The 60,948-nt window shown below is 39.4% G+C and overlaps 1 protein-coding gene across 4 annotated transcripts; it reads left to right on the top strand.

Moving 5' to 3' along the window:
- The first annotated feature begins 1,228 nt into the window (after nt 1-1,228).
- SDHAF3 (succinate dehydrogenase complex assembly factor 3) lies at nt 1,229-37,690 on the top strand. Of its 4 annotated transcripts, none has more exons than XR_010435454.1 (3): nt 1,229-1,543; nt 33,154-33,775; nt 36,733-37,690. XR_010435454.1 is itself a non-coding variant. In XM_064676853.1 (2 exons), the coding sequence occupies exons 1-2, from the start codon at nt 1,286-1,288 to the stop codon at nt 33,355-33,357; spliced, it is 462 nt and encodes a 153-aa protein (XP_064532923.1). In that variant the 5' UTR covers nt 1,229-1,285; the 3' UTR covers nt 33,358-37,690. The 4 variants fall into 4 exon arrangements, 2 of the variants coding, with proteins under 2 accessions (XP_064532923.1, XP_064532941.1); XR_010435453.1 differs by having other exon boundaries at nt 34,177-37,690; XM_064676853.1 differs by having other exon boundaries at nt 33,154-37,690.
- The last annotated feature ends 23,258 nt before the right edge of the window (nt 37,691-60,948 follow it).

Below are 60,948 nucleotides of genomic sequence, written 5' to 3'. Positions count from 1 at the left end.
AGGAGAAAGCTCTCAACGTGCACCATGAGGATGGTGGTCAATATACAATAAAATATTTAAATAAATTCTGTAAATGAATGCACTCTGAGATGACTCAGTGGAATTGCATCATTGCAAATAAAACTGATAAAGCAAATCAGTTTTTTAACCTCAATCTTTTTAAACTGTGAACATATTGAAGGACACAGGGTAGACAAAATGCATTAAGTCCAGAAACTCTTCCTCAAAGAAATGTCTGTAGAAAATACAGTTTGAAAATATAGCAAGATCAATCAATTTGAAGATCAGGCCTCCTCTGCCAGGGCCCAACTGCTCACTTTGAGAGCATCACAGGCATGAAGAAGACTGGAAATTGACAGTGATAGAAAGTGAAACGATAACAATTTTGTTTTACTTCAGTAACTTAGTGTTACTAGGAACTTTAGTTTTCCATCACTGAAGTGCTTAAAAGAATAAATAAACATCAAGAAATTGTAGTCAGCAAAATAGTCTGTACTTTGCTCTTTCCTCTCTTCCTCTCACTTAATGACTTGGGCTTTTGACGAGACAATATATTTTTATGACATTTCCTAGTATCCAGGGAAAGCTTAATGCTACCTGGGCCTACAGAAATATTTCCTTTCTGTTTTGAAGCACCAGCGATTTGACTGGATGGAAGGAGCTTAACACGCACCCATGATGAGGCAGGAATTTTGCACTGTGGCCACTGCCTGACTCTGCTTTTTCCAAAATATCTACGACTGTTGATTTTCATGAAGATTTTTTTCATGTGGGCGAGCTGGATGTGATGTTAAGCTGCTGAAAAAACCTTATGGAGAGCTGGGGAGTTGGAGCTTGGGCTCTAAGAGGGAGGTAAGAGAAAGCAGGAGCTTGGTAGTGACAACACGGTGGTACAAAGTTCTGAGCAGGCCCACAGAGTCAGGAAGGTTTCTTTCTGTGTCTTCTCTCGTCTCTCACCTACGCTTGGAAATGCAGATAAAACAAATTTAAGCATATGAAGCTTGTGCTCAGTGGACTAACTCACTTGTGCCCCGTTCTATCCTGGTATAAAGGGCATTGTTTGTTCATATGGTGGTGAAGACAGTACTATTTGCAACTGCATTTCTCGGTAATGTTTTAAACATTATCTGCAAAACGCAGGCTCTGAGTGTATCGGCAGCATTTTCCGACAGCGTTGTGTTCAGCCGGGCGCTCACAGAGGCGGCCCGGCGCCGCCCGGCCCCTCGCCCCGCCCCGGCGCGGCTGCTCCGGGTCCCGGCCGGGCCGCGCTGCCGCCGCCATCGCCATGGCCGCGCCGGGCGCCGCGCGGCGCCTCTTCCGCCGCATCCTGCAGCTGCACCGGGCGCTGCCGCCCGCCCTGCGGGACCTGGGCGACCGCTACGTCAAGGAGGAGTTCCGGAGGCACAGGGCGGCCGGGCCCGCCGAGGCCCAGCGCTTCCTGCGGGAATGGGAGGCAAGTGCCCGCCGCCCCGCGGGGGAAGGACGGGGCACTCCCGGGCCGGGAGCGGCGGGGCCCGGCGGGGCGCAGAGGAGGCCCCCCAAGGTCAGGGGCACCGGGCTGTTCAGGGGTTGGACTCGATGATCGCAGAGGTCTTTTCCAACCTGATTGATTCTGTCTCCTCGGGCACGCTCCCCTGAAGGGCAGACTCCTTACAGAGCTACAGAATTCCTTGAATTCCACGTTTCTGGGCAGGTTATCTCTTACAGTTTGTATTTCCTTGCCTCAAATGTGTGTGATGATAGCTATGCACACACAGGTATCTGTAACAGAATGACAACAATTATATAATGAACCGTATATACAAATATATACACAGAATTACCTTTATTATTTATAACAATATATTATATAGATCCATATATATTTATAACTACATACATAGCTAATTGTATAGTTATAATTAGCTAAATACACAGGTGTAAATAGCTTCCCCATGATCTCGTATTTTATTTCTGAGTGACATTTTTTCAGTGTTTCCTAACAGAACAAGTTTTATGTGAACATTGCTTCTCTGCTGAACACCCCTTCCCCGAACTTAGTGCCTGGTTTCACCAAGGATGGAAAAGCAGATCACTCTGAAGTGATGAGGTTGTAACAATTTTCACAAGCAGCAGAGGAGGGAGACCCATAAGGTGCTTTCCCCACATGCCTGAACTCCAGCAGATGCTAGGGTGTTAATAGACACCTAAAAACCCACACGACAGACAAATGTGTAGACACTTCACAGAGGAGAAACTTCGATTAAAACAAGAGCTCAACTGCAAGAGATGTATCTGTAGACAAGCTTCCCATTAATTTTCATGCTCATTGAACTACTGGTTTGGGAGTATTTTTGAATCTCAAAACTGTTTTCCTTTCGGTGAAAAAAAATTATATTCTGCTTTGCCATAGAAGCTGGTTAGCGTAGGTAGCATCCATTGCCTCCCAGTTTACCAACTGAAGGGTAGTGAGGGGAGAACTGACCCATCCCTTCTGTGTGCTGTAGCTGAAATCTTGTGGAGTAAAGGAACTTGGGCCAGGGCATCAGGAACCAGCAGGGAGAATGCTGCCTGGTATTCTCTTCAGAGGAGAGGAATAAGTGTATTTTAATTGCCTCTTGCCAACTGATAGATCCTCAAATCAGGGAAATTTGTATCTACCTCTCAAATGCCTGATGCTATTGTAGTTCTCAATTGCCGTTTACTTGATATTGCTGAAATGTTTCCGCATCGTTGCTTCCAGTTTTAACATGAGCTAAGAAGACAAGTTACAGGTTACTATTTTCTGTGCTAAAATCTTCCTTAAAATAGTTTTAGAAAAGGAAGTAAGTGTTTACATTGAAATACCTTTAACCGTTTCTTGTGAAGTAAACAGTGAAAATATTTCTCAGTTTTAAAATGTTTCAAAAGTAGATTATAGGGAAAATTGTGACAAAAATTAGACTACGAGGAACAGAAGTTGAATTTTGAAACCTGACATTTAGTGCTATTAGGTATGATATGTTCAAGGAAAGGAAACTAATTTAATAACTGGTTTGAGTGTGTGAGTATAAAGAACTTTGCAAATATGTCTGTCTTCTAACAAGATGCTGGGAGATATTAGCACATAGTTAACATGTCTCTTCTCATCTTTAATTTTTGTTTTGTTCTGCGTTTTTTTTCTCCCCCAAATGATAATCTGTTTCAAGGGTGGAATTTACATCAGACTTTTGATATTTTTGGTCTGTGAGACTTTCTTTGCATCTTATGCTATGCTGTGGTTCCTAGCCCCTTGAAGACTTGAACTAGATAATTGAGGAAGGTGGACTGTAGACAACTTGGATTAGGTAACTGTAGACTCTGATTAGGCTCTAATTCATATTGGAGTCCTCTGTCTTGGTTTTGGCTGGGATAGAGTTAATCTTCTCAATAGGTTGTATATGCTGTGTTTTGGATTTAATATGAGAATAATGTTGATAACGCACTGTTTTAGTTGTTCCTCAGTAGTGCTTGCTCTAAATCAAGGACTTTTCAGATTCCTATGCTCTGCCAGTGAGGAGTTCCACGGGAAGCTGGGAGGGAGAATAGCCAGGACAGCTCACCTGAACTGTCCAGAGGAATATTCCATACCATAGAACATCAGGTTCAATATATAAACTGGGGGGAGTTGGCCGGGTGGGGCCATTTGCTGCTTGGGGATGGTTTGGGCATCAGTCAGCGGGTGGTGAACAGTTGTATTGTGCATCACTTGCTTCTGTTGGGTTTTATTCTTTGCCCCCTTCCTGGACAGCAGGACACACTTTTGACCAGAAATAGGCTAGAAGCTCTAGGACAGTTCTTGCAGAGCCAGGGTACCTGCAAAGCATCCAGTTCTTGGAGGGCGTAAGAGTTGCAGTTAGTGGTGAATGAATCAGTGATATGCTAGTTCTTCACATTTATGAACCATAACTGTACTCCTTGCCTCCTTATCTATGTTTATTAAACAAAACAAAAAACAAACCAAACAAAAATATCCACCTAAACAAATCACTACAATATTAATACAAAATGATTTTTTGAATTTCCTGTTAAGTTTATTTAAGAAAAAAACGAAGCGAAGCTACAGCTCTGTTAACAGTATTTTTACATGTTGCATGTCAAGCACTTTTCTTCCCAATTTGCTTGTTCATTAGGCTGAGTATATACCTTGCTGTATGCACTTTAGTGTTATCAGTATTCACCTTGCATCTGGAAATGTTCTTTCCTCATGTCTTCTATTGCATGCAGGGCATCTGGTACAGAGTAGCTTGATGTCTCATGTTACAGAAAATTAGTACTCATAATTTTATATTAAAATAGTATATCTTAATGTATATTCATCAGAGGATAAAGATTATGGATATGATGATTGCATCGATGTTTGTTGACTTTGAATGAGGACTTCAATATGAAATGTAATCTTAATAAGCCATCCCAAATGCTTTTTGAATGACAGTTTTCAAGGATGGCTTATTTTAACATGAAACTACTTGACTATTGTTAAAACCTTTCAGGATTTTTTTGGGTAGTCAGACCTTCTGGGTGTGCTTGAATATACTAGTTCATAGCCTGTGGTGTGCTTTCTTGTCCTACAATTTGATTCATATTTGTTAGTTGTTTAGAAAGCAGGCCTGGTATTCTAATCACATTATGGTTGCCTCAAATGATTTTTTTGCTCCCTTGGTATTTAAATCATGCTGATTCAAGAGAACTGAGCATGTTGATTTGAGGTTGTAGCAAGGTGGGGGTTGGTGTCTTCCCCCGGGCGAGAGAATGTAGCCTTAAGCTGTCCTAGGGCATGTTCAGATTGGGCATCAGGAAGAATTTTGTCACAGAAAGGATTGTTAAATATTAGAACGGACTTCCCATGAAGGTGGTGGATTCACTGTCCCTGGAAGTGTCCAAGAAATTACTGGGCCTAGCACTTATCTAGTTGATAAGGTGTTGTTTGGTCAAAGGTTGGATTTGATGATTTTGGAGGTCTTTTCCAATTCAAATGATTCTGAGATTGTTTCTCATAAGCTGAGCAAGTTTCCTTTATTTCCTGTGAAACATGGTGAAGAATCTGGAGGGAGATTTCTAGATTAGCTTTAAAAAGAAAGGGGGAAAAAAAGAGGTAAAAAGCTCCCAAATGATACTGCCTTAGTATGTGAATGATTCATGTAATTTTCCTGTAAAAGAGATGAGAAGGGATTCGCTTGTTTAGAATACACAGGAATTGAGGGCTTTGGTGTTGGAACCCAACCACATAGACGGTTAATGTAGTTTTATAGGAAACCCAAACTGACCTGTTTGCATTTACAAAATAGGGAAACTATCACTTGAATATCCTTGGAAGAGTTCTTAAGTGAATATGACTAATAATGGTCTGCAAGCCCATATACACTTATATAAAAGTAGAACAATATAAATAGGGCTTTTTTCATTGGTATTAGATTGATGTCTTGAAACCTGATGGAAAATATTAAAGTGGGATACAAAGAAAGTAGGCTTTGTTGTTCAGGAATTATGCTTGTTCAGGTAGATTAAAATTAAGTATATAAATTATTAATATATGTTCCTATCTATTTTCTAAATATTTAATATTTTAATTAAAATAATTGGTACTCACAGGAGACTGCTGATATAATTAGATTGATCGTGATTATTACTTTGGAATGCTATTGAATTAATGTTGCCAGGTATGATAAGTCAATTAGTCCAACAGTCTTCTAAATCATGTGGTAGCTGATGAGAATGCTTACTTAAGATAGGTAATATTAAGATAGTATTGATCACTTCATTCCAGGTTACAATAAGTAGAACATTCAGCTAAGTAATTTCAATAACCATTTGTTTCACATTTAAGCTAATTCCTCTTTTAATTTTGAAAATGACCATTTCATACTTGGCTTTTTTATAAAGCCTGACCTGTAGATGAGAAGGCCTGGACTATTTGAAGATGAACAGAATCATTCTTCAGAGTTACGTGGCATCTTCTCACATCTAACAGATTGAATAAATTGCCTTTGAAATGCTTTGGCCACTCTTGACTCTGAAAGCCTTTTTATAAGCTTTCAAATGAACTGAGACCGATTTGGGAGCTGGCATCTGCTGTTGTATACTCCGAAGAAAGATGACATTTCATTCCTCATAACAAATCTAGGCATTATATTGGTAAAATTAGGATAGAACAGTATCTCTCTGTCTGGGGAACCTGGTCACGTAGCCTCTCAAGAATGACTAATTTTTTGGAATCAGTATAATATTTGATGTGATACAAATAATAGTCTTTCATCAAATTTATTTTCAGTTAGCCAGGTCCCTTGCAGTACTTAGTTTGCTGGGATGATTGTGGGGTGCTGCCGTGATATTTCTCAGGACATAGTGTTCTGATGTATCTTTTTGTGCTTGTGAGTGGATACGCTTACAGAACTTTTTGCCTCTCAATTCTTTGGGCTAGTATGATCTTCCCTCCACTTTATTTTTAAGCTTCTGACACTGAAAAAATATGTCAAAATGTTGACAGGAGAGTTTGAATAGCAAATAGTCAAAGAGCATGGAAGAAGAAGCTGTGGCCAGTACTGAAGTCACACTGAGATGGGAACGGGATGTGTGGGTTGCTTTTTGTGCTGTCTTTTGCCAAATAATATAGGTTGCAAAAGTCTAAAACTGCTGCTGACTTTGTGTATTATGCTCTCAATTTCAGTGAAGTAGATTATATAAGTGATGTTTTCTTTACCTGTCAAAGGAATACATTTTTTTGAAGTATAATATGTCTTTAAGTTTTTTGCCATTTTATGACTATAATAAAAGTTGTGAAATGGGATTTAAGAGTAGTATTTCATTTTAACATTCCTGGATACCAGAATTTGCTTTTAGTGATTTTTATGGCTATCTGAACCAAAACCTTCTTATTAAGAGTGAATTCCTACTGAGCCTTATGTATTAAGTCCCCACTTAGGGTCTTCACTGGTTATTGATTTGTAAGAAATAAATTAGAGACAGTTCCCTCTATTTTCTCTGATATTTATCAAAAGGCAGGAAAGAATTTCACGCTTTTCTGAGAGCCATGGAGTTGTGGCTGATAAATTGAAGAGCATGTAGAAAGAAAAAGCAGCCTGCTGCTCTGACCTAGCGTTCCTGGTGGCCTGCTTTGCTGTAAGATTTGAAGTCTGCCTTTGCGTAAGATGCAATTTTGTCACAGTGACGCGTGATTTGGAGAGTTTCCTGAACCAGTGTTCATGTGCAATTGTCCTTTTGACCAAAGAAATAAAAGCAAAGGTTGAGCACGTGGATCCCTATTGCAACGTTTCACAGTAATAAGATCTTTTTCATATTATGGCATTACTTCCATCCTTTCAGTGCTCTTTCGAATTTGGATTTAGAAGCAGGAGCTGGTGTTCGCTTCTCTTCCGTGGGGAATCCAGGCAGTCTGGGAGCTTTCTCATGTGGAGAGACTTGAGGTAGCCTGGTGGATACCCTCTGGCTTGTGCATGGTGCACTCCTGTCACAGGAAGGGGCATTTGGTACTTCTCACCTAGAAAACAGTGTCATTCTCCTTCAGGTTCAACTCCCTACTGCTAGGGTCAGTGATTCCTTGGTGGGTTGGTTTTTTTTTTCTGTGTACATACTGGGTTTAGACCTTTACTGTATTTTCCAAATTCAAAATCTTATATGAGTGGCATCAGTACTCTCAGTGCTTCTGTTATGTTACTATGCCAATTATCTCTGTGTTATTGTATCTATGATTGCATGTAGCTAGTCAGATGGCTGTCTTATTAACTGTTCTTGTCTGCCAGTTGAAGTCTTTATTTACAATTGTTTGGGCACAGCAGGAAATAACATCTGAGTCATAGGAGTCACATCAGGCAGTAATGCCAGTCACTTGTATGTGCCAGTCACCTCAGTTACATTGCACAGTAAACTCCATCGAAGTGATGAAATTTCGTATAAATACGTGATGTGCAAATAGGTTTATAAATTTCAGATGCTTCGGTAACGTGCCTTTGATGTTGTTAATATGATGTGTTATTAAGTGAATCCCTACTGAAATTTCTTGTCAGACTACAGCAATTCTTATTAGTTGTAACTTAGATTGAGAAGTTTAAATTGCTGTAGAAGTGGGGTAAATAATGTGTGCAACAGGTTATTCCTTACACTGAGTGCACTGGCCTGGGAACTGAGCAGGGCATATTTCTGTTAATGCTCTCAGAGTTGAAGATACTGTAGAAGTTTTGTGTATTTCTGCTCCATGGATACCTTCCTAATGAGTACAGGTTAGTGACAGCCAGCACGTGATTAGATCTCTAAATGAGAAAATAGCCAGACACAGTAGAAGGAGAGCCAGTAATGGAGCATTTACAGAATTGTCAGTTTAAAAGGTAATTCAGGTTTCCATCTAGTGGTGGTATAAAATTCTGTCCAAGCCATATGAGACAACATGTGCATATCCACACTGGGTAACATTCTGTTGTACTTGTATATGTGTTTGAAACTTAGGGAATCAAAAGCCTTTATTATGTATAAATTATATACATAATAGCACGTAATTCTCAGGGCCTCTGGATTTTTTCAAGCTAGACCTGCAGTGATCAGAAATCTGTTTTTTTGTGCATTCAAATCCCTGAGTACTCTTTGAATTTAACGGTTTATCATATTTGCTGCAAATTAGCATGCTTCCTCTTTTTCAGTATTGCTTGACAGCCATTTCAAATACTTTAACTTGATACAGGTTACAGAAAGAAAATGAGTGTCTTAAAAAGTTGTCTATAAGTTGTATGTGTGCAAGTATGGGTCTTGTTAGATTTGTTGCTTCCTCTTACATGTAAATAAAAAAAAAAAAAAGAGGAGAAGATGGGTATTCTGATTGTTTTGCCCACAGTGTTACAGCACAGTCTATTTTTAGTATTTAAAGTACTATACAGTAGAATTGAGAGAACCTTATCAGGCTAGGTTTTCAGATGAAGATATCAAGGTTTGAATTTTTTTGCATTTTAAGACAATGTAGTGGGTCAAACAGACAAACTGAATACAAATTGAAATTGCAAATTTATAAGGATTTCTGCTTGTTTGTATTTTATCGACACCTTCCTTCTAGCATTTGTTTGCTACTTGTGTGAATATTGTCAGCATGTAGTGTTTTGTAAGCATGGTAGGTTTTACTATGTTGTCAGTGCATTTCCAGTATCAACACTATAAACACTGCCAACTTTGTACAAGTGCTGTCAAGTACCACATTTTGTAATTACTGCAATAATATTATGAGTGCTGTAATTGCACGTACTGTATAGATGTGCCTTTCTGTCCTGTGTAGACACAAAATTGATATTTTCTGCAAGTTAAAATGGCAGCTGGAGCACATCTGAATAATTGTTTGGAAACTGTTTTTTTTTTTTTTTCTTTTTTTCAGCATAATGTGAGGTGTCTGAACAAGTAGAGTTATGCATATTGGAGGATTTTTAAAGCCCCAGATTTGTATATATACAGCTATACTTAGGGTATACTGATGAGTACACATTGAGGGGTGAAAGGGTTTTTATTTAGTTCAATATTCAGTCATTTAATCTGAGATAGTTTTTTTGCAAGAAGTTGAGTCTCACATTTTGGCTTCATAATCTTGTATTTAGCAGCATCTTTATCAATCTTCATGTTGTTTTATCTGTCTTGTGTAATGCTGAGAGCTTTGGCTGTTTTAAGGCTCAAGCTGACTGTATTTACCACATAGATCTTCTAAGTGATATCCTGCTGTTTATGCAGCTCACTCCTGGCAATCCATCGAGCAGAAAATTTCTCCTGAAGTATTTTTTGTTTCTGTGTCTCAATTTCAAACGACATTTTTGAAGGATATAATTCGGAAAACATATTTAATCATAGTATCTGCTAAAATGTTTGAATTTATAGCTTTTAAAGGTCAGTTCCAGAAGTAATGTTAAGTAATGAGGTATTCTCTAATGAACAAGTTAGAAGCGATACTAGAGGCAGAGTTACTGAGTGTAGAATTTTAGGCTTACTGATATGTGGGGAGTTTGAGTCCTGTTAATATGCTGCTTTTTGTTGTTTCAGGGATATTAGTGAGAGAGAGTCTGAGGTGAAAGAGAGCATGATGCACTTTTTTCCTCACTGCAGTAACTAGCTACATTGGTAGAATACATTCTAAATTGATCTTGCACACGTATTTCAAGACTGGCTAACAACAGACCCTTAAAATGTAGATGCATCTTCCCTTTCTCTGTGGGAATTACTGAATGATGTAAAATTGAAAAACTAGTTTTATGTGATTTCATAGTATTTTTTTTCTTCTTGCTGAACTATTCTATTTCCTAATTTATAGGAAATGAACATTAGGTCACTGCAACGTTCTATTTTTTATTTCTTTTCTTTTTTTTTTCCTTCCTGAACCATAGGAAACCTGATGGAAGGGTTTAAGTCCCCATCACTACTGCTGTTTTGGAGATGTCATGGCTGAAGGTATTGAATTGTTTTGGTAGTTTTGATATCTGCATGGAATGAACCAGCGCAGTTGGTTTATTTTTTGTGGGCCACCAAATACCATTTACTTATAATGAGTTTCTTGCTTCTTTTGATTACATAGTGGAAGTATGTGGTCTTCGTAATTGAATTGATGTTATAATTACATTAGTGATCCTTGATACTTCATCACCTTCTGACTGAAGCCTGTAATGCCCTTATGTGTACTCATAGCTGATTTTTGACTCGATAAGAGTATTGTTCGTGCGTTTGCAGTTTTTGAAGTGTACACATGATGGCAGCAAATACTTAAATAGAGAAGTCTCATTCCTGTACTAGAAACAAGTAGGATATTGAATTTCCTAATATAAACTATAATTCTCACAGATTAAATTATTGTTAAATTATTGATTGAAATACGTATTGAGAATTGTTAACTTACTGCTGCAGATTTTGAGAATGGTTTTCAATTAAAAAACTTTGCTGTGGTTTCCACCTGGTTTAGTCATAATGTTCTCATAATGTGCATTGTAGTTTGGATTTGCATTGGGGTAGTTTGCTGCCCAAGTAGTGAAATGCAGCAGCAGGTACCCCAATAGTTAGCAATGTTTGGCATGGCTACCCTTTAATTACTCTATCACAGGAAAAGGACACCTACAACACTATGTTATTCCTCAGAGGGTTGCCCTGGCACTTCTGGTTCCCCAGTGATGCTGAAATTTGATTTTCTGAAGCCTATTTTGTTTTTTCTCTGTTGAAGAAATATATCTCATCTCTCTTCAAAGAGGTGTTTTATAGTCTCTTATATTTCCTTTTTTAGAATGCTGATCTCTCATTTTGTAATGATTTTTACTCAAATTGCTTTTCACAATTAGATTTGTAGATGAGTCAGACCTGCGATGGAGAACCAGCCCAAGATACATACCATGCAGTAGCCTTCACATATTTAAATAATTAAAAAATATCATTATCACATTCTAGGAACTTTATAGACTGCTGGTGTGTGAAGGTTATGGAGTTTCCCTTTCAGGAGACATTCAAAACCCACCTGGACGCATTCCTGTGTAACCTGCTCTAGCTGACCCTGCCTTGGCAGGGGTGATGGATGAGCTGAACTCCAGAGGTCCCTTACAACCCTAACAATTCTGTGATTCTGTGAACTGCCTTTTTCAACAGATGTTGGCATGGTAAAAGTTCCCTTTTTCCTGCAGTTGGAAAGTTTTTTGGAGTCCTTCAAAGTGTTTTTCTCATAATCTTGTGGTTAAACAGTCCAACATGATAGGTTTGCTTCATTTGCTTCTCTTCAGGCTTTTTTTTTTGGCACATTATCACGTTAAATACTTTCTTCTTCCTGTACTTCTTAATAGATATATAGTTCTGACATACTTTATAGTATTTTGTTCTTTATTTTACTCCATAGCAGTCTTTCTTTCCAAGTTCTTATCTTTTAATCTAGGTCAGTGATGTAAATTTTCCAGGAAGTGTTCTTGGCCCAAGGAAATACCCTTCGTGCCTAGACTATGGCTTGGACTCCACACTGCTCATACTGCAGCTCCTTGGTTTCCACCTGTAGGCTTCTAAAGTTGTGGGGCTGAGAGGGACTTGGGAAGTGCTGTGACCAGGTCCTCAGTGGAGTGATGAGAACACCAGGGCTGAGTCTTTCTATGAGCATGACTTGTGTTTACTAACAGCAGACTCCTTTAATTTCTGAAAATCTAGCAATTGAATGATTGTTGGTGTTTTAATCAATATTGGATAATGGTAGTTGGATAACCAAATGTTCCCTTTAGATGCAGATCTGATGTCAGCTGTCATATATTATGACATACATGACATTAAAGCACACCTTTGGTTGCTACTATGGTATGAAGAAGGGAAATCATTACCACAGTAGCTTTCTGCTCTGATTTCATCTGACTAACCTGACAGCTGAGGGGAGTCATTACAAAATTCTCATCAGCCGCAATTGCCCCCAGGAGAGTACACCCAGAGCAGATGGAGTCTTGGTATGTAAATACAAACCTCTCTTTTTTAAAATTGTATTTTTTTTTCATAATGGATCTATTGAGTTTTAAAGCGATTATATTTTTGGAAGTGTATAGTAATAGCCCAATATGCCTTTTTTTTTTTTTTCACCAAATGAAAAACTATATTGTTAGTAATGCCACATTTTAGATGCTGTTGCAAAGTATCTTGATATAGCATGGTAGAGTCGGAAATTTTCTTTGTAAGTGAAAATATAGTATAAAATATATTATTTATTACTGCTCCTGTTCTTGGTCATGGGTAAAACATTTAAACCGAGTTTCTGTTTTTTCTGTCCCTTTCAGAATGGCATGTGTTAGTCATCCACTATGATATTTTAAGCCAAAAAGTTATAGATTGCCACAGTTCCAGGAATAACACCTAATGGAAAGTGTAGGTCAGCTTTAGGCTGTAGTACAAGCAGGTTGCTCTAAAATTAAGGATATTTTGGTTCACGTTCAGTGACGTGTTCTGTGTATTTACTTCATTTACAGTAGTGTAAATTTCATTTAATGCTTAGAATTAATTTTACGGCATACAGCAAATCATGATATTCAGTTGTTTTCTGGGCCTCTTGAATTTTTAAACTCAGTTGATTGTTCGCAGTGAAGTACCCTAGCGAGCTATTTAGCACCCATTACAGTGAGTCATAGTAAGGATTTATTTAAGAGGTCCATGATGTGAATGGTTTTAATTAAATAACAAACATGTATTTTGTCCTTCGCTTCTGTTGCTGATTGACTAGTGAAAAGAAATCTTACAGGCAGCACTAGCGATGTCATTCTGGTTCATGGGCAATTCAGTACCTTCAGCATAATTGAAAAGAGTTACGTTGTTGAGAAAAACATCATCCTATCAGTCAGGTTGGAAAGTTGTTCGGTGAATAATGTGAACTCTGATTTGGCTTTTTTTTTTTCCTTTTTAATTGTATCCGTGAATCTGATTTTTGTGGATTGCCTGTCGGCCAGCAGATGCCACTCCTCAGCAGCAGACTAGTTTCCCAGACTTGACCAGATAGAGGAAAATAGTTGTGGTACACCTTTGTTTTTAGAAACATTGATGGCAGTTTGCCTGAGATTGTCTTTGTTTTCCTCAACAAGAGCAACCTATGCTATAAACTATTAAATATTTATATTTTATAATGGAGCTGTTTAAAGGTTTGTTTCCTGCTGATGCATTAAACCTCAGGGCTGCAAAAATGCTAGTATGTAAGGTAAAGTGCCTTTGTTCTTCAAAGTTTTCTGTATAGCAGTATTTCAGTTGAATAGAGCATGACCCAGAAATCTTTTAGGACTCAGGGAGCTTCTCAGTGGAAGGTGGAAAGGTGTCTATATAGGAATTGCTGAAAAGGTGTAATGAGAAAGACTGAGAAGCTGAAGTCTCAATGACTTGCAATAGGTCAAGTCCTTATAAAACTTTTACACATAGTGAAAAACAGATGTCCCAGTTGTAAGTGCTAGAAGGAACTAAGAAGCTGTGCAGTGAGAATAGACAAGGGAATCTTGGTAAGGATATTCTGTTGTTTGTTTTTTCTAAATTTTGAAAAGACATTATCCAGTGGTTAGATGTCCTGGGGCTATCTCCAAACTTTAAATGGGCATCTTTTTAGCATCTGATGTCGTGTCTTGGCCTGTCTTGGCCTCTGTAGACATCTGCAGTAGAAGACTATTTTGATAATTGGTAAATAGTTAGACCAGCAGACCCTGGACTGAGGTGATGGATGTCATCTTTTCAGCCCTGACACCTTTCGTCTGTATGAATCCAGTGTGCCAGTAATATTCCTGATATGACTAATCAGTTGTTGATTTTTCACACACAACCACTTGTGTGTGTTGTTCTAAAAGGTTTAGTTTTATGTTCCTGGTGATAGAAGATCTGATATATATATATATATATTTATATATATATATATATATATGTATGTGTATAGATATATCCATCTCTCTATACACACACACACAAACATACATATTCCACCTCCTCAACTTTAAAAATAACGCAGACTAGTTTCTTGTGGCTGGTGGGAAACCTGTGAAAATCTGGGGATGCCATTTAAGCCCTGGAGGATTAATTGTGAAAAAAGCCATCTGTGCCAGTGTCTGTGCATTCCTGCATGTTTCCTGGGAGAGTCCTTCTTTAAATTGTATTTGGGTTCTGTAGTTTGGATTTCATCAGCTCTTCCTAGGAAATTTTGTATTCTAAACTTTGTTTTATTTGCATCATTTTCAGGAAGAAGTGTTTCTGTCATCATTTGGCATTACAACAAACTAGCTTCTCTTAAGGACATTTTCTGTAGCATTGATTAGTATTGACTATCCAGTGTTAGCAGGTGTTTCACAAGCTTAATTTTCTAGATGTTAACTACTTCCAACCCACTGAAATTGTTTTTTTTCTGTATTCATGTATCTAGAGGTGTGCAGCATACATGTATGGTGTATTTCAGGGGTTTGGCACCATCTACTTCACTGAGTGTTTAATGACCCTGCAGCAAAGCATGGTAAAATGATATGGTGATGTCAGTGGGTTCTTCTGAAATTGCAAGTGTGCTGGACAGCATTCTCAGGGGACAGCAGGTGACATTCTCACCTACAGCAGCTGTAAGTGAAGTCCAAGTTCCTTTCAGCTTTTTTACTGAAGTATGAAGGTAAAGTCATTCATGTGTCAAGAGTATTTGGTTAAGAGAAAGGAGTCTGAATTTTGCAGTTGAAGAACTTAATCATTTATCTGTTTGCATTGAAGCAAACCTTTGTATTAATTCTGCTTGACAACATATTGATAAATCCCACCCCTTTCAAATGGTGTACTGTGCCACCTGGAGTCTTCATAGACTGTGTGATAAGGTTTTGGAAAAAATTATCCCAATACAAAAACTACACATCACAGAGGAGATACTAAGCCAAAAGCAAGCAGTGTATGAAATGAGGATTTGGCTTGGGAATACACCTCTTGCAGAGCTTGCTGAATCGGATGTGCCTGGGGCTCCTTTGCAACTGGCAGGGGCACAACCCATTTCCGTATTGTTACATTCTTAGGCTCCAAAGCAGGGTGGCCACATCCAAACTGCCTGCTGGGAGCAGTCCCTGGTCTGTGCCAGCTCACCGGCTGAACCTGTAAGTTGTTTCGCAGAAAGATGGTTATCCTTGATCAAAGCCTGTGCCGGGGACCATGGCACCAAGTTCCCAGGGTGGGTGACTGAGATGTGGTACCTTCTCAAAACATTCCCTGACACTGCTTTAAGTCGTTTCTGCAGACAGAGCTCTGACTCCTCTGCTGTCAAGTGCAAGTGCTGCTTTTGTTCTGGCTTCTTTGTCACACGCGTTATCAGATTCTCATCAACCGTTAGATTTGTTGAACTTTTTCCAAATCAAGAGTCATCATCTCTGGAACCTGTGGGGAGATTGAGCTCTTCTAAGAAACAAGCTCTCTAGTGCTGTTCTGTTGGTTGTGTCTGGTAAAATAAGGGAAGACTCTCTAGACCTTAATGAAATTGCATGTTAGAGATGGGCACCATGTCTGTACAGCAGCAACTGTGAATGTTCTGCTCTGAGCAGGTGGAAAACAATTCATGGAAGGAAAATAAAATGAAAAACCCCACCCTTGCTGTCTTTCTAAACAGCAGGGATTGTCAGATGTGTCTTGTTACTCTGTGTCATAGGTGGAAATTTGAATACTAACATTTCTGATTCAATTCAAAGAGAACATTTACTGCTATTAGCCCTTTCAGTGTCCTCTTAAAAACATAGTTCAGCTGTTGATCATACTCATGCTTTGCATTGATAAGATAAGCACACCTTCTCATCCCCTTTTACTGACCCACTTCTGAAATGCCGTGGGCCAAGTTTAAACTCTCGTGGGCCACAGCAGATGAGACTGGCATTAGGAAGTTTGTTGTGTGTGGTGTCTCTGAGAAGGTGTTGTGTGGGTGAAGAAAAGCATGAAGAAGCCTGGTTAAACTTGCTTGGGTGATGATGGATGTAGAGGAACTCCTGAGTTCCCTGGAAAAACTAGAGCTACTATCATTTTACACAATACCTCAAAGACAAGCAGACAGAAAATATACTTTGGTTTTCTGTGGCTTAATGCCAGTTTGTGTATTAAGAGTATTTCTAATTTGTGCTTTGTTGTTGATGAGCCTAATTTAGTGAACCATTAAGATGTATTGCTTGTCAATTTTGATCAGATATTTTTTGGGGTACTGTTGCATAATGTATATTGTGTTTCAAGTGGAAAGGAGGTTTTGTTCTTCTTTTCACTTCCATATGGTATGAGTAAAGATTCAATGACTTTGATTTAGTGAGGAAAATTATACATACAGTCTCCTTCTTTTCTGAGAAATAGCTGCCAATGAAGTTTTGTGTTTGTTGTGAAAGAATAGCATAGAAACCAGCTCATGCGCGTGTTCTGTAGAAGCTCGGGTTCCAATACAATATAAATAAATCAGCTGATTATTGGATCATGACAGTATTCTACTACTAACCTCAGAAGGATGTGAACTTGTCTGTCTTAGTGAACTTTGTAGTTGGTTTAATTATTTTTAAACAATTGCTTTGGAGGGAAAACTCTTTAATATAATACGATATATTCAGTAGTGGAACATTTGAAAAATCTTAAATCTGGTAATCCTCAAAACATAATGTCAAGTCTTATCAAGAACCTGATATTTGTATTTTAAACGTTTTTAACTTGGGAGTAGTCATTAAAATGTAGTGTGGACTAATCTTTGCTTTTTAATGAGTAAAGTAATAAAGCAGAGATGGCCTGGAAGACCGTGACTGGAAAGGACCTCTCAAGTCCCCTACTCAGAGCAGGGCGATTTTAGATCAGTTGTTTGTGGCCTCATCTGGTCACAAACCCTTTTGATTTTTGCTGTTTTGTGTTAGAGAATGTGGAGAAAAGATTTGACTTAAAGTAAAATTTTCACATTAGCTGAGAAGATTCCCGAAGTTTCTCGTGTTCAAGCAAAACTAATTACATTCTGAAAGTCAGTTGTAACCTAAATCATCATTCACAGCTAAGTGGTACTGAAGTACGAGTGATAACTCAGCACTCTGAAAGTACATCATCACTGACACAGGTTGGTGTCTTAAGGCAGTACATCTGATCGCTTGTTTTCAATCCAAAAGTACTGTGTCTCAAAAAATTGAAAACCATACTGTATTGGATTTTGCCTAATAATTTGTTAAGTTTATATATAAATCTAACTGTAGGTGTGATGTTGGTGGTGTGTTTATGTTTCAACAATATGTTTAGTACACTTTAGCTTGGTTTATCTGTTTTTATGTTGAGGCACAAGTCAGCCGTATAAATTGCATATGTGGTTGAAATGAGGATTAATGTTCTAGACAGTGTGGAGCGTAACTGGGATGGAAAAACTTTTACAGCAATTAGCAAGAGCTTGGAAACCAGTGTGATGTGAATGCTGTCGACATCGTTATTAATTTTTATTGTATTGTTTTTAATAGATCATTTGTGTACTTATTTGCACAAATACACACTTTTAATGCACAGTAACAAGTGGGAATAAATTAAACGTATGAGTTTGTGTGGATTTTTCTTTCGAAATCAGTTCCATGGTATCCAGAAGACTTAGTTCCAGTCTTTCATGGCATTAAAATTTTAGGATGTAATAGCTAGATTGATTTCTAACAGTTTCACTTGAATTTATTTAGTAGTCCAGCAGAAAGCATGCAGCAGTGTGCAGTGGATTTAATTGCGGTGTGAATGAACACTTTGAATTTGTTTTATTTGACTTAGTCTTTCTTTTTTTCACCTTCAGATGTTCAATTCTGTTGTGTCAGATGAAGTTCTCATGACCCCTTGTACTATTTAGCATATCCCATTTGTTGATTAAAGCTTTTGCTACAGTAATGCGTCTGTCACTGACATCTTGCCAAGTTACTTGCCAAAGGTTTCCTTTTTCCTGTATAGTGGGACTTTTTTTTGTTTATTTTCCTTTGTGATAAGATAGATTGTAGGCAGCATTGTTGAAGGAAGATAGGTTCCAAAAAATATTTCAAATAGGTATGATAATTTTGACAGAAGTTGTGGCAGAACTTTCCCAAGGAAATTCTCCACCCACCTCATGAAATAAAGCATTACCAAGCTGGGTTCTGCAAAGGAAGGTGTTTTGCAAAGCTGTTATTTGTAAAATCAGTGCTATAGTGAATATAGCAGAGTTCAGTGAAGATGAGGAGATCTGTTGTATTTTTCTCATAAATAAATACAGTGGAATACAAATGATCCCATCAGTTCTCACCATTGATGTATGGTCTTGTTTTCATCTTTCAAGAAATTAAAAATTCATGTTAAATTGTTACGTTTTGACATAAGAAGGTAAGTTACATTTTGTTCTGGTTTTCTAGTCAGTAGTAAAGACTAGTCCTGCACTATAGCAGCCAGTGGACATTTTGGTTGAATTTACTGTAGTGTATGTGCCCGCAAAACAGAGATCCTCTGGGAAGCCCAGCATGCTCGGGGCACCAAAGTAGTGCCTGGCCATGGCCCTGGGACCAGCCTGTGCAGATGCTTTCAATGTCCAACCCATAAGGGACAGTTCAGCAAGCATCCCACAAGTGGGTTTTGGCGTAAAGAAGTTCTCATCTTTTCTGTGATAGAAATGATGCACATACTGAGATGGTAGAGGAACCCTCACAATCCATTGCCTTCCTATGCAGGGCCAGTGCTCAGAGCAATGACCTGCAGCATCTGCATGCTGTGCTCACGTGCTGCATCTTCATGATACAGGTGAGCAGGAGAAGTTTCCGCTACATCAGTGAACAGGTTTAGTTGGGCTGGCCTAAGCTTTCCCCTGGACTGGTGACTTCACAAATTACTTCTTTCCAAAGGCATGTGAAACATTGTGCAGAACAGCAAAACTTTCTAACATTCATCCCCCTTTCAAGATGAAAATAAACCCCTGGTCACAAAGACCCCATAATTTACCAATCAGTGTGATTCATGAGGTTCTGCCCTACTTCTGGGCAGATTTACACAAGACTTTCTTTTCCATATTTTAATTGGCTAGCAAGCAAAATCCATTAAGATGTATAAACAACTCAAAAATAATTCAAGTTTTTATTGTTCATATAGTATTACATTGCTTTAAGTAAGTCCAGAGTAATTTTAAAGCCGTGCAAATGTAAGTTGAGATAATTCTTTAGTGTTAAAAAATTCTGAAACACAAATGAAACCTCCTGAATAGTTTTAGTATTCTCTTGACTGGTAGAAACCTTATTTATTCACATCATCAGTAGATGGCAAGCAGAGATTTTTCTAGAACTTATTATATAAATGTCAGTTTGAAAACTCTTCTCATATACAGTAGAAAAAGAACTTGTTTCTTAGTGCAATATAAGCAGACAGTGCAGTGGCTTGACATTGATGCTAATGATAAAAGTATCGTTATATTAGTGTGGAGAGAGCAACTGAGCAGATGTGGATGTACCATACCAAAATGATTAAATGATACCACTTAGAGTAGAGGTAGTTTATCTTGGGAGTTTTTGACACACAAGTAGAACTAGTATGTGACACTTCCCATTCGTGATACCTTCTCTACAGGCAGGGTGCTTCTACTACAAATGTTGATGGTTTAACTCTAAGCGAAGACCACGGCACTTGGCTGTGGAAGCACCTGCGAGGCTGGCTGCCAGACCACAGAGCTAAATTGGCTTGACCAATCTGAACATGGTGCATCTGCATTTCTGGAAGGTTGCCCTGGTATTTTCCTGGCTCTGGTGTTTTTGCATTCTTTTCCTTTAAAGTATGGAGGTAAATGAACTTCTATTCCAGTTCAACATGTATTTTTTTGCTTGGGACCAGACAGCCTATGTTTGCACAGGGAAAAAGGAGAGGTTCTAGGTGGGTGAGAATTTTTAGGAATAAGTAGACAATCTGGGTTTTTGCTGTGAAATCTTAGGGTTTTGTTAACTGAGTATTCATTTCAAAGTGAGGTATATAAAGCTCTAAGCTCTTCGACTTACTTGATTTCCATACCCGTATTTCTCCCCTGCCCTGTTTTCCCCACCATTTGCTAATTAAAAGCAAACCCCCTTTAATAACTGGAAAACCTCCAACAATAGCAGAAACAAAAAAGAAGGAATAGAGCAAGATTTAGGTGAGTTAATTTTGAAGTATCTGTTGTATAGAGATTGCAGTAGAATGCGTTCAGGCTTGAATTTGATACGTATATGATCTCCCCAAGAACAGTACAGAATATTTAATGGAATTTTTCAGAAGTGCTTTCAGATTAGCTGTCTCTACAGTACTTCATTGAATTTTGAAAGTTATTCAGCAGGTGACTGAATTTTCCATTTTCCTTTTGTGCTTAATCCCTCCAGTCTTCTGTGACAGCCCCAGCTCTCACTTGCTGTATTGTGACAGACGCTATAAAAATCCTCTTAAATGTCAGAACCATTGGATAAAGGAATAAATAGTGACTTGCAGATGATTACAGAAGTTTTGGGGGGTTTCAGATTTGATGGCTCTGATGTCAGTAAAAATGGATGCTCCTTTTTAGCAGCTTTTGGAATACTGATTACACATTTGTTTTCTTCAGTTAACTTCTGTGGCTATTTCTGAATTAGTTCAGAGATTGTATAAAAATCTGCAAGTTAAAAAACCTTGGTGAGTTACACGGATTCGTCAGCTTAGGCACTTAAGAAAGTGCTAAAAAAATAAGCACAATTTTAGAATTATGTTTGGAATGGGAACTTCTAATTTCTCTGACCTTTTTTGTCTGCAGTTACTCTGCAGTCCTCTGCAGTTCAGAGGACTTTGTGGCTCCATAGGTTATATCATAATATTTTAGGAAAATAAACCAGAGTAAGGAACTTTCTGTTGTAATTTTGAGAGCAATAAAACTAAAGATGAAGGAAATGCTCTAACTTGTTCTATTGCTTGGAGGACATGGAAGACTTTTTAAACTGTGTATGTCATTGATTTCGTTTGACAGAGGTACTTTTATGTGTATATGAAGCATATACATGGTCTAAAACTTCAACGTCATGTAACATATTTTGCTGTAGCAACAAGACCTTTAAAGATTTGCAATGGGTCTAGCACAGAGACTAGTGAGTTAATCTTTTTTGCCTTTTATTAAGTACTGTGAAGTAGATGTTAATTGCAGTAACAAGCCCTCTTTCCATAAAGTGAGTTTACAAATATAAACCAATATGTTGTTAGTTGTCTTAAGGAAAATGTCAGTTATATCAGTATGCATTTCTTTTCATAGGGATGTCCTATTGCTGCTATTTAAAAGCAAGAAGGACTGAATGGTAATCAAATGATTGTGACCAAATACACTGAATTATTTCTACAGAGTAGTGTTTTCAAAAGTTCCGGACTGAATGTCATACTCAGGTAAGTAACACCCTTATAAGAACTCACCTGTGTTTCACAGTGGCAATATTTTTTTACTTTTTAATCACAAGTCCACCAGTGTGTAGGCTTTCTTTTATTGATGGCCAGTCTCCTACATAGTACTCTATAAAGAGATCACCTCAAAATATTTGTGCCTTGTTGAAGAAGCAGGTAGATAAACTTCGGTGTCTCCTTGTTTGTCTCTTTTAAATGCCTCTAGAAGCACTCATGTAGGGCTTGTATCTCTCCCCTATTATTGGAAGGATCATGGTAATACTGGCCAAGAAAATGAGCCTTTGACTCAGTGTTTTCTGTTGCCAAATTCCATGTATTGTATTGGAACAGGTAATATAGAGTTCGTTCATTTAAAAATGCAGAAGCTTTTGTCTGTTTATCCTAAGAGATGGATCTGACTTTTACACTAATGACCTTCTGGTGCATTTATTAAATATTGCACATGACTTTTTACTTAATTCATTCAAGCACATATTTCTTCTACAGGCTCATTAAAGTAAAAAATTCCATGCACCCTCAGCAGAAAGGTTATTTGTGGTGTCATGGAAATCAATACAAGATGCCTATTAGTGGATTAATTTTTTGTTTATACTTGAGTTTTTCTTTGTTACTTTATTAGTTTAAGGTTTTGGCTCTATTGAGCATCTAGAAATATGAGTAATGGAAAAATAAGAATACCGAGTCTCTCTTGGGTATATATGTACACTTGAAATGCTTCATTAGGTATAAATTGAGTAGAAGAACATGCGTGGAAGTCTTTCAAGTGTCATCATCTGGGATATATAATCATTTGAATGTTCTTAGTATCTAGCGGTCTGGAAACTAATGTGGTTGTCTTGGAAACAGGCTTTATTTTCCTTTTGTGAATATCTAGATATGAAATCATTGTCTTCCTTGACAATCTGGAAGTAATAATTCTGAAAGAAATAACTGCATATTTAAGATGCTTGTTCTCTATTTAAAGAATTGATACAGGAGTCTGTAAGAGATGTTTGCATTGTGAGCTTTAATTATAATTGTCTGATTATGTTGCTAAAACAGTCTTTAGGGTTTTTTAAGGTAAAATGCCTGTACTTAGCGTTGATCTTTGTCTGGGAATTATCTGCAGTGAAACACTTTGCCAAGATTTCCTAGCTTAATATTTAAATAGACATATTGCAGTATAACTGATGCATTGTGGAAGTTAAGTTCCTAAAAACAAACTGATACTATCACTTCCAGTCTTTTCCTTTGCCTTGCTTTAAATTAGCAGTATGTGGTAAATCCTTGAATATTTTGTGAGATTATAGCATAATATTTGCCAGACAAAACATCAGCTGTAGACAAAAGTGCACAATAGCTTTTTTTATTAGCCAAAGAACTGCCACGCACAGCATAAAATGTCAAAGCAAAGTAGAAACTGAGTCAAGAAATTACCATCTTTCAAATTGCTCAGGATTGTTAGGACTTGTATGAAAATACAAAACAATATTCTTGAAATTTAACTTTTCTGGTTTGTAGGTTATTTGTTCAGTCACAGCTGTCTTACACTTTGGTATTAGCAACAGTGTAATTTTATCATAATTTTTACAGATGAAGGTCCAGTCTGAATAATTTTCCACCTTTTATTCTTAAGTATAGTCTAATGGGGTTTTTAATATACTTCTCTTCCAAGTCCTTTTGTCTTCAATAGCAATTTAAAAGGCTTTCAAATACTGATATGTACTTTGGAGAAGAATATTTTTTTTATTCTTTCTAAAATAAGTCTTTTTATTTCAGTGGAGCTCACGCTTTGAATGATACAATCTGTCCAAGGATAGAGAACCATGACGAGGTCTTGTTGAGCCATTGGAACCCCCTTGGGTGGCCATTGCTTTCATTCTGCCTCCCATATCGTCCTCCTTTCTTGTGCTGCACCTACATTTCACATTGATCTCTCTTTTCAGAACTTAATTGGCCATTTTATTTTTGTTTAAATGTTGTTTTTCTCTCAAGTATGTTGCAATTTTTTTCCTTTATTATGCCCTAGAATAAGCTCAAGCTTTTTATTTAAGGCCTGAGATGAAACTTATTAACCTAAGTGGAAAGAATCTTAAAGACTATGGCTGTTACCAGATGAAGCAAAAAGCTTTTAGTGACCTATATTTTGGCCCTGATGTACAATACTGATGTAAGTATTGTGCATCCAGAAAGAAAGAAATAATCACAACTTGTTTTTCAACAAATGACAGTAGCCTCTGATGTACTCTAATGGTATTGTGTTCCATTTTGGACTTAATAACATTTATATATGTTTACCTTGATGGTCAGGCCATAAACTTCCCACTTCCACCTCAAATTATGATCTCATAAGCCTTACATTAAAAAAGAACATTAAAACACCATGTTATTTAAGCTATAAACAAAGCTGAGTTAGTTCTTGAGCTTTTTTCACATTCCTCTAAATAAATGTCATTTCTTCCAGTTTAACAATATTAGTTAACTGTGTTCAAAAAAAAGCAGTCCATTTTATACCTTCCTGATCAAATAATAATTCTCCATGCTGATTACTAAGTATTACATAATTATATTCCCTGGCTCCGTTTTAGCTTAACAATTTTTCATTCTCTCCTCCCAAACTGCGAACGAGCAAGCAACCAAAAAAAAACCCCAAACCCCTTATGGTAACAGTTCTGTGTGCATCATTGTGTTAGTGTGATCTGTTCCCTGAAATTTGGTTGATAATCACATACCCTAACATCCTTCCTGAATATCCTGGGAAAACATGATATTGTTAAAGTTCTCCTGTTTTCCTTTCAAATTAACTTTTAGTAAACTTAAGTTTTCTGGTTGTTCTCATTCTTTACGATCCAGTGACGTTATTTGGATAAATCTATTTTACCTCTGTGCATTGTTAGAAATGGTGACATGGTCTCTCATCCCCAGAAGTTAAAATATACGTAATGCATACTTATTTCTAAGGATAAAGAGGAAAACTACAATTTTTGTTTTCATCATGTGTTTCACTTCAGGATGTTGCTGAGTCTGATTTTAGCAGCGTTAGGAAAAGATAAAACTCCCAGGGAGAGATTGTAGATTCGCTCAAGGAGAAATGGTATTTTTGTTGCCTTGTGTAATTAAAAAAGCACAAAACAAAATAACTAATGAACACTTTCCTTTTACCATAAGCAAGGAAGTTATTGAAGACAGTCATCTACAGCCAGGGACACAGAGAGAGACACGTAGTTGCTTTTGCGCATCTCTGGAGGACAGTGTATCCAGTCATCACATCATGTTTAACACCAAAGTTCTCTCTCCAGTGCTCAGCACAAAGACATCCTACATCTCTAAGCTGCACTTAGACACATGACATTTAGACATAGGCAGTCTGATTGCAAGTGCAAGACTATTCCCATGGCTTGAAGTGGCCTCTGCAAAGATGGCCTTTCCGTCTAATAATGGACTGAAATACAAAAGAGCTTATCCAAGCTGCTCTTCACACAACATTTTTAGAGCTCCTTATTAATTACAATTGTGTATATTTTTTAGAAAAGAGAGGAATTTATTTCACCTACATTGTTTTTCTTTGCAGTTTGGAGATGTATCCTGTAGTGAAATGGGTTCTCCATACTAATAATCTTAAAGGATTCTTGAGGACCCAGTTTGGCAGCTGGCAAACAGTGTCATTTTTGTACCTTCTTGCTCTGCATTTGCTTAAATGAACTCTGTGTGCTGCTCTGCTGTCCCTGTTTTTCCTTCCTTTTCTAGAGTACCACTGTAGTGGCTGCCTCAGCAGAGGGGCAGGGACAATGGCTGTGAGTTACCAACTCTGATTTAGTGCTATTTTGGGATTTTTTTTCCCTTTGGGGATTCCTCAACTGCCCTGCTCGAAAAGTAGCAGTGCACAGGAAAGTCATATTGGCAGGTATGCAATTTTCACTATTGCTAGATTAGGAAAGAAATATTAAAAAAAATTATTTTTCATATAGTCTGAAATTCCCAAAATTTTATATGAAAATGTGCTTTCCTTTAATTTCTGAGAAGAGTGCTTTTTTTAAGTAAGCATGAGTAATGTTTCAGCATATCTTTCTGATACCCTTTCTGATTCTTATTTATAGGTGTTTTAAGTTTCTTCTTAGTCTTCTTATGACTGCTCTTATGGCTTAAGAGCTACTCAGTCTGATTTTTAAGTGTTTTGGCTTGTGAATAAAATGTATACAAATAAAACAGACATTTAATATGTTGTATCCTAACTTCTGCTTAACAGAACCCTTCTGTTATTAATGGACAGTATCAAGGGTGGCTGAAGTTTGAAATGTAACAGAAATGACAGATTTTATAGCTTGTTTAAGGCACCTTATTCTTTACATCTAAGAGCTGTCAGAAGGTGGTAAACAAATCTCAGAACAGCAGCATCTAAAACCAGATTGCTCTCATGAGATGTAGGTAAATCATTCAGCAGGACAGCTAATTACGTCTGTAGCCTATAGCACAGCCACTGGTATCTGTCCATTAGCCACCCCGGTGCTTCACTCAGGCCAAAGAGCTTGTGTTTACAGTATGTTTAATTTGAACAACAAAGGTTTGTGTGTGGATCTCAGGAGGACTGAAACTAAGCAATACCTCAGGATAAGCAGTGGTGAACACAGGATATGAAGAGCATTTGCTCGCTTACCTCTGTTGTTGCAGCCTTTGTGGGCTGCAGCACCATCTCAGGTCTCTAATTTGGCAGCCATGGCTAACTTACCCAAACTACCCTGCTAAAGGGATGTTCCATGACTTTCTTTAACATATCTGTGCTGGGAAGACCTTTTTGGTTTTGAAACTAGAACGCTTTGTGTTACTTTGCACAGCTCTGCCACTCTTAATAGATATTCAAGATGTTGTTGATGGAATATGTGTGGTGATATTGTTGATGAAGGAGATGCTAGAACAAAACATGAGGAAAAACATTGGTTTCTATGATAAACAAGCTTGTCCCTATTTTTCTTTGTATCTGCCTCGTCTGCTGTTACACATATGATGGATTCTGAGGTCATTTAAATGCCAGAAGAGAAAGCTGTTTTTTCACCTTCTGTCAAGATGTGCAGTAGGAGCTGGATATCTTTATTCCCCACAGATCCTCTGCTGTGCTGGATACCTCAGAATGAAATTCCCATCTTCCTTTTATTGCCCTTTTCCCAGCAATTGCTATTTTAATTTTCCAAAAAGGAAACTGTGATAATGCTGCCATATGTCACTACCAGGTATCATTCAGATACCATTTGATGGATATCTTCAGAAGCAGGGGAAGGCTTACTCAGCATTCTTTATAGTACATTCACTTTTTTTTAAGTGACCATGCTGTGTTCTTTACAAAACTAAAAGTGGGTTGAAATTTCAATTTTGAAATTGATAGTACATTGTTCCTGTTAGAGGATACATAGCTGTTTATTCACACCAGTTAATTTATTTGGCAGTAATTGTATTTTATGCAATTTTTAAAATGTTTATAGGCTATTTTAAGTGGTCTTATAGCGTGAAATGTAGGTTCCTATGGCTTAATAGGTACTTGAGTGTATGAAAATATTCACTGTAGTGGCGTATTAAGCTCAACTTGTGTGGTAGAATTTTCCTGGGGTTTTTTTATTGCATTTCCAACTATACTTACAGCTTCAGATAAAATGGATGAAGAAGCTCTGGAATTTCATGAGGCATAACTCCCATTTAAAAATCACTTCTGTAATATTTTATCTTTTGCTGATGCTCAATTAGTTTAACATCAAAACAGTTTTCCAGTAAAACATATAATAAATAGCTTGCAGAATTCTGTCTGAATGAATATAAAATAATTAATTCAAAATATCTCTGCACAATAATAAGGACAGATTGCAGCTTGCTGTGCTGTTCATTTACAGCTGTTTCTTCATGCTGCCGTCCTGACAGTGTGTGTTTGATTTTGCTCTGAGTAGCAGCAGCAGAATTTGAAATACTGCAATGGGAAGTTAACCTCCAGGGAGAAATGAGGGTGGCCTGTCAGGCCATGCTAATTTTTTTTTTTATGTCACCCTGAGAAAAATAAATTTCAAATAATCTGAAAGCATTTTTCTAGTGCCTGACTTTGCCCTGGTTGTTTGACATGTCTCAGAACAGCGTTTTCTGATCTGGCCCCAGTACTGTTGTTTATCAGTGCTATGACTGCAAGTGGATATAGTTGTTCTGGAATGTGTGAATTCTTCAGCTTTATACTTCAGATGCTCAAGGGAGATAAAAATTTTAGACCTTTTTTTTAAGAGAAAATCTGTCAAGAAAGTGAATTGTACAGGTAGTTGCTGTGAACAGACCTATCTGTTCTGACTTTTTCTATCTAAATCAATCTTACAGAGATTTTTGGAGTGGTTTTCTGAAATGTAAAATTGTGCATGTTGAGGGGGATGCAAAGAAATTATCATTACTGTTCTTTCCAGTTTAAATGGCCAAAATGGGCTCTTAACTCATTTAATCTTATGATTAAATCATAAGTGTCTATCTGCATTTTTTATTTGCATATGAGATAAACATCCGTCAATGTGGACTGGCCTAGGTAAGAGTCTGTATATCTGGCACTCAGGGAGTGGGGCTTTTGGTTGTGTGATTTTTGCTTATATTTTTTTATTTAATCCTTTGAAAACGTTGAAAACAACAAGGCCGATGCCCTTTCTGTAATGTAAGGTATTTTAAAACCTCAAATGTCGCTCATCCTCATGTCCTTTTAATGAATTTGTGCATTCTGTGTGTGCTTATGAATCAGACAGCAGAGACATAATGTGTATTCACTTCAGTTAGTGAATTTAAACAAAAACCCCTGTGGTTGTTGATTACAGCAAATACTTACCTTATTTTTTTTTGTATAAATCACTTAGAGGTTCAAGTATTTTGTCACGTCATAGGATTTTAAGAGAGCCTAATGGTTGGATTCAGCTTGCATGCTGTAGATGCCATTGTGATCTGTGGCAGAACCAGCATCTCTAAGGAGACCATCCAGGTGAGGGATCTGCCTCTCTGCATTGGTGATATGGAGAATTTTGGTATATGTCTGTGGTTGCACATACTGATGGCAGTGCAGGGACATGGCCAGTCTACACCTCACACTGTTACCTTGGACCTCCTTTAAGATGGAGAGTGTGTCTGTGACATGGATGGCCAGCATGCTGGGATTTAGTACTGGATAAATCAGCCATCTTTTGATGGTAAATGGTCAGGAAAGGTTGTCTTAACTTGAACTTGATTCTGATCTTCTGGGTTTCTGGTGGCAGTCGTATACAAGGGGCAAAGACTTTTACCATTCAGATGGTAGGGCCTTTCTTGTTTGGTTTTTTTTCATGTGGGTGCTCAGAAAGTCTACACCTGGTGCACACAGGGTCACTGCAGTGAGAGCTACTTACAAAGAGACAACCAAGCAACCTAAAAAACCCCGAAGATGCAGAAGTTGTCCCTGACTGACCTACCGTATTTGACCCTCTGTGCAAAGGAGGAGAGCGCCTGTGTCCCTCTGCCATCCTTGTGTATGCTGAGCCTGGCTCTGTGAGAGTGCAGGTTTACTTGTGTTCCATTTTGTGTCTCCTGTCTCTGGTTTTGTGAGCACAGTGTGAACCATAATGGGAATACGATGCCCTTGAAAAATCTGCCCAGGATTTGTGTCGTGATTGACAAAGGTGTTACATTTGGAAGATGCAGTTATATGTAACATAAAGACAGAAGGGAAATAATTTTCCTTGTTTGGAAAAGCTAAGCAAGTGTTTGTTGCAGTTCTGCTGGTAGGGAAGATGACACTGGAAAATACTAAAGTTCTCTAACTATCAAGTTCCAGTGAAAACTAAACCATACATGAACATGCTGCTCCTTATTACCTGAGAGGGACTGTGGTCATCATATTTTGTGACCAGTTATATTACTGGAAGTAAAAATGTTAGCTTCCCCCCACGTTTTTTTCATTATGCTTTTAAACCTATTACAGAACTTTAGAGTTTAACATATTAAAGTTCACGTGTGGTTAGCAAAGTGGCACATTTTCTGTATAGACCCCAAATCTTAAATTACCGTGTATCGTCAAATCATGTAGTAGCTTTCCACAAATCACTGATCACATAATAACAATATGAATTTCTGAGGTAGCAGTAAAGTGTTAAAGAGTTAAATATTCCAGGCTTTGATTGTTCCTCATCTGGAAACACAGAGAGAGAAAATGAGATATGCCATATAGCTGCTCTTTTTTTCAGCACTTTCGTAAAGGCTGAAAGATATTTTCTTTGGTGCTTCAGTGACTTTTGGTAAAGTGAGGTGAGAAAGTTCCATTTTCTGTCATGAGCCAACCAAAACCCAGCATGTTTCCAGGGTCCAATTTTAAATTTCTGTTCACATTGCAAATTGATGTGAAACTGCAACTACTGAGATTTTCTGGCACATACAAAACATTTGTTCAGCTAGAAAACGAGTAGGGGAAAAGAGCCAGCGGTGACAGCTGGATGAGAGCACGTTGGAGTGCTGAGAGGTGGAACACCTGGCATCAGGGAATGGGGGAGGTATAGTCCATTGCTCTGTATCTGGATGCAGAACATCTGTGAGAGTGGGCGTTGGAGCTTTGTTGAGGACTACCACTTTCAAGATCTGGATTCTTTAACACTGGTGCTCTGTGAAGTGTGATGCTTTGATGTTAGATAAAAAAAAAAGATAAACTACAGACTCTTTTCCAGTAATTAGTTTGCTATTTTTGTAAAAAATGATCTTGTCAACAAAGTTTGTAAAATTATAACCACTCTTTAAATGGGCTTCAGTTATTTCTGGGTACTATAGCCCATGCCTGTAGCAGTAGCCCCAGGCTGCTCCTGGGTGTTGTTCATTAGCAGTGGGAAGGACTTTTCTCTTGCCGTGGAACCTGCACAGGACATCACATGGAGGTGTTCTCAGGGTTTCTACGTTTAGTCAGATCTGTTGATGAGATGTGAAGAGCTTCACATTGCTTGCTTTCATTATAGTTTATTATATGCTGTGAATGTTGTTGTTTGGTATAATGAGAGTGTGGTTTGTTTTCTCTTTTCTTTTTTTTTGGAGTCCAGAGTCAGTACTGACGGGATTGTTCTGTGCAGAAATGTGAAGACAGAATGAGCTGGAATAGTTGATGTGTCACCATTGGTGTGTTTCTGGTCTGCAGATAGCTTCACAGATCACATTTGTCCATCTGCCTTGATAAGAAATTCTGTAAATCACAAAGTTGAAGACTTAAGCCATTATAATTTTTTATCTTGTTCTTACTACTTTATTGTTCAATCATCCGGAAAAAAAACTCTTAGTTCCTTCTAAACCCTACACCAACTCTACCATGAGGTAATACCTCTGAAGTGTAGGTTTACTGTGGGGATTAACTGCAGTGTTACTGTTCCTGAATGCATATTTAATGTAAAAGCAAGAGAGGTGATGTTGGGAAGAACCTCAAAGAATCACATTAGTTCAGAGTCCCTATTAATAAAAATGTATTTTTGTTTGCCCTGGTTTGTTTTAGCTGTCTATTTTCTTTAAATAGCCATGAATTATATTTTGCAGCAGGAGTGATAAGATCCTGCTGACTTGAGTGAGGCTTGACATGGTTCACTAACAATGTAGTGTATTTATGTTAGTAAATGGTGTCATTTTGAAATTTATCACATGCTCACAAATATCATTCTTCCTTCTCACCCACTTCTCTGGAATTATTAGACAGACAGTTGAAGTAGTGGCTTCAGTTACTCTGCTGGTAATTGGATTAACAATTCAGTATGCAGTAATGAGTTTTCTCTTAGCTGAAGATTGGGAATTCAAATAATGCTTATTTCTCATTGCTATAATGCTGTGCTTTTGAATACTCCTGATATTTAATCCTTTCTTTAAAAAAGGGTGTTGCCATGTAACAGTCCTTATTCTTAGTATTCAGAAAATGTTTTTTTTAGTTCAGCTTCTTATACTTTATTCAGAGTTGTGCTTGAAACTTTAACGGTACTTTAAAGGATACCTTACTGAAGTAGGATAGAAGCCTGTATTTTTTCCAATTAAAAATTAACTTTTGAAATTAATTTCTTAATTTTTGAGCTTGTTTTTAAGTTCTTCTTAAGAAAAATGGACGTTTAGGCTCCCTTCCAACCCAGTGGTTAAATGTGTACTTAACTTCTAAACATCTGAGTAGGTTTGCTGACTTCTGTAAGTACACACGCCATGAGGCTTTTGACGAATTCACTCACTACAACTTTGAGAGCTGCTGCAGTGGGGCTGGTGCTGGGCAGAGGGAGCTGGGAAGCTCACAGCATCCATGCTGATGGGCCTTGGACACAGCGGTGTCAGTGGCAGCACCACCAGCTGAATTAAGTTTGCAGAACTGCTGTTCTTGCAGAACCTTGAGTGTTGTAATTTAGAAAAATCGTAATGGCCAAAGATTGCTCTGAAGTGGTGAGAAAGCAATTTTCCAACTATGCCCACATTATTGGTGTGATCCCTTGGCCACTTCTGTTTCTGCTCTTGAGAAAATTCTGATTTTTTTTGATGGTCCTCAGCCCAGTGTTGATGTAACACACACTTGCCGTGTTGCCTGTCCACTGACATAAGTGCTGTTATCTAAGTAAACATGGTCCAAATGCTTTCTGTTACAACAGGATTGTAAATCAGTCTGAACAAACTTACATATATTCAAAACCCTGCAGAAAGGGAGGTTATCTTTTTCTTTTTATCCTTTGGGGAGTGAGTATGCAATACAGAGGTATCTTTAAGCTCCTTCTTATTCTCACTTGACTTTTGATTTTTTAAATTAATTTCTTCTAAAAACTGGCAGAATGACAGAAGTCTCATAGTTACTGAATTCCTACTGCCTTTGGAGCAGTCCAGGGCTGGATGTAAGTGACCTTATCAGTTCTGAGGAAAGCAGAGAGTGGTTAGGCAAAAAGGCTTCAGGACATTTGTCTAATTATAGATTGCTTTTTCTAATACATTTCAAGAATAATACTTTTCCAGCTGTATCAGTTTACAAAGTGAATCCTATTGATATCCTGCTAGATAGAAAACACTATTTTAGTAGTTATATTTGATCTATAATTAAATTGTGTTTTGTTTTCAGTAGTAGTATACGATAGGACATAATGAAATTAATCTGTACATATATAATATGCATTTTAAACTAGTTACATAAAATTGGTGGTAGATGTTTTAATGTAGAAATGTTTTAATAACCTTTTTTATAAAAAGTGTAATTTTTTGTCATTTGGTGTTGATTAATAGACCGTTGTAGGAGATCGTGCAAGAGTATGTTATTACAGTAAAATGCTTTTGAAAAAAGTTGACATGAATCCTGCATTTATCAGTTTTGTAACCTTCATATTCCTTCCTCATTAGAACTATGCAGCATTGATACAGCAACAAATCGATGAGGACAAACAAAACCTGAGAGAAAAGACTGTATATGGACTCCAGCTCACAGAAGAAAAACTTAATGACTTCCGTGATGAACAGATTGGGCAGCTGAAGGAACTGATGGACGAGGCTACCAAACCTAATAAAAAAATCACCGTTTCTGAAGACTCAAAATACAAAACCTAAAAGATTTTGAAAATTGTTTTATTACATATGGAAGCATTTTGAAACTTCCTTTTCCCACTGGAGTTGAATGTGGTTTCTGTGAAATAATGTGCGCTGCTGATGCCATAACTTCTCTGGCTATTTGGCTTTTTGTGCAAGAATAAATATAAAATGGAATAATCACAACACTGCTATTTTAATTGCAGTATTTTTTCTCCTTTATTTTTTTTCTCCTAATGGAAGGTGAAGACTGAAAGATTTCTGTAAAAGTAAAGTGACATTTTTAAAATATAAAGTCGTTAGTTTTGTTTTGTTTTGTTTTTTTTTTTAATTTTGGCACCTGTAGGACAAAACATCTTCCTCTTTGTATATCATCTCCTTCCTTAATGGAAAAGATGCAGTTATCATTTATTTTCTGGCTTGGATTCAGCAGACAAAGGTATGGTACTAGAGTCAGTTTGTTTTGATGGAAAGAAATGAGCAGTATTAGGAAAACATACTGCTGGGGAAATTGGTTTTCTTCTTGAGCTTTATTGTGAAATGTGCTTAAAAGTAAAAGATGTAGCTCACTATTAAATTAATCTTGAAGGAATCACTGTCTTAGGAAGAAAATTCTGCATTTTTTTCAAAGGTAGACTCAGATCATTGTTAGTACCTAAAATTTTTGAAAACCTTTTATGAGTGCTGTAGTTAGAATTTAAAGGTTTTCTAAAAGCTCGGTATCCTATATTATCCAGTATTTGGTATAGACCGGAATTTGTAAATACCTTCAGTTTCAATCACAGAAATTATCCTGTTGATAATACTGCATGACAAACATTAGTATTTTATTTCTAATAGGTTAAGTCTTCAGTAGGGCAATGCTTATCTATTGTAACATACACTATTGGGTCTAAAGAAAGATTTTTATCTGTTAAGAAAAAACACATCCTTTTCTGTGCAAAAGACAGCTTTCATTTCTTCTTCCAAACCTAGTTTTATATTATTAGTTTTGTTCTATTTCTGGACCTTTCCCTGTCTGTTACCCACAGCGTTTTCAGGACAACATAATTTCTTTGCTCTTGAGGGATAACAGCTTTGACAAGTAACCACATTTCCATCTGTCTCGGTTTGTAACAACATGCTGTTCGCCAAAGCTGTGCCCCTGGATTCTAATGGGGTGGAGGAGCAATCTGGGGAACAGCCTTTTTCTTTCTCCCTTATCTCTCTTCCCAATTCTTTGATGGGATTGTAGGTTGCTGGTTGCTCATTTCTATTAAAAGTTCAATTGCAAGACTCTGTGTGAGAAACACTTATGCTTGCTTTCCTGCATCTTCCTCTGGTACCCCTAGCCTTTGTTGCTTGTGCTGCAGGAACATCCCTTAGCCTCTAGCACCTAATCCAAATAGGACTGAAGGGCAGAGATGACACCCAGACTGCAAGGCTGAGGTTCACGAGTCCTGATTTTTGGTGCTTCAGGGGGACGGTTGGAGAGAATGGCAGCTCCCTTCTGGCCTGCTCTGTACTTAGGTCCTGCCACAGCATCCAAGTGGGAAGCAGATGGGACATGCACACAGGAAGCTTGAAGCAGTGTCAGTCTCTGATACTGCCATTTACACATTGCTTAAGCTTTTTTCTTTTTAAAGTTCAAAGTCTGTACAAGTCTAATCCAACTCCGGAGTTGAGGACATAAGGATGTATTCTGTTGCCCTTCCATCAGATGTACAGTAATCAGTAATTGCATCACTAAATCTATTCAGTTTTCATACCAAAAATGATGTTTAGGTGTTGACAACAGAGTTTGTTTCCCTCCTTGACTGCTAGTACACATGTGCCTGCTTTCTAGTCAATAACCAAGTTGCTTCAAATTTACTTCAAATGCTGCAATTTAAAGCACAGTTGCTTTTATCAACACATTTGATGAAACTTGTTAGTTCAATGAAACTAGAGTACTTGTTTTGCATCTGTCTACTCATGTATGCACCTAGATAATGCACATTTTTAGAGCCTAAATTAATAACGGAAAATTGCTATTTGGTATGAAAAACTTAAGCATATAATGAGACTTAAAGGGAATTGGAGGTGAGGGTAGACATCTTAACATCCGCAGTCCCTTTTCTAGTAAATCCAACAGCTTTTTTTCTTTCATTCCCCATGGTGGCTTGTATTTTGTACAGTTTTGGTGCCTTGTTTAAAACAACTCTTACAAAAGCCAAAATTTCATCATAGGAATGAAGCATCTTTAAAGATTGTTGGTTTTAAGACAGCCAGTGCTAGTAGTAAGGCATGCTCTGATCTGAGTAGGGCTTATGCAAGTGGTGGGCACAAATGGCCCCAAAGAAGCTTTGTGATGCCAACACTGCTGTGCTTAGTAAAATTCTTTAATTTACAGGAGTGGTTAATGACAATTTAAAGAAGATGAAGAAGACAATGGGCTTCTCATCTTGGCCACAGAAAGACAAAATGACACAGATTCTTCTGTTTCTTTACTTTTGAGTTATAGGATACTTTCTGTGGAGAATTTTACCCTGGGATTGAAGGACAAAGAGCAAAGGAAAGCATCCATCAAAAATACTCCAAAACTACAAGCAGCATGCTATTTCAAATGGCAAAAGAGTTGTTTAGTAAAAAAAAAGATGCTACTCACCTTAAAATGAAAAATGGCTCTGATCACTTCAGAAATGAGTATAGAGTTTTGTGTTCTCTGTGTGTTGGATGGATTGCTGTTATACAGCTCACCACTGAAAAGCTCCTACCACCCTAAAAAGCCTTCTCTCCATTCAGTTTATCCATTAAGAAAGATTCTTTATATTTTGTTGATCTTAAATCCATTTGGCTCTTATAGAACTAAAAGAGAGTGATAAAATTCACTGCTTGATTTGGCTGAATCTTATCTGTGGTAACATTTTATATAATCGCCTGGCAACTGGTAGGAGTTGGAGGGAGCAGAAGTTTTAGGTAGCTGGGAAAGGCACGAGCTGAAGTCTTAGCAACATGTAAAGAATTTTCAGAAATCTGTCTTATTAAAAATTATCTGATACGCAAATACAAAGTTATACATCTTAAAAAAAAACAACTAAAAATGTCATTCTTCCAGTGTTTTATTACACTTTTTTTAACTGTCCATCCAGCAAGAGCTATTGGGACATACTTCTTCCTTAAAAATAAATTAATAATGTAACATATTGAAAGTAGGATTTATGAAGAAATTTCTCAGCTATTTGGAGTTTAATCTTTTTGATTTATTAGCGGACATTCTGTTTCTTCTTCTTGGATATGTATTTATGAGATGCTGGCTATTCACTGAGTCAGTGGCCAAATTTTAACTGGCTTTTAGGTAAAAATATTGAACAATTAATGAAGGAAACATGCCTTTCCCTGCATGTTATAACTTATTTTAATTTTTACTTTTTATAGCTGAACTAATATCAGAGGGAAGGTTGAATTTCTCAGCAGACTGATTTACTCAAGTGCAACCACAGAGGATTGATGTACCTCTGATGTAGGGTGAAAGCTGAATCACTTTAAAAACCAGCTCACATTCTAGGGCAGAAGATGTCTCTAATGCTGTCCTGCTTAACTGTTGATTTTCACACCTCTTGGAAAGGGTTTCAAGGTAAATGCTTCCTGCTGGAGGGTATAGATGCACCAGCAGAGGTTTTGCAGGGCTTGTTTGGTGAACAAAACTGCCTGAACCACCTCCTGCTGCACCATGTGCGGGACCAGGCTTGGTGTGCCAGTATTTGAGAGCCTTACACCGAGCAATGGGTGGTGCAGAGAGGTCTTCCCCACTGAGCTGCATCAGGAAGTTTGCTGCAAAGATTGGCACAAATCAAATGGTTGGTGTTAGAAGTGATAACATTTGCAGCTGTAAATGGTCTGCTCTTGTTCACGGAGGTTACGTATCTGATGCAAAACCACTGGCTTTGGTAGGAACATTTTCAGCAGTTTCAGTGTCCACAGCTCTGCTCTGGGAACAGCCTTGACAGTGCTGAGTCCTTCCAGCTTTTCCAGTGGTTTCTGTCTACCAATTACAGCACATGAAGATCACAGAATTTAACTTCATTTGGATGCAGCCATTACATAAGTATAATACAAAGTATTCTTTGTTCATTGAAATTGAGAGCGATAAGTCAGTGTGTAAATTCAGTGTATAAATGACTAAGAACTGAATGGTTTTGCCACTTGTAGCAGTGTGTTATGAGTAAATGTCAGGTGTTTCAACTAGCTTATTTACGTGGTGTATGATCCTGCCCAACCGATATGTGTGTCTGGGGAGTTCGGTGTTTAATCTCCTCTCTAACAATTTCAAAGCTAGAACTTGACACTATATAACAAGTATCTTCATTTAATAAAATGACCTTTAGTTACCGAATATTTGTCAACTTGTTATAAATGCTGAGGAACATAGAGACAACTGTGTATTACCACTGTAAAACCCTAAGAAGTAGTTTGTGGAAATACCACCATTTGTAACACCATTTCCAGCACAGACGAGCCTTCTGTTTTATGCCAATTACATTCCTTGAGGGCTGAAGTGAAATTTCAATCATGTGTTAAGTGAGCTAACATATTTACCATTTTTCCCCAAAGGTTCCTATTTCTAATTGTGGCTGGAGAAACAACTACTACAGAATCTAAAGTAGTGATATGTGTTTATCCTGAGAGATTACCAGCAAAAGCAATAAAACATGTAGAGGACTGTAAGCTGGCAATACACAGTTGGGGTTGTAACAAAGGCAGGATTTCACTTAGCTTTGCTGTAGTGGAATATTGTACAGAATCTGTAGCATAGAAAGTCTGCCAGAGCAATGGAAACTGGCCATGCTCTTCCTTTGTACAAGGGACCCACATAAAAAATAGCATGGTGATGTCAGGAATTGGTAAATAGCCCAAGGGGATGACAGGCCAATGTTCCAACAGGCTTTGCCAACCAGACTGGGGTTTAAACTGCATGTGGCCATCTGGGAAAGCCTTCTCCTCCGTGGTGAAAGAGGCTGACCAGGGATGGCACAAGGCAGGACAGAGGCACGTGCAGCAGGATGCTCAGAGAGCAGCTGTACCAAAAGCTTCTTCACACCCTCTGCAGCCTCTTATATCTGTTTATCCCCACCCCTGACCATGCCCTCCAAAGGTGATCCCTGTGCCTGCCACCTCTCCACCTGCTGAGCAGATGTACTTCTTATGCAGCAGATGTTTCTGCATACTTGGTACTTGTTGGCACAGGGAGTGAGAATCATTAAAAAAAAAAATGTTTGGGGCTTGTTGCCAATGTTCATTACAAAGTTCATTTCTTATTTAAAGATGTGGCATTTTAAGGCCATGCTCTTTAAAATATTGGTGTTACAGGCACTGTGCAGTGCCCAGAGGCTGAAAAACGCAACATCTAAGCAGCCTATTCACACCAAAGAATCTGAGTAATTTCCGGAAAGGCTCACTTGCAGTCCAGGACAGATGGTACAAAGGTTCCCTCCTAATCCTCTCTGTGGTATGTTAAAAATAATTCAGAAAAGCCACACAGATCCCTCGGAGTGATGACAGAAGCCTCTGCTCATATGCAAAGAGGAGACCTTTAGTGCAGAGGCCAGTGTAGTGGGTCCTGAGCTTCCCAAAGCTTCTGACATTGCAGTAAAATAGCATCAATTTTAATAATCTTAACCAGGTTTGCAAACTGTAAGCAGGTTTTCTTATCTGCAAAGGGGAAGAGCTAAGGACTGTCTTTTTTCCAAGCCAGTTCCATTTTCTCAGCTGAAAAGCAAACAGTTCTGGTAAAGAAATGCCACCTTGGGACTGGAAAAACCAGTCGGAACAAACACATTTGGGAACAGATTTCCTTTGATGCAATTTTCGGTTTCTTCCATTTTGTTTCCCCCCAAGGGAAAGGAAAAGTCTAGCTGTGGGCACACCCCTGAACTCAGAAGATGCTTTGCTGGTGTGTTACATGTGGAAGAAATGAACCCTTTGCAGTCCAAACCTCAGCCTGCTGAGGACAATGGGTATGGAAACGTTGGCTTGCTGTGCAATGCCAGAAGTGCCCTTCCTCACCATGCAGAGGATGGAGATGGCTGCCCTGAGCCCCCTGAAGCTGGTCACACTGCCTGGGGAGGAGCCAGGAGTGGGGACCATGGGGAAGGGCTCTGGGGATAGGTACCCCCTTTCCATAGGAGGACATTCCCTGGCTCCCACCAGCACATGTACTCCTTTGGACCCCAGAGGATGCTGCAGGAGTGCAATACCCAGTGATATCTGATTTAGAGGGAAGCCAAATGAAAGACAGAAAGTGTGGTTTAGCTTAATCACAGCTATGCATCATGCCTCATATTCCCGAAACATCCATGCTACAGCAATATCCTGTTAAACATCGCAGCTGTTGGAAAATAGCAATTTAATCCCACAGGTAGCATTGATATTTCATGTTTATAGCTCTCTCCAGCTCCCTCTAGGCAGGGAACAAAATTTTGCTCTTACAAATGATGATACCATCACTAATTACATAGTTATCAGTTTATTTTAATAGAAGGGTTATGTGGTAATAATGAGACCCAGAAGTGATTATAAATCATACATAAGGTTCATGTGATGCAAAGAGCTACACAGGTATCTCACTAAATATATTATGTTCTGGAGTAATAAATAACTATTAATTTTCTGAGCCTTTTTGTTTGTTGATTTTTGTGGCATATAGCCCAGGCATTTTCAAATTTCCAAAGTCTTAGTTACTTATAGGAACTTTTTTGTAGTGGTCTAAAGAACCCTCACCATCACCTGAACTTGAAAAGAAATAGCTAGAATTTTTAGCTCATTGAGTAGTTCTTATGGTAATAAAAAGATGAATTAAGCAGAGTGAAATGCAGAACAAATCACAGAACTATTTACGGTTGGAAAAGATCTCCAAGATCATCGAGTCCCACTATTAACCGAACACCACTAAATCATATCCCTAAGCACTACATCTACATGTTTTTTGAACACTTGTAGGAACAGTGATTCCACCACTTCCCTGGGCAGCCTCTTCCAATGCCTGACCACCCCTTCAGTGAAGAAATTTTTCCTAATATCCAATCTAATCTATGAAGAACAGCAAAGCTGATCACCTGTACTCCATACCAGGAGATAATATCAACTTTGTAGAATTAAACGAAACCACCACCCCAATCTGATAGAAATAACCAAGAACACAAGCTGGGTCAAGATGAAGTTAGTTACCTCCAAATTCATGCCACAGCTTAACTATCACTGTTCAAATAAATTTAGCAAAGCAGGTTTCATCCTGCAGAGTTTGGGATTTTCTCTCAGAAGACATCTGAGTCCCTGGTCACCCATGAGATACAAAGACTTGTTGCAGGAAGAGCAGAAGAGACAGCAGTTCCAGCCTGTGTGTGACCTGCTCTGCCTGGTCCGCACGACAGAGGAAAAGCACCGTACTTCCCAGTGACAGGCAAGAACTGACTTCGAGCCAGCATCAGTTTCTTAATTTGCACTTAGCATTTGAAGACACTCTGGGATTTAAATGATATCCCAGATTCCCCTTCCAGTTCTCTAGAATTTGTCTCAGATGCTCCCTTAGTCTCCCTTTGAGACTGATTTTTACATGGACTTTTAGAGTTCATCCTATTTTGAGATGGGCGGAATTATATTTTGGCCTATAAACTTGCTGAAAATTGGTTTCAAAATAGCTATACACATTGTAGGATGTCAATAACATCTAAATAGCTTTTACAGAATTGCCTCTAACTCCAAGTACCCCCTTGGCTCTCCAGGTCGATATTCCTTGCTTGTTTTGTCTCACTTTTAGTGAGTTTCTGTTGTGATATGGAGTAAAATTCCTACAACAGTTCAACATTAGGGATCAAACTAGTAAATTCCTGTAACATGTCCCCTGTACCCTGTCATCTCATTTCTTGGTTTTGTTTTCTTTTTTTTTACTCTCAAAGCCATTAGCCACTCTTAAAGGACTGTCAGTTAGCACACGAGTCCATACGCCCTCAACGGGGCTGCTCTTAAAAAGAGGCTATGAGGATGTTAAAGAAACAGCCATTAGAGTGCCTCTTGTTTTGGGAGCCCGGTGCAGCTTTGCAGAGCCCATGTGAACAGTGAAAAAGAAGAGAAAATAGAGGAGCAAATTCCATCTGATTTACTTGTCCTGGAACATCTCTGCTTGGTGGGCTGCTGTTTCTGGACTAGCACACAGAATCACAGAATCCCAGAATATGCTGAGTTGGAAGGGACCCACAAGAATCATTGAGTCCAATTCCTGACCCTGCACAGGACCATCCCTAAGAGTCACACCATGTGTCCAAAAGTGTCATCCAAACTCTTCTTGAACTCTGGCAGGCTTGGTGCTGTGACTACTTCCCTGGGGAAGTTCCAGTGCCCAAACACCCTCTGGGTGAAGAATTTTTTTCTAATATCCAACCTAAACCTTCCCTGACATGATTTGAGGCTATTCCCTTGGGTCCTGTCACTGGTCACCACAGAGAAGAGATCAGTGCCTGTCCCTCTTCTTTCCCTCACGAGGAAGTTGTAACTGCAATGAAGTCTCCTCTCAGTCTCCTCCAGGCTGAACAGACCAAGTGCCCTCAGCTGCTCCTCATACGGCTCCCCCTCAAGACCCTTCACCATCTTCGCTGCCCTCCTTTGGACACTCTCCAATAGCTTAATATCTTTCTTATATATGCATTGCTGTGGAAAAGGACAGGGATTCAGTTATGTCCTGATTCATGACAACCAGAAGAGGCTGCTCATGGATCTGGATGGCCAGGGATGGGGTAACGCGGCCACCTTCTTTGCGTCTTCAGCACAGAACTTTAATGATCATAAACCAAAAGGCATATTTTTCCACAATGCTCTGAAACATGTCTGACCCACTGTCTTAGGGATACCTTGTCCCTCCACTCCAAGGCTTAAATTCTGTGACATCAAAATAACTTTAGTCTGACAGAACCTCACTTTCTGATATGCATATGTAGGGTTTTTTTTAAGGGCAATCTATTATGCTTAAGATGTGTCATTTTTTGAAACTTCAGAGCTGCTTTCAAATACTGCAGATAATCTGTTTACTGTAGCAATGTGATCAGACATGCTTCATGCTTTGGTCTGCAATAGAGCCTGGTACAGATTTCATGTACTGTCATCATACCCATGCTGATCATGTGCCCACAAGGAACAGGTACATGTGTTTTCCTTACTACACTGCCATACAGTTCCTGCAGCAGATTTTCCTTCAGGTAATGGGGCTAGCAAGGGAAGACATCATACACAGCCATTTAGGAGAAGGTAAAGTCCCAGTTTCCATATCCCTGTTGTCCAATGACGCATATTACAGATAAAATGTGGGTAGGCCTTATTGTTAAAAAATGTTATGCTGTTCTTTGAGCGTCTGACCGTGACCAGAGTGCATAAGCTGTGCGGCTGGAGCAGCGGCTCTGGACAGAGAACACTGGATGACCCAAAGAATCTGCAACTGATGGTTGCTATTGTGTCCACTGTGGCCCTAGTTCATTTTCTAGCCTCTTCCTAGTTCCTTTTCTGCAGAAAGATACTGTCCTGGCACACAAAGACTTTTTTCGCTCTATTCCTGTCATCTTTGTTTTCTTTTGCAATACTGCTGAGAGGTCATTCAAATTGTATTCTCATGTCCCAGAGGTTTTGTCCATGATATTTTTGCGGGTTTTTCTTTTTTTTTTTTTTTTTTTTTTTTTGCCTAAGATCCAGGAGATAAAAAACCAGAACAAGTCATTGCTACATAAACTCCAGTCTCCATAGCAACAATGATAAATGTTTCCCTTAATCAGTTTTACAAGTCCAATCCTATAGTCTCACCTGAGGCTTGCGTGAACGGCAAGAGGTTAAAACATCTCACAACTTACTTGCTCATTGCAGTTTTAAAAACAGGCTACTGGGGTAAGTAGCATGGGCCAAATGAGAACCAAAACACTTTCCTGAGCTTTGGGAGGTGAGACACAGGCTTGGGAACAGCAGGTAGGAAATAGCACATTTACCTCTGTAGGACTTAACACTATACAGTGACAGTCTTCCTTAGACTGACCATCCCACCACTGTGAGATCAGGAAGGCAACACTGTACTAAGTCTCCTGAAAATATGGGGCTGTGTTGCTGTATTTGCACCAAAATCAAAGCAATTGTCCCACGTTACTGCCATGAACCTGCCACAGGTATGCAGAGTGCACACTGCACACAGGCAATGCTGCACTCCTGAGCACAGGGGAGCTCAGATCCATCAATGACTGCTGCCTCCTGAGGTAGACAAATGGAATTTCCCAGGACAGACTGAGGAATCTTGAGCCTGAGAAAGGCTGGACCCCACAGTTCGAGCCAGTGTCTGGCACCAAGACCTCTGCTGTGGCTTTGGTGCTCTCTGTGATGGATCAGCTCTTGGCAGAGGCCTTTTCAGATGAAAGTACCTTAAAGTACCAAGAGATGCTTGGAAGACCTCTCTGGTTTTCTGTAAAGTCAGATCTTCTTAGATCTTTTTTTCCCTGGCTGCCAGTCTCTTGGGCAGAGGTTGCCAGTGAGCAGCAGGCAGGGGCTGCAGATGTTCAGCTGTGTGTGCCATGTTCCTGCCCGCGATGCAGCAACATGTGTCAGTCACACAGCATTACAGTCATTTGTAGTGAAGGTGTTGATTCCCTCTCTCTCACTATCTGGGAAAAGTCCCCCCATACGAAATTGGCAACTAACAGCATAACTGGTGCTCTGCTGGCCAGTCTCTCTGGTGGCCAGTGACAGGACCCGAGGGAATGGCTAGAACTGTGTCAGGGGAGGTTTAGGTTGGATATTAGGGAGTGTTTTTTCACCCAGAGGGTGTCTGGGCACTGGAACAGGCTCCCCAGGGAAGTAGTCACAGCACCAAGCCTGCCAGAGTTCAAGAAGAGTTTGGATGATACTTTTGGACACATGGTGTGACTCTTAGGTCACACCTGGTCCTGTGCAGGGCCAGGAATTGGACTCAATGATTCTTGTGGGTCCCTTCCAACTAAGGATTTCTATGTTTCTATGACAAGAAGGACAACAAAAGCAAGCTGAAATACAGATGAATCTGAACAAACCTTATTGTACCTCAGTGTAGATAAAAATGCATTTAATTTCTTTTCCAAGATGATCTTCCAATTAACAACATTAATTTGGAATAGCTGAACTGGACGGGAATGTTGTAATTTCACTCAGAGGAAAAGCCAAAGCAGAAGAGTTGCGTTTCATCATTTGTAAAGAAAAGCCCCAAATGGGTTTTCCTTTTTACTGTACATCGTGGGAGCAATGTATAATACTATTTTGAGCTCAAGTTTTCCAGTGGAAAGATTTTGGTAAGATTTGGACACAAACGCTAAGAAACTGTCATTTTAAGATACTTAGGACAGGTCCATTTTCCCACCACCCAGTGGCATGTGCTCACATTCTAAAATTAAATAGAATGAAGTTCTCAAATCAGTTCTAACTGGGCATTTGATTGACAGGAGATGTTCTTCAGCTTTGCAAAGTTCTTTTAACTTATTGGATCATAATCAAAGGTGACTTCACCAATAACAGCACGACATTGTTAATATGTGCTCGAGTAGCAGAGGGAACATCTTAAGAGGGAATCCCTCTGTGAGTAGGAAACAGGGACTTTGATCAGCTGAATTGGCCTGCAGCTGCTTACTGCCTCTCTACATCACACAAAAAGGGAAAATTAAAACCCTTTAGCATCCATTTTCAGCCCCGGCCAAGCTACATGCCTAGGACGGGATGCAGGCAGACAGCATGTCTGGGGTTCCCAGGAATGGGGCTTGTCGCTAGACTCAGTCTCTGCCATAGATAGTGAAGGTTTTTGCTACTCTTTCCATGACGTTTTGTCCAGGTTGCATGGCATGAAAATTGAGAGCTGTCATGGAGCCTTGGCATGCTGGTGAATACCTTGTCTGAACAAGCTTTTCAATGTATTTTCTTCCCCTTGCCAACAGATGGGACAAGCTTCCTAGGCTTTGGACCACAGGCCTTCCAATGCCTTTGATGTACATCATGCTTCCGTGGTGTTGGGAGCTGCTGTATGAAACAATTTATAGTTCTTGGCATCTTTCTATGAAATATTTATAGAGGTACTAAATTCCAGTGAATTGTACTGCTGGCTCATGCAATTCAGATGATAAAAATGCCCTTTCTAATCCATGGAAAATAAAACCATCAGCACTGTAGAAATAAGATTTGCTACTGGCAATGTCATCAGCTAACTGGAACCAAGGACAGGGGCAAATGCCATTCCTCCATTAAACCCCACATACAGGGGAGAAGGTGGCAAAGTTCACCTGCACCCACAGAGCCAGGCCTCTGCTGCTTATGTTAGTGAAGGAGAGGTGTCAGCACCTTGGCCTGAGAACCAACCTGGGCTTCCAGTGAAAGCAGCACAGGTCATGGCCGAGGAGCAGCATCGCTCATTGCTCACCCTCACACAGCTCGTGTAGAAAAACACCAAAGCTGCAGACAAATTCACACTCTCAGGCTCCTCTGCTGGAAGATAGAAATTGCAATGATCCGTAATGTCTGTCTAGAGGCAAGAACAATATTTCATTTGGTTAAAGGGAACCTTCCCAATCCCAGAGCACATGCATAAATGCTGGTGCAGGAAAAAAATGCCATGAATGAATTTTCATCAAAAGCAGAAATGAGTTATGAAATTGTGTTTAATATAGTGGTGATTTTCTCTTTTCACTGCAGGACAGACTCCAAGGGATGCAAGACAAAAGAGCTTGAAATTAAAGTCTTCCTTTTCCATGAAGATTCTATTTTAGTTCTTCCTCTGTGCCTTATTTTCCTTTATTGAAAGCACGTTGTCTCTCCAGAGCCTCTGGCCCTCCGCTGGCAGCCCCACTCCACAAGAAAAGGAGGTGGTGGTGGGTCAGTCTCCTTCTTGCTGCTCAACCCTGCCACGCCCTGCTCCCAGGCCACAATTCTGGGGCAGATACCAACTGCAGCCCCAGCCATCCCCGTGTCGTTCTGTGAGGTGAGGAGTGCACTGCCTCCCTTCTGATGTGACATCCTGAGGGACCTTGCGGGGATGCTGTGGTTGGTGATCCTCCAGTGAAAACTACCTCTGGGAGCAGAGGATGTTAGTGCTTCTTCCTCAGTACTTGATCAGAAGCAGAACAAGATCTTTGGAGATTTGCTGGGTTTAAAGATTTTTTAAAATATTTGTATGCAAACTGAAGATAAATCTGGTACTTGTACAATCACTCAAACCCCAAGTTTAGCCAGTCTCTGATATAATTATTCAGATTAGAAAAAAACCATCAGCTGGAGGGCATGGGTGAGCCCAGGTCTGTCCCTAGAGATCTCTCAGTGGGGATTTTAGGCAAGGGGTTGGCAGACGAGATTGAGTTTGGGGACTTTGATGGGAAGCTCTGTGTACTAGTAAGGCAGCACATGGTGTGCGATGGAGGTGGTTTCCTGTTGTTAATGTTAACCAGGCTGTTCTTCTGCTGCAGGCCATGCACCATGACCTGTGGGTGTCATTGAGGGGCTACAGATCCTGAATCCTCCCAGGAGGGCTCCCTGAGTCCTCCCTTGCTTAAGTGCTGCAAGGGCCCCTGCCAGTCTAGGGAGGTGACAGAGCAAGGGCAGGCAGTGGGAAGGGTTCAAAGCCCCTCCTAAACACCATTAATGGGGAGAAAGTGGTAGCAAAATGTGAGACAGAAATGTCACATTTTTGAGCAGACAGACAGACAGACAGACTAGAATACTAGACCTGCGGGGTCTCCCCGGCATTGTGACTTATGCATCATGGTGCTGGCTGATCCTTCAAGTCCCCTGGACTGGATCTTTGGTCTCACTGTGGTCCTGCCCATGGCCATGGGCCATGTCATGCCAATGGCCTCTAGGCAGGAAAAACCAAACTGGAGTAAGAGAGACAAGAGTGGCAAGCATTGGTTTAATTTGGTTTATATTTCCTGCTTTTTTCACAGAGTTTTTTATCTCAGGGCAAAAGTGGAGAAAGGGAGTAGATAAGGAGGAGCTGAATGAAGAGGGCTTGGATCAATGGTGATGAAAAAAAAGGACTGGAAAAACAAAACACATGCTTTGTCAGAGGTCTTCCCTTCCATGGCCACTTTGAGGGCAGCAGGCTGCTAGATCCACCAGAGACCATGATACTCCAGGCAGCTGGTTATCAGGGAGTAAAGCTGTCTTCTTTTTCCAGGAAAGCCACCTCCTGTGTTGCAGTTGTCCTGCTTCAGGGTACAAGTTCAGCCTTGGTGAAACCAAACACTTTCAATGGCTGAACTGGTTTTCTGCATCTCAAACTTACATGAGATACTGGAAAACATCACCATTTCCTCCTCTCCATGCTCATCTGAGTTTTCTCAGCTGTTAGCAGGACAAAGTCCTAAGTGACATTTCTGGTAAGAAGGCTGTTTAGAAACAGATGTGCAATAATTTTAGGATCATCCTTATTTTAAGGATGTATAGCCTTACATGAATTTGCCTTCAAATCCTTTGGATGGCTAATTCCTCATTGCATGTGGTGATTCATCATTAAAACAATAATCACCTTACTGGCTGTTTATAGTTTAATCTTTCAGCAAATAAAGAAGTGATTGAAACTTCCTCTTATCAAAGCAGAACAAGTTTGTTCAGAAGAAAAAAATAATTCTGTTATTTTTGTACAAATTGGCATAATGAGCTGTCTCTGCGCTATTATCTCTGAGCATTAGCAGGCTCTATTATGCAGGATAGTACTCAGAATAATTATTACTTATCTGCATGTACATACATTGAATAATAAAATAATTAGACCTTTTAAAACAGAGGATAGAAAAGAATCCATTGACTGTAATTCTGACTTTCTGATTATAAGGTTGGAATAAAAATTGTGATACTTATTGGTGTGTCAAGCCACTAAATGCCGGGTTTGTGGATATCAGTGCAGGCTGTGCACAAGGTACGTATTTTGTCAGTCTAGACTGAGCAGAGATTTACATAAGGATGTGAAGGATCTGGGCTGTTGAAATTCAGAGGTGGATATGAAGCCTGCTGAGCACAGCCTGTTGTTTCTAAGAACAGTGCTCCTGCTCTGTGCAACTGCTGTGGTGCAGGGGCCTGCAGTGCTTGTCCCATGGGAGCCTGCACATCTGGAGAGCAGGAGGTGCTGGGGTCCTGCAGCTCTGGAGGCCCATCTCTTCTCTGGGTGAAGGCTGGTCCTTTCCCTCCCAACTGGTCAAATTCTTCATGCAGTGGAGCAAGCACAGTCTATGTGGCATCTCGGGCTGATGTCTCAGGCAGAGCTGACCCAGCCATTGCCTGTCAGAAAAGTTGTCTGGGCTCTTGGTCAACATGAGCACACTGGAATCTCCTGAAATAATGCGTTTCTGTGGAGGAGAGTTCCCTAGGGAGCCTTCATGTGCTTAGAATTTGGCCTCTGCCAGAGTCTCCCATCTGTTTGATGGGGCAGCTTCTGCTTCACATGAATGTTGGGAAGAGGAAAGTGCTAATAATGTTAAAAAATGGTGATATCTCACTGTACAAAAGGTAAAATGCTCCAGGCCTGGTATTTTTTTGGCCATGTCTGAAAAACACACGGTGTCTCCTTCAGACATGGAATCACAGAATCATAGAATAGTTTAGGTTGGAAAAGACCTTTAAGATCATTGTGTCCAACTGTTAACTCAGCACTGCCAACTAGCAACTAAACCATGTCTCTAAGTGCTACATCTGCACATCTTTTAAATACCTCCGGGAATGGTGACTCTACCACTTCCCTGGGCAGCCTGTTCCAGTGCTTAACAACCCTTTCTGTGAATAAAGTTTTTGTAATATCTGATTTAAACCTCCTCTGGTGCAATCTAAGCCCATTTTGTCTCATCCTGTCACTAGTTATTTGGGAGAAGAGACTGATCTCCACCTCACTACAACTTCCTTTCAAGTAATTGTAGAGAGCGGCAAGGTGTCCCGAGGACATCCCTGCTCTGCACAGGAGAGGGGTGAGGAGGCTGGAGGTAATTCCCATGGCTGTCAGCTCAGGAGCAGGACCTGTGGTGTAAGGCAGACCCCTCCTGCCTCAAAAGGCTCTTCAGAGCCAGGAATCAATCACACATATGGGTTAGGGATTGTCTTTTAATGTAATCTCAAAAGCAGATAGACCCCAGGGATCATGAAAACCTCCTTATTGTACTGGTCTAAATGAAATGGAGTCAATGGGAGATGGCTGCTGCAGAGAACAGTATTAAAATGTTGTAGTGGGGAGATGAGTGGCACTTTGCGCTTCATAGTTTTGGATGTTTCTCATTATTTTCAAAAATTGCATTTCTGTATGTCATACACCCAATTCTCTTGCTTTCACTCACAGTCCTTTATGAGTAGGCTTGAGCCATGCTGGTCATGTGTTTATTCTTGGCCTGGGATTGATTTTGCTTCATTTCCTGTCTCAAGAGCATGACCTTGTGACCTGCATATATGCTGCACAATGGTCCTGTGGAGTGGGTGTTATCCATTTCTTGATGGATAATTATTTTAAGGGGGGATTTGCTTGGCTGCCTGTTTTGTTAGGACACCTCAGGAATAACTGAACTATCTTGGATAATGAAGAGAAACCAATTCATCTCATGCTCTCTTGCAAATCCCAGACACTGGGTTAATCACACAAATGATTAGGAATTCGAAGCAGACTGGTGGAACATTTTAATTCTGTTTGTTGAGAGCTGTAAACATAATTGATTTACATTTCTCTCCAATAAGTTAATTTGAGAGAGTGTTCCCATTGTGAATAATATCAGATTCAAGGCTGTATGGCTTACAATTCTCAGTGGCTCCACTGGAGAAAATACAGATCACTCCTTACTGCAAAAGGATGAAAAGGATAAAGACTAATGACGGGTAAACATTGGCTTCCTGTAAACAGAAAATTACCAAATCTGATAAATGCAATACATTAGCACTGTAACACAAGAAGCAACATGCTCTCATTATCCCTGATAAGTTAATGGATGAATGCTGAAATTAAAAAAAAAAAAAAAAAAATTAAAATCTTGAATGGATGCAAAGTCTCCAGGTTGATCCAGAATAGTTTTGGATTTAAAAAACCTTTTTTTCCTGGAAATATTACATTTAACTGAAGGTTTGATACATGAAACATTTTTCCATCACAAAATGTAGATGGCTAAAGATGAAGATCCCTACAGAAAGACGTCCCTTGAGATAAAATCTTTTGCTTTAATTGTGGTGAGGTCAGAGAGAGGGAGGGAGGGGTCTGAGGACTGAAATGCAGCAAATTCAGATTCAAACTCCTGCTGATGCTGCTTCACTGACCACTGGCTTGTCTAAGCACTCCCTAATGTGTCTTTTTTTTTTTTTTTCTTTATATTGTCTTTTTTTTTTTCTTTCCAGAAAAATCTCTTTATCATTTCTGCATGGACCCAGACCTCAAGTGGGTTTTTTTGGTTGGTGTTTTGGTTTTTTGGGTTGGTTTTTTTTTTTTTTTTTTGGTCTGTGTGAAAGAGAATTCTTGTTTTCTTGAGAGCCATGTGGTCCCTCTAAGTAGGCAGGGGAAACACAGACACTGAATTGTTTTCTTGTGCTGTAGAAACAGGAGGTAACAATGGCATACAAGGAATCTTTCACAGAGACTGGAAAGGCTCAGTACTCTGTTTAATAAAAAAAAAAATTAAAAATTCCGTAACTAGCAAAAAAACCCCAAACACCCAAGCCCCCAAGCAACTGGGGAACAAAAGCCGCCGTATCAGGATGATGTGGGCAATTGGGTGAAAAGAGCAAGAGAGAGGGCCTTATTCATAGTGAAATGAGGTTCAGTTAAATAGTGCTTTAAAGCGTTTTGGTAAATATTAACAATTGCCAACATAGGAAAGGTTTCCTTCTGACACAGCCTAATCACAGTGACAGGCAAAATAACTCCCCTTCTTTATGTGATTAATGCAGGTCAGGGTTTGCCATCTGTTTTTGCAAGCATGGCTTGCATTAATCACATGGATGTTGCAAGTGTCTCTGCCCTTGCCAACAGTCGTTTTCACAGCTCCCTTGTTGTTGGCACAGCTTCCCCAGCAGTGAGGCAGCCAGGCTGGAGCACTCACGCGTCCAGGTGAACTCCTTCGCTGCAGGAGGCTTGGGGTTCCAAGCCTATCTTCTTAGGGAAGAAACTTTGTCATTATCTATTGGTAAAAACATATGAGGAAGGCTCTTTTTAGCAGCAAAATTCGAAAATATTTGTAATTACATTTGATATCAGCTGGTAGGTACTGCTGCAAAAGCAGCTCACCCACATAGTACCTTTTATATATCCTTAGTAATCCCAACACTTTAAGAGTTCAAATTTATGTACAAATCCCTTTGTTAGTTACTGAACTGTAAAATAAATTTTTAATGAGATTATTATGAAAGCACAATTAGCTACCACTGCAAACCTGAGTCTTTCTGGTCTTTGGAAAGAAAGAAAACAGTTTTCAAATGGATCTAAAAATTCTGCTGCATCACTAGAAAAGACAGGCTCTATCCAGTGAATTTTAGGGATGCCACTGGGATGCTTCAGTGCTGTTAGGATGTGCAGGACAGAAGCTGTGTGGATGGTGCTGGGATAGATGCTTGAAGGGTGGGCAGGTGATCTTACCTCCTTCTCCTCTGCCAAAGCTGAAGTGTGAAGGATGCTAAGTTCTCCAAACTTCCATCTTTCCAGACATGGAAAACACTAATTACTTCTTAGCTCAAGGATCTTGGCCAGGACACCGAGAAACAAAAGAGTATGGGCTGTCATGAGAAGTGGATGAATATTAGAAGTTTGCTGGGAAATGCAGTTAACATTAATGAAGTGCTAACATTTTGTTAAGTTACAAAAGAAATAGACGAGGACCTTGTGCTGTGAAATTGTACCCAAAGTCAGTAGTGACTGACTGTTAATTACAGAGTTAGATGGGGTGCAGCTGTTAAAGGCAACAACTTGTCCAACATTGCTGTCCTGAGACAGAATCAGGCCGATCCTTTTCCATTATTTAGTAATCTCCACTGATTTCTGTCTAAACCTGAGTTTACCAGAGAGATGAGAATGACTGCCCCAACCTATTATAGATTCAAAGGATCTAGTCTGCCTCAAATTAGTTAGAGAATGTTCTCCATAAGTGCAGCCATGAGCAGGTTGTGTTTCATCCCGTTTTTCTTGCTATGAGTTCAGTGGCACATAAGCTGTATGAAACATTCCCCAGTCTTTAAAAGCATCATGTTTTCCCTGTTTCAATCTGATTTTCCAAATCTGCTTTACTCATTAAATGTATGACAATAGCATATATGTTCTAAATAGATTCTTGGTAACCTCTGCTTAAGATGAGGAACATGGATCTGACCTGATTTCCATTGTGAAACCTTGTCATGCTCTTAGAAAATATGATCCTGATTTCATATTGATTAGCTCATTTAGAAACAGGTTTACAGCCCTTTGCTTTGTTTTATAGCCCAAAGCTCCCACTGTTTTTTCATATATGAGCAAATTTTTGTTGCACCTCATGGTTCTGATGGCTCTGGGAGGACACTGCACAGGGATCTGGTGACTCAGCTCTTCTAAAACCGTGCCAGCCAGAGGCTGCTCTGCATGCCTGTCTGGATTAAAGTGCTTCAGAAATGCTCAGGTTCATGGATGGGCTTGCTAAGCCTCACGCTGTGTTCCCTGGGAATAGGCAGATTCATCCTTCTGCAGAGATGGGTCATATCCACAATAACTCATTCATCAGTGCTTTCTGACGGGACAATATTTCATTGACAGAAATGAAAAACATTTTTTAGAATGGTCCTTCACAGGATGAGCTGTTGCCCCAGGCTATTCATCATTGTGATTCATTGCAGTTTCATTTCTTTCGGGAAGTACTCTCACTGCTGCTCTAGACCACTGTGTACCAGTATCAGTCAGGTTGGGTGGGCTGGCTTGCTCCACAGGGAACCTTTTGTCAGTTGGATACCAAGATGTATAAAAATGTGGAATTATTACTTTCCTCCCTAGATTTCAGATGAGTTTGTTCAGAGAGATGAATGCACGTGGTGTGTTTTGTTAATCAGTTTCTTATAAATGTTACAGTTTTTCATGGCTGAAACCACTGTGTTGACTCATGCTTGGTCGAAGAGCAGCTCTGAAGGATGCTTGCTCTCATAACACTTTGATTTTAAACCTGTGCTTCAGAAACTCTGGAAATTTGCTAGTTAAATAGCTGTAGCTCTTCAATATCAATCAATATATGTCCTCTCTTAACAAGCTGTAAATCCCACAAAGGACTTGGAAGAAAAAACCAAAATACCTGTCCTGTCATTCCTTTATCTATCTTTCATCATTTGATTACTCAGTGTAACCTCACCCTTGAAGTTCAGCTCATATGGAGAAGTGCTGAGGGTCCATGTTCCAGGACAAAAGGTGTGCCAGCAAAGCTGCTGGGAGCGCCAGCGTGGATACCCAGAGCTGGGAGGGAACCTTGGAGAGATGGAAAAAGCCCCATCTCCAAGGTCACCACATCACTGCTTCTGTGGCTCATCCCACTCCTCTGCGTGGTGCCTGGAAGGGGACATGGGGAGCCCTTGCACACTGGAGCTTTTACTGCTCAAAGTCATTTATTTTCCCACTGCAGCACAGACGTTCCCTGATGCAATGCAGCAGTTTATGGCTTGTATTTAGCTGTGGTCTATAAACTGATTTTCATTTTGAACTGATGTCTGTGTTTTGAACACCCACATAAGAAAATAAAGGTGTGTGGAAGGGACAAAGTACTGCCAGTGCTGTTTGAATTTCCTATAGAAAAAAGACTCCATCTACTTTTCTGATGGTTTGCTTGCACAGCAGCTCCTTTAAAGGAACAATTGTATAAAGCTTGCTTTCTCTAATTAATTTTGGTGATTCCTCAGATAAATAAAACATATTCAATCTTTCATTCCATAATTTAATTAACTTATATTTAAGGTAGTCCTTCTTGAGTATTAAGCCATTTCATTTTAGAGTCAAACAAAATAGCTGGATATCAGATTACCAAAAACTTGTTCACTTGTGTTTTTTGCATTTCAGACAGTGTTCTAAAAAATTGTACAGGACATACTGGAGTTGTTTAACAAGCTTTACCAATCCTGACTGTTTCTGATAATGACAGATGACATAAATGCTTGCACACTACATCTCTAATGTCTGATTTTAATTATTAGATTTTGTGGCAAGTCTGTTTTAACTTATCCAAGGGACACAAGGCAATAGCAATTCAGATAATTATACAAAATCAGGTGATTGACTCCTAGTAGCTGTGCTCATGCAGCAAGTAGTGTGTCCTCCATGCTGAGTACAGCATTTCAAGTGAGATGGATTGTGTTATCAGTTCATAAAAACAAACATAGAACTTAATTTCAAATTAACCAATCCATAAAATAATATTTCACAGGTAGTTTAACACTACATAGGGACAGCAGCATCCCAGATATAAATGTCAAAAAGTACAATTAGAAATAAATCTAGAAATAAAGCTACAGGTTCTAGCTAATAGATTACATGGCTAATTAAACTAAACCAATCACTTTTGACCAGATACCGTAACCGTGTGTCCAAAGGACAACAAATCTGGTGAAAGGGCTTATGAGGACCAGCTGAGGGAGCTGGGGTTCTTCAGCCTGGAGAAAAGGAGGCTCAGGGGAGACCTTATTGTTCTCTATCTGAAAGGAGATTGTAATGTGGTGGGGGTTGATCTCTTCTCACAAATAACAAGCGATAAAACAAGAGGAAATGGCCTCATGCTCTGCCAGGGGAGGTTTAGATTGGATACTAGGAAAAATTTCTTCATGGAAAGGGTTTTCAAGCATGGGAACAGGCTGCCCAGGGAAGTGGTGGAGTCACCATCCCTGGGGGTACTTAAAAGATGTATAGATGTGGCACTTAGGAACGTGGTTTAATGGTGGACTCGATGATCTTAAAGGTCTTTTCCAACCTCAGTGATTCTATGATTTGATGATTCTATTTGAAAAATGGGGCACTTTTCTTACACCATCAGGTAACAAAAAATATGGCATTCAAATGCTTAGCTATTGTCTCATATATAAATATATTTTTACTTTGTTTCATCTTGGTGTGGAAGTCTGGAATACCTTTATGAACAAGACATTAAATAGTGTGCAAAGCTGTTTCTTGTTTCTGACTTCTTCCCAGTATGTGGGAATTTTGCACTTTTTACGTATTGGATGGTGTTTCATGCCAGATGGAATCAGAATAGATGAGAATCCAATAGCTTAATCCCAGGTATTCCCGTGGCGGTTGTGATGAAGTCTTCTGAATGTGTAGTTACACACGGCTATTGCTGGATAACTTTGTTTGTGGACATTTTTTGTATCCAAATTGAAAATATCTTGTTGTCAGCTTAGCTCAATGCACTTTTAAGGATGGGAGAGAGGATTACCATTTGTTGCAAACCTCTAAGATAAAGAAAGATATCAGGAAAATAACAGGAGAGCAGTAGGCCCAATCCAGACTCATTCTAACTTTGAGGGGTGAGAGAGGGATTCCACCTGCAGAAGGTGAGGTGACAGCAAACCAGGAGGATCAAAAGAAGTATTATCAAGCTTTTCTTAATGCAAATACTGTTTGGATAGTTTTAGTACAGCTGTCACTATCTGATGCTCTAATTGTTAACAGGTTATCTTAGGGTAGCAAACATTTATGCTAGATGTGTTATGTATAAGTACATCTTATAAGCAGCACTGTTATCCCACAGTTGCATAAAAGCATCGTATGGACAGGTTTTTCTGGTGGGGAAGGTTACAAGTTTCACTTATACAAATAATCAAATATTCCTTAGATACTAGAAATTATATAGTTTCATTCCTTTTCTTGTTTATAACACAGAAGTTTGTTCTTATTATAGATAGCCTGTAATCAAGTGATTATATACACAAGTGATAGACAGTAGGGCTAAGAAAAGAGTAAGGGACTGACTGTAATCTCAGTCCAACCACTGAAAAATAGGTCAAGATTTGGATGCAAAAGTTAAGCATGTAATGTTAAGGTCTGAAAGTCTGCCATTTTTGCTTTTCTTATTGTCACTGATCTTGACAGCAGTGACTTGTCAATCTACGACAAGCACTGGGAAGTGAAGGAGCAGCCTGACTGGCACTGGTGCAGCTGGGGTGTGTGACTGCTGGGGCTGCAGAGAGCAGAACGCCTGTCCAGCTGGCTCCCAGTGCCACTTGGGAATGCGCTGAGGTGTTGAGGCCCTTCCCAGAGCTTGCAACTGTGTTTTTTTCAGCTGTTATGCAGAAGAGTTAGGTGCTGAGGGATCTGAAGCCTAAATTTCGAAAGAATCTGTGCTTTTTGGGTGTGACATGCTGTGAAGGTTCATAGATGAAAGTATCTCCAGGGGGCAACAGAAGCATGGAACAGCAGAGGCAACAAAAGAAGACCTTGCTCAACACAAGCAAGGAGGACAAGAGACAAAACCGTGTGCACAAAACTGGGAGCAGGTAAAAGCTCAAGTACACAGGGAACCAGATGCTTGGGATCAGCAAACAATTCTGCATCTCTCACTGAATTTCTCAAACAAATCCCCAGCCTCTGTCTGCACCAGAAGATGGGAAATAAGTGGAGGATGAGGGGGAGTGTAGACAGCATTAAGAAACAGAAACTGTAGTGCTTGCAGCGCATCTAACTTGGAGATTTGTTTGAAAAAGAGGGGTAAAGATTGAAATGTTATCTCAAGAAAAATAATTCTTGCAGCTCTGGAGGGCATGAAGGCCAAGACATGAAAAAGCCAAGCGGTATAGATCTGGTTGTAGCAGTAGGGTTCAAGGGCAGGACCTCTCCCAGTGAGGCAGCACTGAGTGCACTCTGATCCCTCATGCCTGCAAGGGACTGCACCATCCTGCAAAGATGACCTGCTGTCTGTTTTGGAGAATACCTTGTAATAGATCTGCCTTCTGTCATGTGATGCAACTGTGTGGGTGAAAGATGAGTTCTATACTGAGAAGCTTGACATATTCTCAGCTCAGGACAGCTTCTGTTGGCTGGAATGAAGGAGTAAAATGTACTATTGACTCTGCTGTGGTTGAAGGTACTTTAGTACAGGTCAGTACAAGAACCTGGGAGAAAAACCCACTCCAGGCAAAATTCCAGCCTTTGAGATGCCAGTGGATGGAGAAGAGATTACTTTCACCTCTCTAGTTTGGGGTTGTTTTATGCCAGGAACAGGCTCAAGCAACTTGTGTGGATGTGTTATTGTCATAACTAGTGACTACAGAGGTCCTGAGAGGGGTGTGCAATTCAGGTTGCAGGCACAGGTCTCTTTCCTGGTTAGGCAGAAAGCAGGATCAGACTGACTCATATATGATGTCTGCGGAGTCCTTGTGACACTGCTGTTGTGCTTCTCTTCCTCTCCTTGACCTCACACACCAAGGCTCTGGGCTTGCCACACTGGATTTTATAGTTGTGTATATAAATGAGCAAAAGGGGGAAGTCTAGTGAGCATTCAGGCTGATGCAGAGACAGGGAGGTGAGAGGTACTGCGGTGTATCTTGGTCTGGAGAGAAAGGGCATGGTTACTCTAAAATCAATAGCCTGAAATAAAGCTGCAAGACAAAGGTACACAATAGAATGTGCTTATAGCAAAGTGTGATATCAAGGGACCTCATCTGCCACTGATAAATAACTTCACTAAATTGAAGTTTTACAGAACAGGTATTTCAGGAAATTTATAACTGATGTAAGAATTAAAAGCTTATCCCAGTGAGGAAACTACTCGTAGCAGTTGCAGGCCTGTAATGATCCTTGAAAAACTGGTGTGCAGAGCGAGGCATCCGATACCAGAATACCGAGGCTCGAGAACTGCCTTGCTGTGATCTAGAGAGATTCGTCAGTTACCTATGGTCTTAAATATCAATCCCTTAAGCAATATCTAGACAACCTTACTCAGTTTTTGCTGTTTTTTTAATTACTTTTTTTTTTTAGTAGCATAAGAGTCCAAAAATACCGAAGCCACTCATGCCCACTGCCCCAAGCTGTACTTAGACAGTTTTAGCTACATTTGTCTACTTGCTTGAAGTTGGTAAGCGAGGTCAAGTCAGCTTTTAAGGTGATTATCTCTGGGCAATTTTGTTTTGAGGAACCTGAGGTTAATTCTGTTTTCCAGCACAATGACAATGGTTATATCCTCCAAAAATGGTATGTCTCTATCAATTTTTTTTGAAAGATAATTGCATTTCTTGCTAATCATGAGATGTAGTAAGTAACCTGCAGGATGCAAGCCATGCTGTATATTTAATAAAGTCTGAAGGAATAAATAATAAACCTTTTATGAAAGGTTACTCTTGAGTAAAGGAGAGATATTAAAATGATTTCTTTATCCATTTTCCGAGCAACTGTAGCTACCTAAAATGGAACGCATCCTTTTAACCTAATGCATTTTGATACTTTTCAAGTGTTATGTTTTCTACTGTCAAACAGTAGAAAACTTAAAAATAACATGAAAAAAGGTATTTGTTATAAAATATTTTGTTGATGTTTCTGCACTCAGCCTCTTCCATTTAGATTTTCCATGGAAATGGTGGTTTATGCCATAATTATCTTAGTCTTTTACAGAGAGTTAACTTTTAAGTAACTCCAGGCAAGATTTACAGACAAGGACAAGGCACTGCTATATATGAAGATCTTTAATTGCATATAATTAATCTGATATCAATAAGCTTGCATCCACTAAGATATCCATCAATAATGGATATTAGTTGTTTGCAACTAGCATTTTCTAACTGCAAGATCTCATTCAGATAAAGACCCACCTAATTAAATGTGATTAAAATACATGCTTCATGTAAAACATGCATTTACATCTGAATAGGGATGGTTTGCAACCCATCCTTGGGTACCTTCCTTGAGTGTGACTGTGGTACTCATGTGTGATTTTGTTTCTTGCTGGAAGCAGTTCTCCCAACTCTGGTACCCTAATTTACATTTATTCTAACAGCAGGTGAATTCTTGGTATTCATTGCTCCAGTTTCTAAAATGGTCTTTTTGTTGCTCCTTCTCGTATGGAATGATTACTAGAATTAATATAACGCATAAATAGGGATAAAGATGATGAGGAAAAGTACTTTGAGTCGAATATGAATTTTGTGGTTAAACAGAGCAAAACCAGCCTATCCTGAATCTCAGTGTTCTGTATGAACCTGCTTATGCCTTATTCATCTCCCCCTTGCTTACTTCAAATCGGGTGCAGATTTCTCTAGTATCATTGCCACAGATTCAGATCTTTCCCACCCCCCCTTTCCTGAGATGTCAGGTCTATGTGAGCAAATCCAGTGAAAGTAAAATTAGACAAAACCACTTAAGTGAGGTGAAAAAACTCATCATCTTTGTACAATTTAAGAATCAAAATAAAAAGCAATCCCAATGTGTTATATAGGTTGAATATCAGCAGAAAGGAATAGTCTGTGAGATCTGTGAGCTCATTTGTACATGTCCTGGGAAGTGTGACAGTAAAATGTACTTCACATATACATTTCACATTTCATGTATTTCAAAGAAGTAAAAGACGCATTTGGAGAACCTTTCTCTCTGCTATAAACTAACATCTCTTTCACCAGCATGGCTGAGCACCTGTTTCACCAGTTTGCACAGAGCAATTGGTTCTGAACCACCAGTTTTCCAGATCATTAGACACTGACCAAGCGTCAGCTTGGGTTTTTCAGAAGATTTATTTTAAAAGAGTTTTCAAAGCAGCAAATTCAACTGCATTCAAAATTAACAAAAGAAACACTTATATTGAAAGGCCTGATTTACCATCTGTGGGACTTGCATTGCAAACTTTGAGGTCTGAACAAATTCTGAAGCAGATCTTCAAGCACTTTGCTTTTCTTCCCCATCTGGGACAGAAAGCTTTTATTCTGGTGAAGCACAAGAAGCTCCATGAAAATGGGACTGTCTTCAGTAAGAAAGCCCTTCTAGATCGGGACTCACAGAAGGACAAGTATCTATAATTATTACCTTGCAAGGTAATAGAGCAGTAGAGAGAAAAAGTGAAATAGTAACACTAATAGCATGACAGTAGGTGATAAGTTTAGTCTTTGTACGAATGAGTTCAGTGAGAGCAACGGCCTAAAACTTGAGGGTAAGACATATAGCACTGATGCAACTGGCATTCCAGTAGTACATGATAAAATAAGAAATACTTCACTGTGTAGACCAAGCTCAGGAAAGGCTCATCAGGAAAGCCTTCCTCCACATAAAACAGTGGCTGAAAAGTAGTCAGTCCTGGTCCTTGCCTGGGTTGAGCAGAGTACACCTGATTGCCCAGTGCTACAGTAAAAGGCCTCACTGAAAGGCCAGAGAATGGCCTGAGAAAACGTTGTTTTGAGTCAGGACAGGGGAAAGCTTCTCCAGAATGGGCATCATGTATGGAAATTGATTCCATGTATTGTCTCTTTCACCACTGAGATATTTATACAAAGACAAACACTAAGAAGAGGATCTGGGATCTCCTCATTTCTCCTGCAGCCATGCAGGAGAAGATGCACACCTACATCCCTGCAGGCAGAGGACAGAATTGAACAGGGGTACTCTGCTAAATGCAAAAATGATGCATCTTCAGCTACACTAGGAACCTAGCTCCCATAACAAAATGCAGAGCTGTAACTGCTCATGGGTGTGAC

This window comes from Pseudopipra pipra, chromosome 1 (genome assembly GCF_036250125.1).
Source record: "Pseudopipra pipra isolate bDixPip1 chromosome 1, bDixPip1.hap1, whole genome shotgun sequence".
Lineage (NCBI taxonomy): Eukaryota > Metazoa > Chordata > Aves > Passeriformes > Pipridae > Pseudopipra > Pseudopipra pipra.
Note: the sequence above shows the minus strand (reverse complement) of the source record. Positions and strands in the feature narration are given on the sequence as shown.

Bases quoted from the DNA above. Each gene is read 5' to 3' on its own strand.
- SDHAF3 (XM_064676853.1), top strand. From the start codon at position 1,286: ATGGCCGCGCCGGGCGCCGCGCGGCGCCTCTTCCGCCGCATCCTGCAG. The intron at 1,544-33,153 runs GTCAGGGGCACC...CTTCCTCATTAG, and splicing joins CGCAGAGGAGGCCCCCCAAG to AACTATGCAGCATTGATACA.